At 40.1% G+C, this 50670-nt stretch overlaps 2 protein-coding genes across 2 annotated transcripts; both read left to right on the forward strand.

Annotated features, from left to right (window-relative positions):
* Positions 1 to 7645: 7645 nt before the first annotated feature.
* Positions 7646 to 10523, forward strand: LOC113080445 (C-type mannose receptor 2-like). The gene is made up of 4 exons (XM_026252621.1): positions 7646 to 7682; positions 7775 to 8143; positions 9329 to 9667; positions 9830 to 10523. Exons 1-4 carry the CDS (start codon positions 7646 to 7648, stop codon positions 10198 to 10200), a joined length of 1116 nt encoding a protein of 371 aa, XP_026108406.1. The 3' UTR covers positions 10201 to 10523.
* Positions 10524 to 33421: 22898 nt separating this feature from the next.
* Positions 33422 to 36043, forward strand: LOC113080446 (macrophage mannose receptor 1-like). Its single transcript, XM_026252622.1, has 4 exons — positions 33422 to 33458; positions 33551 to 33919; positions 35073 to 35405; positions 35570 to 36043. The coding sequence occupies exons 1-4, from the start codon at positions 33422 to 33424 to the stop codon at positions 35935 to 35937; spliced, it is 1107 nt and encodes a 368-aa protein (XP_026108407.1). The 3' UTR covers positions 35938 to 36043.
* Positions 36044 to 50670: the final 14627 nt, after the last annotated feature.

Here is a 50670-nt window from a genome sequence, read left to right on the forward strand (position 1 = left end):
ACAGCCCTTGGTACATTGGTACATCACATAAGCATGTGGATCAAAGGCTGCTTACCATCAAACCTCCATCTGATATACCAAGAGTACCACGGACTGTGAAAGTAGCACAAAGGTGGAAGGCTGCAGAATGCCGAAGCTGGCTATTGTTCTACAGTGGACCTGTTCTGTACAAGATTCTTCCAACCAAATTTTTGAAACATTGGCTACTTCTAGTCTCTGCTATTTTTTGATTTCTTAAAGACACAATCACAGAAAGTGACTTGGCAGCCGGAACATCCAAGATAACAAAGTTTGTGCAGGAGATACCAATCACATATGGCTTGTGCCAAATGTCCTTCAATGTCCATCAACTCACACACTTGCCCTTCTCTGTGAAGATGTTTGGACCTCTTTGGTGTACATCTGCATTTTCATTTGAGGGCCACAACCAAAAACTGAAGAGGTTGTGTCATGGAACAAATTACATTCCATCTCAAATTGCACGCCAGTTTAACATACTTCAGTCAATTCCTCAAATACTGAAACAAACTATGACTAACACTGATGTCTCAAGTAGAGTGGACAAACTTGTCAATGACTGGCTAGGTGTTTATCCTCTTGTTGCTAAGGCACAGAAGCTGGAAGGTCTCGTTTTGTTGGGATGTTCTTGACAAAAAGTCCTAAATCAGTGCTCCCAGTCTGTGATCTATCTGACAAAGATGAGTACTCGGCAGAGATATATAACAGAGCCATTGTAAATGGACAACTGTTAACTACAGAGAAATATGGAAAGGAGTACAAACACAACAGTTTTACAGTTCAACTAAGAAATGGTTGCATTGGAAAGATTGAATCAATTGTAAATATTATACATGATCACAAAAACAATCCACTGATCCAAGTTCAGCTTTTACAAACTGCACCTGCTGGTTTTGTGCCTGAAGGATCTCCTTCCCATATAAAAGAAGTGGTGCCAACTGCAACAGTCATGATTGTGAAACCTCTGGAAGTTGTCCGCAAGGTTGTGCACATGAGCTTAAAAAAAACATGCTATGTTGCATTACAACCAAACAACATAGAGCTTGACTGATATACAGTATAGGCCTAGCAAATAGCTCAGCTGATGTTTGGATATTTTTATGGTACTTTAGCTGCATAGTGTAACTGCAACTGCAAATTTATATTCTATATGGATCTGTATAAATTTATATAATTTCTAAAGTGAGATGATTAAAAGAGCTCAGCTGATGTTTGGATATTTTTATGTTACCTTAGCTGCATAGTGTTACTGCAACTGCAAATTTATTTTAAATTGTATTTATATTCTATATGGATCTGTATAAATGTATATAATTTCTAATGTGAGATGATTAAAATTATAATAATGTAAAAATGGTTACTTTATTGCAATTTATTGTTACCTAGAAAAACACCACAACTTATGCAAACATTTTATTGTCAGCATAGCATATCCCAGCTTTAGATAAAAAATAAACTGTGTCACGATGTGGTGTGGGAGAGAAGCACAAGGAAGAAGATAAATAGCAAGTCTTTAATAATCCACATCGAGGTAATTCACAACAAGAAGGTAGAAACACACTTATACATCAATGAGACTGGACAACGAAACACTAAACAGAATTTAACTTATAAGGCGAACGTTAATGAACATAATGACACAATTAACAGGAGACAGAAACTAGATCACACAAGGAACATGGGGAACAAAAACAGTTCTAGGGTGTGGCAGTATGTTTGATCAATTGTGTTAAATTTTACAATACAGATTTAGATGTTTACAGCATGATCTCTCTGTGCCTCTCTCTCTCACTCACACACACACACACACACAATGTTACTCTAAAAAAGTTACTCTAAAAAGTAATTCACTAAATAATTAATAGAATTAAAAAAATATCACAGGACAAAGTAGAATTCAATTTTTTAATTGACAATGTTTAGAAAGAATCCAGTAAGATCCTACAGGACAAAGTGAAAATCCATTAAAATAAATCTGAATATCCAATAGGATTCTAAGAATCCAGTAAGATCCTACAGGACAAAGTGAAAATCCATTTAAAATAAATCTGAATATCCAATAGGATTCTAAGAATCCAGTAAGATCCTACAGGACAAAGTGAAAATCCATTAAAATAAATCTGAATATCCAATAGGATTCTAAGAATCCAATAAGATCCTACAGGATAAACTGAAATTCCAATAGGATTTTTTGACAAGGGATTCCCAAAGAGTGGAATTAACAATCTACAGTGTTAAACAGTACTCATGTTCAGTGTTGTTATATGATATAATTTAACTTTTACACTAAAAGTGCAGAATAAAAAAATTGTCTGGACTCCTCCCCTCAACCGAGGCGGTAAGTTGGATTGTTTTTTCTCTTGATAAAAGTACACTGGAGAAACTATGATTTGGTGGTGAACACATTTAGAAATTACTAACTGCGAGTGTTTTTGTCAGGTTTAGTGTTAAGTTCGTGTTTGTGAGGTGCAGATGTATGTTACAGAATAGTGAAAGTTTCTGCATGTTCTCTCATGCAGTTAAAATTATTTTAAAAAACACTTATTTCAGTAATTTAAATAAGAAAATGTGGTGAAACAATTGTGATTACCCTTAATTATGAGTATGCTGAGATCTGTCTATAAAAAGGGTCTCAAATCATAAACTTTTTTTTTTTTTTTAAGCCTTCATTCTAGGGTCAATTAAACGAAACATTGTGCAATATTCACATGGAGGCCTGAAACAATTTAAGTATTTATTTAATCTGATTATTAAATACATTTGTATTTTTACTTTTAATCAAGTATTACATTTGTACATAATATTAATGAGTAACATGAGTAATAAGGCATCTTTAAATGAACAGTATACTACTTTAGAATAAATGTACACTTGTTAAGAATTTATCTGACTATTTATTATTATAATGTGAAAAGAAACTATAGATAGATTCAGACATATTTCTCCATTAAAATGTAACTTTGTATATCTGGAAGCATTTTAGGTCATTTAACCCAGAATAGCATGCCATATGAATTAACCTTCTTACGTGTGACGTTACCAGGTGCTGTCCATGAGTGTCCAGTGGTGCTGAATTTGTTTATCTTCGATGGTCCAGTTCAACCATACTAATAAACAAATATTACTCTACACAAACATTTGTGTCTTTTTTTATTGCTGAAGTGTGTTGAAATTTGTTCTTCTGCATTCTACTGTAGGGATGCAAATTTACTTTCCCTTCATCATGAGATGTATTCATTTCACCATTGGTGTAAAAAGGCTTTAATATTTGCCAAAATTATAACTTATTTATTTGAAAAACAAACAAGCAAGTCCTGTCCAGATTTAAATAGTAATGCAGAAGTAATGTAACAAATTACTTTCCATAAAAAGTAACTAGGTAATGTACTTAGTTACTTTTTCCATGGAGCAAAACAATATTGTATCGCATTAGTTTTAAAAGTAACTTTTCCCAAGACTCATGAATTGATAATTCACTCTAAGCAGGGGTGCTTCACTGCATTATGTGTGAAAAAAGCAGTTTTCATTATAGAAGCACTTCAGAAATAGTTGATTCATCCGGAGTCAAAATAATCAAAATGAAGGCCTGGTCGAGTGCTGATGGGTTGGCGATATGGATATGTTTCCAGTCAAAAAGGCCTATTACTCGTGGGATTCTGGCAATGGCATGAAAGCACTGATGCTCCTCCATCACTTTGTGTCTTGTGAAAGGTGTGCAGATATGATATGTACTAAATGGCTCTGCAGACAGCGTTGTCATTGATTTAAATTCAATTCAATTAAATTTATGCATTTACAGTGCATTCAGGCTAACAGTTTTTACCTAAGCACAACTATTTAATTAGCACAACTACTCACTGTATCGCTGCCATAGTTTGAGCAAACTCTCCACCACAATCATTCCCTTTATATAGACTCCTAAACATTTACTGACTAATGGTGTGCCAGCTGATGTACCTGTGGATAATAAAATTAAACAGCTAACAACAATCAGTCTAATATCAACTGTATTCATTGCATGAAAACACGTCTGTTAGCCTAAATGAACACCGGGTGTATTACAACTTCAGAATTATATTCGTATAGACTGAGATGTAAAGAACTGTGACTGACACAGATGTCAATATGCAAATTAGGGGAAAGAAGTGGGCAAATACACAAATATAGAGGAAGTAAAAGACGAAATAGGGATTTTTAGAGTAGTAAACAAATAATATGATGCTAAATGAGTGATGAGAGCAGATATAATAATCATCTGTTTGAAGCTGCAGACAGAAACTTCAGACTCAGGACAGAAACACACGACCTCTAAAGTAAGAATAATTCATAAGTTCATTCTTTAAATAGAATTAGACTTGTTAGTTTATTGATAGTAAATGCTGCTTTTTTTTTTATAAGTACATGTTCAAGTTTTATTCCTAGATTTCAATATTCAAAGCATTTTGAGTTTTTCAAGTATTTTTCTTCCTCAGAAATGGACCAAACTCTGTATTTCACTCTTCTTCTCATTGGTGAGTGTGTTTGTGGTTTTATTCATGATTTCTAGTTTCATTAGGTTTGATCCTGTTATGAAAAGCATTAAAGCAGCGTCTCTCTTTCACAGCTCTCTGCTCCGTATCTGAATGTGTTCAGCGTCAGTATCACTTTATAAATGAGAACAAGACCTGGACTGAAGCTCAGAGATACTGCAGAGAGAAATACACAGATCTGGCCACCGCTGACAACATGAACGACATGAACGAGCTGAAGAAGAGTGTGAATGATGGAAGTGTTCAGGATGTCTGGATTGGGCTGCAGAAGACGGGTCGTGATGAATGGCAGTGGTCTTCAGGTGAACCTGCGCTGTATCTGAACTGGCTCCTGGACAACCAGAAAAGAAAGATTGTGGTATGATGAAAAACTGAAAATTTGAGGATTTGCCATGTAGTGATGAACGACATTTCATCTACAACAACAGTGAGTGTAGACATTTACAATTACAGTATAACAACAATTCATTTATAGATGTACATTTAAAGATTACTTTTTAATGTTATTGTAATTTTCATTGATTTCTAAATGACTAATCTACTGTCCAAGTAAATGTTTCTGGGACTAGTCAACATTTAGCTGCGGTGTAACAATGTCCTCTGTTTGATCATTGTCCTTTTTTATTTTTTTATTAGTTTTTGTAAAAAATAGGCTAACGATTGCGTCATAACCACTCGACTCTCTGTCGCATTACCGTACAGACAGGAGGAGAAGCTCGCAGGCAATTAACTTAATATGGCGTACTGGCGTTACATTTTAAAATACTATACAAAATAATTAATCAGAATACTTACTCCTGCTCACTCACGACAAAGAACTCCCCGTCTCTGCAAGATTAACGATGGCAGTTTGCACGCACAGCTACTAGAAGATTTACATCTGTCAGACAGGTTGCTGACGTCATCAAGCTTAGTTTGAGTCTGCGCGTCAGAAACGGAAGTACTAAAAAATGCTAAAAATGGGCTTCACTTGTCTCAATTGAGTTCCAATGGGGTCGCTGTGTCCATTTCTTTTACTGTCTATGGATTCAGCCAGTTGAACAATGTGACGCTAAGAGTCCTCTCTTGAATCCAGAGATTTGGAGCCGATTCGGTGTAGATCGATAGCTCGGTGGTTAGTAACTGTCGGCTCGCGGCGGGCCGTCTTTTAGAGTGTATTGGAAACCCGTGCCAACACAGATTTACTATATTATTATTTTTTTGTTTATCCTACTTACTTCAGCCGCTACGGGCAATCATCCCTATAATTGTTATCTCTGCAAGAATATCAAAATCATGCAATGAGCAAGTTTTATTGTTAAGCGTTTATTAGACACTTAATATCACGTCAGTTTGTGCTTTCAGAATCGGCGAATCTGCTGCCGTCGTTCCAGCACTTCTGCAGCGGAGACCTAAACCAGGAAGTTGGTCACCAGATAACACGGTAACCAGTTAAACCGTAACACCGGTAGTACCGAGGACCCACTTAACCCGGTTCTTGACTCACACAGCGCTATGATTTCCGCGAAGCAGAAAACGCTTACGGAATCTCAAAATCCAGTCTTGATAATGAAACTTACATTTTAATATGGACAGTCACGGAATGTTTCAAAGTTAGCATAAATTAATCAAATCAAATCTCCATATGGACCATTATCTTTAAATGTTAAGCTGCAAAAGTTGGTTGAAATACAAATCCTGCGTGTCCTGCGCGTCTCTGTGTGAATGAATGAATGGTTTGTTTACTACATAGACTGAAGCACGTTACGCTTGCAGTAATATCAGCATCTTCCGTCTCGATGAGGACATAAACACATAAACAACATCACCAGAACTGTTCTGAGTCACTTCACAAGCATTTTACCGTTTCATCTGAGTAAAACCAGTGTCAAAATAAAAGTAGCCCGTGAAAATAAAAGTTCATTTTTAGATAAAGGCATTGTGCTAGATATTACTATTATTTAGTAGAATGTATGTGATACTGCTACTACTGTGAAAAAAAAAAAAAAAAAATTATTTTTTAAAGAAATAAATCAAAAAAATATTTTCCATGTTTAAAATTTAAATGTTTACATTTCATTAATTAAAAGACAAATTAAATTTGGGTGAAAATTGTTTACAACATAATTGTAAATACGTATAAAGAATGGTATTGGTTTTAATTTTAGTGATAAAAAAAAGTTTTTTTAATTTTTTTTATTAGAATATTTTTGTGTTTTACCGAAATTGGTACCGAGAACCGTGTATTTTCACTGGTATCGGTACCGAATACTGAAATTTTGGTACCGTGACAACACTACTATCTAGATTGTGTATCTAGACAGAGAATATCAGACACATTTCTACTGAAACAGAAACATATGATGGTATTTTATTTTGGATGATGAGAGTCTTTCTAACATTATAAATGGACCTCATGGTTATAAATACACAATATGAGCAGATTAATGGAGTCTGGTCTCTGTTGCTCATGTCTGCTGTGTCTCATCTTCACCAGCAGAGACCTCGGCTCTGAAGAGGAAAAAGAAGGGCAGGAATCTCTCTTTCCTCTTCATCGTGTCTTTTTTATTTTTATTTCAAAAACTCTTCTCACAATAATCACAAGTATTCTATCATCTCACACAATGGTGCCTCAAACTGAGGTTTTAAGAGTTAAAATGTTAATTAAATAATGTTTATAAGTATGTAATTCTGTTAAATAAGGTTCATTTTTATATTGACTGATACTGACTGACGTAAGTCAGATGTAAGTATGGAAATTAATGGAAAGAGATATACACAAATATAAAGGAAGTGAATATGAAATAGGGGTTTTTAGACTAGTAAACAAATAATGTGATGCTAAATGAGTGACGAGAGCAGATATAATAATCATTACACAGTTTGAAGCTGAGGACAGAAACATCAGACTCAGGACAGAAACACACAACCTCTAAAGTAAGAATAACTCACAAGTTCATTCTTTAACTAGAATTAGACTTTGAGAGGTTAATATTATTTGATTTGGTGTGAATCCTGTCATGCCGCTAAGATGTTTATTTATTATTATTATTATTTATTATTATTCATAATGTTTTACTCTAAGATGAAAATGAGTGTATTTGATTTCTTCCTCAGAAATGGACCAAACTCTGTATTTCTCTCTTCTTCTCATTGGTGAGTGTGTTTGTGGTTTTATTCATGATTTCTAGTTTCATTAGGTTTGATCCTGTTATGAAAAGCATTAAAGCAGTGTCTCTCTTTCACAGCTCTCTGCTCCGTATCTGAATGTGTTCAGCGTCAGTATCACTTTATAAATGAGAACAAGACCTGGACTGAAGCTCAGAGATACTGCAGACAGAAATACACAGATCTGGCCACCGCTGACAACATGAACGACATGAACGAGCTGAAGAAGAGTGTGAATGATGGAAGTGTTCAGGATTTCTGGATTGGGCTGCAGAAGACGGGTCGTGATGAATGGCACTGGTCTTCAGGTGAACCTGCGCTCTATCTGGATTGGGCTCCTGGACAACCAAATCTTGGTGCAGAAGAATGTGTTATGATGTCAAATGGACAATGGCATGATGAAAGATGTAGCACACCCCTAACTTTTATTTGCAATTCCTCCATTAACAGTAAGTGCATCTCCCTACAATGGCAACAAACATTAATGTATAAAAAGAAGCACAGAGTTTTTGACCCTGCTCCTGGAGGTCCACTGCTCTGTGAAGTTTCTATCCAACCTGCTTCAGCTTGTGTTATCAGCTGATCCTGAAGAGCTTGATTTGCTGGTTCTGGTGTGTTTGATTAGGGTTGGAGTGAAACTCTGCAGGACTGTGACTCTCCAGAACAGATGTTGTCCACTGCTGTACACCGTTCTGACACAATACTAATCACTTCTACATTTTAATGTGGTCATACATATAAACGAGCTGAAGTCAGTTTCTGTAGAGACAAACTAATGTTGGCCTGGAGAGAGAGAGAGAGAGAGAGAGAGAGAGAGAGAGAGAGAGAGAGAGAGAGAGAGAATTTAATTGAACACATATTGATTTTTTTGTCACTTTGGAGAAATGGGAAAATCTGCGATTAGAGCATAACTGTTTTGGCAAGTGTTTCTTAATCATAATTCATAATTTATTTATACATTTATTTATAATCAATAATTATTTAAATTATAAATTTATAAATGGGGATGTCTAGTGTAGTAAATCAAGATAACCCTTTATTCAAGTATTATTAAAACTGTGTTAAATATTTTATAACACACACACATACAGTATATATATATATATATATATATATATATATATATATATATATATATATATATATATATATGGTTTTGTATTTTGAAAAATATAAAATAATAATATAATTTTTTATGGTTTAATCAAACATGTAGGGTCATTAATAACTAATAGCACCTCCGGTCATCAGTTTTGGACACTACTGAATGGAATTCTGCCTCTTCTTGACGTTTACGAACAAAACTCTGGTTCAGTTCTTGTCTCGTCAATGTTAATTTATTGTTTTAACTTTTACCCATATTACAATATTTTGTTTGGAGATTTTTATTGTCAGAAATTTGTCTTTTTAAGTAGAGGTTTCAAAACAAATGCAAATTTGTGATCACTAGCTTCAGAGTCTGTGATAAACCTCCTGAACACGTGAGCTGTGAGATACATTCAGCTTTCAGTATCTCAACACAAAATCAGTCTTTAAATGATGTGTTTCTGATGATAACCATGAAGCAGCTTAAGAATAATGAACAAACTGATTGATGAATCTGTTTTCATCTGTTTTTCTTAAAGCAAACACAGAACTTGTCTTTGTCGATCAGCCGAAGAGTTGGAGAGACGCTCAGAGTTACTGCAGACAGAATCACATTGATCTGGTCAGTGTGAGGAACCAGAACGAGAATCAACAGATTCAGAAGATCATTAGAGATAATAACTCATCTGAATCACTGATCTGGATCGGTCTGTTCAGAGGCTCATGGCAGTGGTCAGATCAGAGTGACTCTTCATTCAGAGACTGGGACACTGGTGAACCTGATAATAATGGAGGAAATGAAAACTGTACAGCTGTCAAACACGACTCTCAGGGACGATGGTTTGACATCTCTTGCACCAATCAATATCCTTTTGTGTGTTATGAAGGTGAGTAGATCTTCACTAAACACACACACTCCATCATCACCTCCAGATCTCTTAAAGTTCACTCTACATGTCTGACATGACAAATTCATCCCCAGTGTTTGTTCTGATGTTGTTTTTGATCAGTCTCTCTCTAGTTTCTGCTTGTGCTTGTTTTATCTGCAGATCCTGAACTGATTGTGATCAGAGAGAATGTGACGTGGTCTGAAGCTCTGAGATACTGCAGACAGAATCATGTGGATCTGGTCTCGGTTCATTCAGAAGAGATGCAGCGTCGTGTGATGAACGTGGTTAAACGTGCGTCTACTGCGGAGGTGTGGTTGGGTTTACGTCACTCCTGTATTTTGGGCATCTGGTTCTGGGTGAGTGAAGATACCATGTGCTATCAGAACTGGGCTCCAGGGAACGGCACATCAGAGGAGGACTGTGAACACACAGTGAGATCTGGAGCAGTTCAGTCTGGAGGAGATCAGCGCTGGATCAGCCTTCCTGAGACTCACAAACTCAACTTCATCTGCACAACTTATGAAGAGTAAAGAACATGTGAATGCCTGTATGTTTATTTCCTTTATCTTCCTATTTCCAGGTGTGAAGGTTAAATTTATGTGTACTATTTTTCTACAGATAATGTTATATACATAGTTCATGCAATCTTTCAGTAATATATTACTGAGCTGTGAAGTGTAGATGGTCTGTATTTCTCCAGGTGGATGAATCAGTGTAGGTGGTGTTTGGTTAAGGGCTTAGAGTTAGAACTGCTGTTTTTAATGTGTTTGCTTTTACAAACTCTTTCAAAATGTACTTTTGTGTTATTCAGTAACGGCAGAATTTTAAGACATTCATCTGCCAGTTTAATTTTATTAGGGGTCCATTAACACATCATATTTATATCATTAGATACATTTTTGTATTGTTTTCTTTTAGCTTAATAATGAGAAAATGTGCTCTAATCAAAGTAAAAATAAATTAATCAATGTGACGGAAGTGGAAGTGTGTATATATATATATATATATATATATATATATATATATATATATATATATATATATATATATAATTTTTTTTTGTATGATGGTGTGGTTACTTCTCTCTTATGTTTAAATATTTTATGTATTATAAATGTACATTAACTTTAGTAAACACTTTTTTGACTGAGATTGTGTGAGCTCTGTGTTTCTTAGCAGAATTATTTCAGGGTTATTGTTAGAAAGGAAGAAGTGAAGGTAGGGTATACAATATATTGTGTTTGGCTCCATGAACTTAGGATCAAAGCTTGATCTGACAAATGATGATCACTATCATGATACAAACAAAGTCTAGTTGGATTGGTTTGGTTTTGTCAACTCAAAACTCCCATCATGGTTATGGTCCTGGTGCCTGAAAACGTTTTTTAATTTTACTGTCACCCCGTCCCGAATACGGGACACCTAGGTTTACTTCACTGTATTACAATCAAATCTAATGTAATCTTGTCAAACTATATACATGGTTGGAAAGGTCTAAGACTCCAAAATATATATTTTAGCAATGTTTTTTTGTAAAATATTATGTAGGTAAAGTAATAGATTAATTTATGACAAGAGTGCACCCTCAAAAATCTACGTTATAACAGGAGTTTTGACCTTGGTTTAAAAAAAAAAGACTTTCTTGTTGCCTTTTTCTCTATCACATCTTAGAAATCATCAGAAATTATATATCGACTGAAAACTTAAAATCTCAAAATTCATCCTTTAAAACCCATTTTAAAATCAGACATTGCATTACCATGTAAACGGTACATCAATATCATGTTACGAAATGTTTTCATTCATGAATTATACAAATTTAAGTTTGGATCGTGCAATATAAAGTCTATAAATGTTCAAAAAGGTGAGTGACAGTTAAGGGGTTAATCTTACTTTTAGGGATGAATCAAAAACACAAAAAGGTTCTGTTGGTGTTTGAACCCCTGAATATTAAAAAGAAAAGTATATACATGTATGACTTAATAGTTCATGTTTGCGTTCATATATCTGTTTCAGGGTTTGACAGAGAAACACTTTGTTGTTCATTGACGCCATGAGCGGGCAGCAAACGGAAAACACAAATGAGGAGAGATAAGATAAAGTTAACATTTAACCACAGACCAGGATGTCAATATCTTGTTGTTGAATGATCCTTGAATACTGGCAGCTTTCATATAACTCTTAACAGTATTTTCTGTCCTCTTGATAAAACATTCAGACATTCATGCATTGTAAGGAGGGTGTGAAAGACTTACCTAGTTGTCTAGTCTTATTCACTTAAACACAAATACAGTGCACTGAAAAATATATAAAAATAAACACCAGATGATTTCTATGTATGGCACCATTTTGGTCACTTTTGTAATCAAGCCTATGGAAGGATATTCCGGACATTTTTTAAAAGGAATTGTAGATTGTACTTTTCATATGTGGACACAAAATTGTGACATAATCCAAATGCAAATTTAAAATGAAAAAGCAAAGTCCATTTGCAACTTTATTTCCCATATCTTATGTGTTATATTTAAATAACAATATTAATTACCAATAGGGCTGCACAATATTGGAAAAAAACTGACATTGCAATATACAGTATGTGATATATTTTGTGATCTGTATAAATATGGGAAAATTACTCTTGAATCCATTGCTGCCAGAACAATTAACAGAGACACACTACTGCAACACTGTATACACTGTAATCAGTGAGTACAAATTGAGAAATGTAAATAACATCAAGTAAAAAAACACATCAAGAAGAACAAAATAGTGAAATAAAGCAACTGAAGTCATCAACCTGGTACAACAAATAAATATTTAATTCTAAGAACAACTGCCTTGAATGTGCAGCAAAAGACAACTTGCAAAAAAGTAGATCTGTTTTTGAAAATTAACTCCTCGTGACGAGGGCACCCAGTGGGATGGGTCCTCACACATTTTATGTTTCTAAATGAAACATGGCTTGAAGACAGCTGCAATGCAACAGTCCTTAATGAAGCAGCCCCTCCTAACTTCACATGAATGTCTGCAGGACTGTTAGGAGAGGTGGAGGTGTAGCTGCACTATTTAAAGATATCTATCAATGCAAGCAAGTGTCATTTGGTCAGTATTTGTCTTTTGAATATCTAGGGGTTGTGCATGATAACGGTTCTAAACACTTTTGACCTGATTCAGCATGTGCATGGACCCACACACAAAGGTGGACACACTCTAGACTTAATCATCAGTAGGGGTCTAAACATTTCATCCATTGTTACTAAGGACATAGCACTATCTGATCACTTCTGTATTTTCTTTGATATATTGATCTCTGCTACCACTGAATCTAGATCTGTCTCTGTCAGAAGGAGATGCATTAACGAGAACACAAGTGTACTATTTATGGAGGCTATATCTTTAACACCAAGCATTTCTGCAGACTCTGTTGATATTCTCCTTGATTCCTTCAACTCAAAAGTTAAGAATGTTATTGATGATATTGCTCCAATAATAGTCAGTAAGAAAACAAACAGACAGAAATCAGTTTGGAGAAGATCAACAGCAGTTCAGACTATGAAAAGACAATGCAGAAAAGCAGAGCGGATGTGGAGGAAGACAAAACTTGAAATTCACTATAGCATCTATAAAGACATCCTTCATGCTTGTAATGCGAAACTAGCCACAGAACTTCTTCTCAAACCTTATAAACAGTAACTTAAATAACACTCATACTCTTTTTTTTGCCACTGTTGAGAGACTGACAAACCCCCCAAGTCAGATTCCCAGTGAAATGCTCTCAGATATCAAATGCAATGAGTTTGCACCCTTCTTTTCTGAGAAGATCATCAATATCAGGAAGGCCTTTAGCACATCCTCAAGTAATGCGGAGGTCAGACATTGACTCCCTCTGCCAATGCATTGATGAAATTAATAGTTGGATGTGCCAGAACTTTCTTCAGTTAAACAAGGAAAAAACTGAAGTCATTGCATTTGGAAACAAAGATGAAGTTCTCAAGGTGAATGCATACCTTGACTCTAGGGGTCAAACAACTAAAAATCAAGTCAGGAATCTTGGTGTGATTCTGGAGACAGACCTTAGTTTCAGTAGTCATGTCAAAGCAGTAACTAAATCAGCATACTATCATTTAAAAAACATCGCAAGAATTAGATGTTTTGTTTCCAGTCAAGACTTGGAGAAACTTGTTCATGCCTTTATCACCAGCAGGGTGGACTATTGTAATGGGCTCCTCACCGGCCTTCCCAAAAAGACCATTAGACAGCTGCAGCTCATCCAGAACACTGCTGCCAGGATTCTAACTAGAACCAGAAAATCTGAGCATATCACACACCAGTCCTCAGGTCCTTACACTGGTTTCCAGTTACATTTAGGATTGATTTTAAAGTACTTTTACTCGTCTATAAATCACTCAATCAATCAATCAATCACCTTTATTTATATAGTGCTTTAAACAAAATACATTGCGCCAAAGCACTGAACAACATTCATTTGGAAAACAGTGTCTCAATAATGCAAAATGATAGTTAAAGGCAGTTCATCATTGAATTCAGTTATGTCATCTCTGTTCAGTTGAAATAGTGTCCGTTTTAATTTGCAATCAAGTCAATGATATCGCTGTAGATGAAGTGACCCCAACTAAGCAAGTCAGAGGCGACAGCGGCAAGGAACCGAAACTCCATCGGTGACAGAATGGAGAAAAAAACCTTGGGAGAAACCAGGCTCAGTTGGGGGGCCAGTTCTCCTCTGACCAGACGGAACCAGTAGTTCAATTCCAGGCTGCAGCAAAGTCAGATTGTGCAGAAGAATCATCTGTTTCCTGTGGTCTTGTCCTGGTGCTCCTCTGAGACAAGGTCTTTACAGGTCTTTACTCAATGACCTAGGACCGAAATATATTGCAGATATGTTCACTGAATATAAACCTAACAGAGCACTCAGATCACTAGGATCAAGTCAGTTAGAAATACCAAGGGTTCACACAAAACAAGGGGAGTCCGCCTTTAGTTACTATGCTGCCAGCAGTTGGAATCAGCTTCCAGAAGAGATCAGATGTGCTAAAACACTAGTCACATTTAAATCTAGACTCAAAACGCATCTTTTTAGCTGTGCATTTATTGAATGAGCACTGTGCAAAGTCCGAACTGATTGCACTATATTTTCACTATTTATTTTATTTTATTTTATGTAAAATCATTTTCTGTTTTAAATTCATTTTAAATAAGTAATTTTTTAAATAATTTTAAAATTAACTAATAAAAGTTTGTTTTAAAATAGCTTGTTTCATTCTTTTTATTATAATTTTTTTTATTATTATTATTTTATTTTATTTTATGTAAAGCACTTTGAATTACCATTGTGTACGAAATGTGCTATATAAATAAACTTGCCTTGCCTTGCCTTGCCATGTCTGTAGGTCCAGTGCAGAGGTTGTGGAGCATGCAGGCTGACATCATCAGCATGACCACCACATCCAGCCTGGTGTTTTGCAGATCTCTCATTCTCCTCCACTTGCATTTGATCGTGCCAAAAGATTACAGTACATGAAGTCAGCTCACACACAGGAAACAGGAGGTAGGCTCTGCATTATGGGCAGTTACTTACCTGCCAAAAGCTTGTTCCACCACAACATGTCCTTTGCAGATCTGTGTGTTCCCCTGCTGATCCTGGGTGGTCAGGGCCCCATTGTCCCACTTTGGTGCGATAACAAATGGGTATTTGCGACTAATGTAGGCACTGTCGCCGAGTAGCATGTACCTTAAGATAAAAGGACAGATTCCCAGGGTGGGAAATGTAATTTTTTTCAGAGCAGCTAGAAAATTTGAAGAAAGTGGGCTTCTGGCTGTATTGTGAGCAGTTTTGATAGAAAGGTGGGCAAACTGATACACCAATTTCAGGACTAATTAAAGCTGCGAGCAGCGATGAATGGGCCCTTGCACCCGGGCTCACCCGCAGAGAGTGGCTTTAGTAAAATGTGAACAGTGAGAAATATGCATTTAAAGTCATAAATATAAGTGGAATATATCAAAGTATATTCCATATATGCAGACTGTGGTGTGAAAGGTTACATTAGCAGTTCAGAAAAAAAAAACACATAAGCAATGCATGGTGCTTTATAAGGCGCTGAATAATTTTTGGTCCCAATTTTATATATAGATAAAGAGATAAAATATGTTTATCTATCTATTTCACTAGTAGTTCACTGTTTGAAGATTCAAGAGCAGTGAGTCATTTTTCTTTCATTTTCTTGGATTAACATTACAGCAGCTAGTAGCTAAATTAGGCGCGGTCACTTTAAGAGACGATGAACGCATCCAATATAATTTTTTTCCTCAACTGTTTACTTTCACTTAAGAAATAACCGACAAATAACTGAAAAAAAGCATACTTGTGGACGAGTCAGTCTTTTGTTCGTTATCTGGCTCGGCTCAGTGTTCATCTTCAGTTCTCTCTTCACAGCAGTTCAGTCAGTGTACTGTTTGAGTACATGCATTACTCCGGGATATTGGTTTGTTTGAACTCAGAGGGAGTGTCAGCTACGTAAAAAAAGTTAACAGCTTAAGTCATTTGTGAATTAATGCTTATTGGAGATGCGAACCATTTCAAACGATTCAGTTCGATTTGGTGAACTGTTTCAAGAAGATCCGGTTACATCAAATGAATTGTTCGTGAACCGGATATGCAGGGGCGGATCTAGAAAAATATTGATGGGGTGGCGAGAAGGGGGCAGGAATTTTTGAGGGGTGGCAACATATGGCATAGAGGTGCTGGTTATTTAATTAGAATATTTTCAACAAGCTGAATTATTTCACTAATTCCATTCAAAAAGTGAAACTTGTTTATTATATTTATTAATTACACACAGACTGATACATTTCAAATGTTTATTTCTTTTAATTTTGATGACTAAAACTGACAATTAAGGAAAATCCCAAATTCAGTATCTCAAAAAATTTGAATATAACTTAAGACCAAAACAAAGAGAGGATTTTTAGAAATCTTGGCCAACTAAAAAGTATAAAAATGAAAAGTATGAGCATGTACAGCACTCAATACTTCGTTGGAACTCCTTTTGCCTGAATTTCTGCAGTAATGTGGCGTGGCATGGAGTCGATCAGTCTGTGGCACTGCTCAGCTCTTCTGCATTCTTGGATCTGGCATATCACATTTTCCTATTTACAATACCCCACAGATTTTCTACAGGGTTAAGGTCAGGCAAGTTTGCTGGCAAATTAAGAACAGGGATACCATGGTCCTTATACCAGGTACTGGTAGCTTTGGCACTGTGTGCAGGTGCCAAGTCCTGTTGGAAAATGAAATCTGCATCTCCATAAAATTGGTCAGCAACAGGAAGCATGAAGTGCTCTAAAACTTCCTGGTATACGGCTGTGTTGACCTTTGACCTCAGAAAACACAGTGGACCAACACCAGCAGATGACATGGCACCACAAACCATCACTGACTGTGGAAACTTTACACTGGACCTCAAGCAACTGGACCTCCTCTCTTCCTCCAGACTCTGGGACCCTGATTTCCAAAGGAAATGCAAAATTTACTTTCATCACAGAACATAACTGTGGACCACTAAGCAGCAGTCCAGTCCTTTTTGAAGCAAGACGCTTTTTGATGGTGTCTGTTGTTCAAGAGTGGCTTGACACAAGGAATGCGAAGCTGAAACCCCCGCCGCCTCCGCCTCCTCCACCGACTCTTACAGCGGACGACTTTTTCAGCTTTCTTCACAAATAAGACAAGATCCATCAGTGACCAATTCTCCACACCGCAGACCGAGGACAACTTCACAATGACGGATGCACACTCTTTATCCTCCTTCTCCCCACTCTCAGAGATGGATGTCTCCAAAATTCTCCTGTCCAATCATCCTACTACTTGTCCACTTGATCCAATCCCCACTCACCTCCTTCAAGCGATCTCTTCTTCAGTCATACCTTCACTTACTCACATTATCAACTCCTCTCTTCACTCTGGAACATTTCCCTTAGCATTCAAGCAGGCTCGGGTAAGCCCACTGCTCAAGAAACCATCTCTAAATCCAGCGCTTCTTGAAAACTACAGACCGGTATCCCTTCTTCCATTCATTGCAAAGACACTTGAGCGAGCTGTGTTCAACCAGCTTTCTATGTTCCTTGGACAGAACAACCTCCTGGACAGCAACCAATCTGGCTTCAAAAGTGGCCACTCAACTGAGACTGCTCTGCTCTCGGTTACTGAAGCCCTGCGACTAGCAAGAACAGCTTCAAAATCCTCGGTACTCATCTTGCTGGACCTGTCTGCTGCTTTTGACACTGTTAATCACCAGATTCTCTTGTCCACCCTCAGAAAGATGGGAATCTCTGGAACTGCTCTCCTGTGGGTTAAGTCCTACCTCTCTGACAGATCCTTCAGTGTGTCTTGGAGGGGTGATGTTTCAAAGTCACACCACCTTGCTACTGGGGTTCCTCAAGGCTCAGTACTTGGACCACTTCTCTTCTCCATCTACATGACATCTTTAGGATCTGTCATTCAGAAGCATGGCTTTTCTTATCACTGCTATGCTGATGACACCCAACTCTACTTCTCATTCCAGCCAGATGACCCGACGGTAGCTGCTCGCATTTCAGCCTGTCTGAGTGACATTTCTAGCTGGATGAATGACCATCACCTTCAGCTTAACCTTACAAAGACTGAACTCCTGGTGATTCCAGCTAACCCATTGATTCATCACAACTTCTCTATACAGCTGGGCTCGTCAACCATAACTCCTTCGAAGACAGCCAGAAACCTAGGTGTTGTGATGGATCATCAATTAAGCTTCACTGACCACATTGCTACAACGACCCGGTCCTGCAGGTTTGCCTTATACAACATTAGGAAGATTAGACCCTTCCTGTCAGAGCAAGCAACCCAACTTCTTGTCCAAGCTCTTGTTCTCTCCAGACTGGACTATTGTAATGCTCTCCTGGCGGGCCTTCCTGCATGTACTGTCAAGCCTCTGCAAATGATCCAGAATGCAGCAGCGAGGGTTGTCTTCAATGAGCCAAAAAAAGCTCATGTTACTCCTCTCCTCATCAGGTTACACTGGCTACCAGTAGCCGCTCGCATCAAATTCAAGGTACTGATGCTTGCCTACAAGACGACCACTGGCACGGCACCAACTTACCTAAACTCACTGGTTAAATCCTATGTGCCCTCCAGAAGTTTGCGCTCTGCAAGTGAACAACGCCTTGTGGTGCCATCCCAAAGAAATTCAAAATCACTCTCACGGACCTTTTCCTGGACTGTGCCCAGCTGGTGGAACGACCTCCCAATCCCAATTCGTACAGCTGAGTCTTTACTAATTTTCAAGAAACGTCTAAAGACTCATCTTTTTCGCCTGCACTTAACCTACTAACACCAGTACTTTTCCTTTTCTTGTCTTTGTTCATTTAATTAAAAAAAAAAAAAAAAAAAAATTCCTGGCTATGCGTTCTATACTAGACTAACTGAGACTTGTCATGGCACTTGTATACTGTTGTTGTTCTCTTGTTGACCTGACTGCTTCTATTGTTCTCATTTGTAAGTCGCTTTGGATAAAAGCGTCTGCTAAATGATTAAATGTAAATGTAAATGTAAATGTCTTACATACGTCTGTGTGTAGTGGTTCTTGAAGCATTGACTCCAGCTGCAGTCCACTCTTTGTGAATATCCCCCACATTTTTGAATGGGTTTTGTTTCACAATCCTCTCCAGGGTGCGCTTTTCCCTATTGCTCATACACTTTTTTTGACCACATCTTTTCCTTCCCTTCGCCTCTCTATTAATGTGCTTGGACACAGAGCTCTGTGAACAGTCAGCCTCTTTTGCAATGACCTTTTGTGTCTTGCCCTCTTTGTGCAAGGTGTCAGTGGTCATCTTTTGGACAACTGTAAGGTCAGCAGTCTTCCCCATGATTGTGTAGCCTACAGAACTATATTGAGAGACCATTTAAAGGCTTTGCAGGTGTTTTGAGTTAATTAGCTGATTAGAGTGTGGCACCAGGTGTCTTCAATATTGAACCTTTTGAGATACTGAATTTGGGATTTTTCTTAGTTGTCAGTTATAAACATCACAATTAAAGGAAATAAACATTTGAAATATATCAGTCTGTGTGTAATGAATTAATATAATATACAAGTTTCACATGTTGAATGGAACTAGTGAAATAAATCAACTTTTTGATGATATTTTAATTATATGACCAGCACCTGTATACTGAATTTAGTCACAGTTATCACAGTTTGATTATAAATAGTATATGTAGTACACACTACAAATGGGTACAGGCTGCCATTTACAAACTTAATCTCATGCAATCAATGTCTTGCATTTGAAACAGTTCATATAAGGAATAAGTGACCATACAATGTGATCTCACTTAATAGGAGATAGAAGTGTGATAGAAGTAAGGGGCATTATTACAGGAAAGACATTAAGGTTAAGACACAGGTGATGAGTGGCAGATGTGTGAGAGGGGAAGCAAACTGTTTATCTGACAATAATAATTAATAAACATTATACATTATTATTTTATTATTCTTTTTAGTTTTATTTTGGTGGGTTGTAGACATTTGTAGAGGTGGGTTGTAGACAGAGTTTCTGTGTTTTTTTTTTATAAACTATTATTATTAACTATTATATTATTATTATTATTATTATTATTATTATTATTATTATTATTATTATTATTATTATTATTATTATTATTATTAGCTATAAGGCCTACTTGAAGTATAGCATACTCTATTGTGCAATAGTACTATATTTCTGTTTAAATTTCTTCAAGTTATACCAAAATGTTATTTTGACAGGTTGTCGTAAAGACATTGCAGTTTCTATCCTCTCATATCGCGCTGTGCACATGTGTAGCCTACAGTGCATCATGTGTTAATATAGTGAAGAGCTGAAAACACCACGCGTGCTTCAGTGAGTGAGTGTGTGTGTGTATAGTAAAGCACATATTGAGTGTATAACATGACGTGTGTAACAACACCTTTAAGACACTAGTTCATATCGAGATTTGATTAAATGTACAGCCTACTTTTTACATTTTGCTTTATACAGCAAGTTCGATTTGTGACCGAATTCCACGATTCAATCCATGTCGCTTCGCAAACACAGATGGGGTGAATTTATGAATGAATGTGAAAGTTCTGACACAAAACGAAGTTCTTACGTATCCTCACGCTTTTTAAAAGTGGGCAACGTTATCAGGTATTAGACTACACAACCAGGCTAGCACTTGTGCTGTCATTATAGCTTCATTTCTTGACAGATCCATTTTTACCTCTTTCCTCCTGTGTCTCCTCGCAACTCCTGGTTCCCTCACTTCGCGCAAACTTTTTTTTTAGTTTTCCAAACAAATCAGTCTTTTGCCGCTCTGGTGTACTCTCGTGCTGCTGCATTCACTGCAGTCGGACATTAGAGATTCGCGCTCGTAAATTTTCAAATTGGCCATAACTTTTAATTCGTTGCTGCCAACTGGGGTGGCAGCAGGGGTGGCAACGCTTTCTTTTAGGGTGGCATTTGCCACCCTATGCCACCCCGGTAGATCCGCCCCTGCGGATATGACAAACTGCTTTGTTTTGAACTCTCTCACAACAGACACGGAAGAGAAGACAATTGCTGACTAAAGTTGCAGTTTTTGCTATTTTTGGACCAAAATGTATTTTCGATGCTTCAACAAATTCTAACTGACCCTCTGATGTCACATGGACTACTTTGATGATGTTTTTCTTACCTTTCTGGACATGGACAGTATACCGTACACACAGCTTCAATGGAGGGACAGAAAGCTCTTGGACTAAACCTAAAATATCTTAAACTGTGTTCCAAAGATGAATGGAGGTCTCACTGTTTGGAACGACATAAGGGTGAGTTATTAATGACATAATTTTAATTTTTCGGTGAACTAACCCTTTAAGCTCGGCTGCTGTATGTTTTTGGGAAAAATGGCCTGATTGGAATGGTGACTCTATTGCAGGACAAAATAAATAATTAAATCAAATAGCACTGTTAAAAAATGAAAAATAAACTGTTCACTAATTGATTCTAATTAGATAAAATTAATAAATAGTTTAACCAAACTTATTTTACCTGGAAGAAATACAATACTGACACTTTTATTTATTTGTAAAAGTCTGTCAGAAATATCTCTGCTGTGTACCTGATGGCAGCTGTCACACACAGTCGCTAGGCAACAGGAGCGGTGGGCGGCAACAGCTGGTGATACAAACAGGAAATCATCATAGACCATAATCTCATTTAACAACGGCCACTTTCACCTTCGTGGACTTTGAAGGATGCAGCCTCTGAATTGGGACGCATTTACAGTGTAACTTTCCTGTTTTTGCAATAAAACCGATAAATTAGACTAAATTAAATGTAAATAAATACAATAACACTCACTGTTTATCTCAATGTTTCACATCAGAGATGCAAATATTGTCCAGCCTGAATGTCTAAACTTGGTGTGGACATAAACAAATGAATGAGGATGTGTTTATATGCAAACATAAGCATTTTTTATCTGAGATCTAAGTCATGCCTGCAAAATTAGCAGAAATAACTATATTCCAAACACTGTGGGCACAAGCTACTCTCCTCAAAACTTCAAGGACACCACAGTGCACCTTTACAAACACAAAGGACACAGACAGATGTGTTATAATCACCAAGGAATCTCAGGAAAAATCCTTTCAAGAATCCTCCTGAATGTCTCACTGTGCACTTCACGAGTTCACATCTACGTATATTAATACCGTAAGTTTATGCGTATTTGGCGTGCTGTCCGGGTGGAGGGCTCCGAGCTCGGGAAGTGGCCTGAACCCAGAGTACTCCCCCCGGATGTGGTAAGAGTAGATGGATCTATAAGTGAGGAGAAATGGGGTGGAGGAGGGATGCTGAAAACGGTCAATGAACAGAGATAGGTTCTGCTGTCATTTATACCTTGTCATGAGTTGATTACTGATTGGTCTCCACTTGTGTTAATCAGGTTAATGAACTGCGACTGTTCCTCCCGAACTTTGTTATAAAACAGCATTTCACGAGTTCACATCTACGTATATTAATACCGTAAGTTTATGCGTATTTGGCGTGCTGTCCGGGTGGAGGGCTCCGAGCTCGGGAAGTGGCCCGAACCCAGAGTACTTCCCCCAAAACAAGAGAGCAAAAGGACAGCCGCCGGACTACGAACCCCCCAAAACGCAGAGATTTGGCGGGCTGACGTTTTTAGAAGTATGGTCGTTTGACCAGGAGATCTCGCAATGCCTCTGGCAGAAGTAGAGGAGCAGGCAGGTCCTGTTGGTTAATAGTTGAGGAAGAAGCGGTTACAATGTCGGGAAGACAGGCTCCACCGTCTGCCTGCGAGGTGTAATGATATATTGACTAGATGCGTAATGTGTCCGCTGGGAGACTGAGGCTCGCTGGACAGATAGAGGAAACGAACTATATTCCTGCGTCCACTGGGAGACTGAGGCTCGCTGGACGGGTAGAGGAAATGAATAGGTATTTACTGCGTCCGCTGAGAGACTAGTGCTCGCTGGACAGACAGGGGACACCAATAGATATTTCTGTGTCCGCTGGGAGACTAGTGCTCGCTGGACAGGCAGGGGAAACCAATAGATATTACTGCATCCGCTGGGAGACTGAGGCTCGCTGGACAGATATGGGAGACGAATTATGTCCCTGCGTCCGCTGGAAGACTGGGCTTGCTGGACGAAGAACAGGAAGAGATGGATGCATACTGCGTCCGCTGAGAGACTAGTGCTCGCTGGACAGGCAGAGGAAAAATAGGTATTTACGGTGTCCGCTGGGAGACTGATAGCCTGACTACGTCAGACTTCCTACTTCCGCTCAATTTCATTTCGCTTCTGTACTCAGTCTGATACAGCGTCAGAGCTTTCTGTTTGCCACCGGTCTGAAAACAGCCGGGCCAATCAACGAGCAGAGGGCGGGCTGAGAGCCGTGACGTAGATGCTAAGCACAGAGTTTTAAATTGTAGGTTAGAGAAATCGAAAACTGAAACGACCGCGGAAATGGGAAACGAGACACGGGATGCAATTCACTCTGTTATGGAGAACATTCAACTCTTTTTCAAACTGAAGCCAGAACAAGAAGAGTGTTTAACAACAGATTTACGGTGGAAGTTCAATCATAGATTTGAGTTCGATGCATGATGTCTGTGCTTCGATGCGGCTGTACAGGCGCATAACATACGTCATAACTAAACGTATCTGATTGGCTTACGGGTAACCAATGATTTTAAACTTCAGACAAGCGCCCCCTAGCGAGAGAGAAAACACTTCTCTATTATGCCATTGCAGACTCTGCTACTTCACTTTGCTTCGTAGACAAAGTCTGGTATTACCAGACTAGGAGACTGAGGCTCACTGGACGAACAGAGGAAAAATAGAGGTTATTGAGTCCGCTGTGAGACTGGTGCTCGCGGACTGATAGAGACAAATAGGTATTTTCTGCATCCGCTGGGAGACTGAGGCTCGCTGGACAGACAGAGGGAAGAAAAATAATAATGAAAATAGATATTTACTGCGTCCGCTGAGAGACTAGTGCTCGCTGGACGGGCAGTGGAAATGGATAAATATTTACTTGGTCCACTGGGAGACTTGTGCTCGCTGGACGGACAGTGGAAACAAATAAATATTTACTGCGTCCACTGAGAGATTTGTGCCCGCTGGACGGACAGTGGAACAAATAAATATTTACTGCGTCCGCTGAGAGACTCGTGCTCGCTGGACGGGAAGTGGAAACGAATATTTACTGCGTCCGCTGAGAGACTGGTGCTCGCTGGACGGACAGTGGAAACGAATAAATATTTACTGCGTCCGCTGAGAGACTCGTGCTCGCTGGACGGACAGTGGAACGAATAAATATTTACTGTGTCCGCTGAGAGACTCGTGCTCGCTGGACGGACAGTGGAACGAATAAATATTTACTGCGTCCGCTGAGAGATTTGTGCCCGCTGGACGGACAGTGGAACAAATAAATATTTACTGCGTCCGCTGAGAGACTCGTGCTCGCTGGACGGGAAGTGGAAACGAATATTTACTGCGTCCGCTGAGAGACTCGTGCTCGCTGGACGGACAGTGGAACGAATAAATATTTACTGCGTCCGCTGAGAGACTCGTGCTCGCTGGACGGGCAGTGGAAACGGATAAATATTTACTGCGTCCGCTGAGAGACTGGTGCTCGCTGGACGGGCAGTGGAAACGGATAAATATTTACTGCGTCCGCTGAGAGACTGGTGCTCGCTGGACGGGCAGTGGAAACGGATAAATATTTACTGTGTCCGCTGAGAGACTGGTGCTCGCTGGACGGACAGTGGAAACGGATAAATATTTACTGCGTCCGCTGAGAGACTGGTGCTCGCTGGACGGGCAGTGGAAACGAATAAATATTTACTGCGTCCGCTGAGAGACTGGTGCTCGCTGGACGGGCAGTGGAAACGAATAAATATTTACTGCGTCCGCTGAGAGACTGGTGCTCACTGGACGGGCAGTGGAAACGAATAAATATTTACTGCGTCCGCTGAGAGACTCATGCTCGCTGGACGGGCAGTGGAAACGAATAAATATTTACTGCGTCCGCTGAGAGACTCGTGCGTCCACGCATTTCACACGCGTCAATGTATTTTGTAGTCGACGTAAACGATGATGTCGACGCGTCGTTGCAGCACTAATTAGTGGTGGAAATTATGATTCTTTCTAGAGATTCGTTCATTTTCAGTTCGTTCACCAAAATGATTCATTCAGATTCGTCCAGTGATAATTTCTTCGTTTTACGCAAAATGTGCCAGCAGGCGGAAAAAAGAGTGTATTATGTGTTATGTCTTAAGTCAACGAACGCGTTCACTTGTTACAAAAACTGATCTGGCTTTATTAAAATGTGTGTGTAATCGCATTCAATATATAAAGTCTAATTGAGTTGTTCAGATGAACAAAGCACAAGGTTTCTTGCCTAATTAGCATTTAATTGTTTGGTCAAACAGTTTGTATAGTATATATTCACATCCATAAATCGGGGATTAAACCTTTCTTTTACGGTCTATGGATTAAACGTGGAGTAGCTAAATATCAAAACGAGCGTATGTGCACAGTACTGTACCTATAACTGCGCTTTGCATTTTCGAGATTGACATGCTAAATAGCAGACTAACCCAGTTTACTCTAATTCATTTTGTTCACGAACAAGGTAAGCTATGTGCCAGTTCATTTCATTCACGAACGACATGTATCCGTTCATTCAGTTCGTGCACGAATGACATGTGTGACAGTTCAGTCATTTCACTCACGAACGATAAGATCTCTAGATCTAGTTCAGACTCATATGAAACTCGTTCATTGAAGGGCGTATTCGTTACTACATTCAACAAATCACATACTCTGTCACATCTCATACTCGAAGGCTATCGGCTCGAGGTTGAGTAATTCTTTGACAGGATGAAATGGTTGTTACCCGGTTCACTGAGCTGCGCATGCGCTGCTTATAGCGCCGCGCTGCTATGGAGGGAGAAACTTCACTGAACGAGAAATATGAGTCAGTGGATAACATGAACGATTCGTTCACCTAAAAATTCGTTCAGCTAAAAGATTTGTTCAAAAGAACGATTTGTTCATGAACGACACGTCACTAGCCCTAATGGATACATTTGGAACACTGGTTTCACGTTGTAGTATAGACTGTGGAAACAGAGGCTTCTGAAAACTATGAATATCAGAATCAGAATCAGAATCAGAAAGAGCTTTATTGCCAAGTATGCTTAAGCATACAAGGAATTTGTTTTAGTGACATAAGCTTCCAGTACACAGAGACAACAACACAGAGACAAAAAAAAAAAAAGATTTACACATTAGCAAATAAATAAGTGTATAAACAATTGTGCTATAAATGATAATGGAATAGGATTGAGTGAGATGCAGGAATGTTCTAGTATGGAGGGTTAACAAATAAATATAAGGATATTGCACGTTTATAAGCATAAGTAGAGAACATTTAACTGTTCATGAGGTAGATAGCCTGGGGGAAGAAACTGTTCTTGTGCCTTGCTGTTCTGGTGTTTGCAGCTCTGAGGCGCCGGCCAGATGGTAAAAGTTCAAAGATGGGGTGACTTGGATGTGAGGGATCCAGAGTGATTTTCTGAGCCCTTTTCCTCACTCTGGATGTATACAGTTCTTGAAGGGTGGGCAGGGGAGCACCAATAATCCTTTCAGCAGTCCGAACAGTTCTCTGTAGTCTTCTGATGTCTGATTTTGTTGCTGAACCAAACCAGACAGTTATTGAAGAACAGAGGACAGACTCAATGACGGCTGAGTAGAACTGTTTCAGCAGCTCCTGTGGCAAGTTAAACTTCCTCAGCTGGCGAAGGAAATACAACCTTTGCTGGGCCTTTTTAACAATGGAGTCAATGTGATTGTCCCACTTCAGGTCCTGAGAGATGGTGGTTCCCAGGAACCTGAATGACTCCACTGCAGTCACAGTGCTGTTCATGATGGTGAGTGGGGAAAGTGCAGGTGGGTTTCTCCTAAAGTCCATGATCATCTCCACTGTCTTGAGCGTGTTCAGCTCCAGGTTGTTAAGACTGCACCAGACAGCCAGCTGCTCAACCTCTTGTCTGTAAGCAGACTCATCACCGTCCTGGATGAGGCCGATGACTGTAGTGTCGTCTGCAAACTTTAGGAGCTTGACAGAGGGGTCTTTAGAGGTGCAGTCGTTGGTGTACAGGGAGAAAAGCAGAGGGGAGAGGACACATCCCTGAGGGGCACCAGTGTTGGTGGAGCAGCTGTTTGATGTGAATTTCCCCAGTCTCACTAACTGTTGCCTATCTGTCAGAAAGCTGGTGATCCATTGACAGATAGAGCTAGGAACAGAGAGCTGGGTCAGTTTGGTCTGAAGGGCTGTTGGGATGATGGTGTTGAATGCCGAACTAAAGTCCACAAACAGGATCCTCACATAAGTCCCTGTTTTGTCCAGATGTTGCAGGATGAAGTGCAATCCCATGTTGATTGCATCATCCACGGACCTGTTTGCTCGGTAAGCAAACTGCAGGGGGTCCAATAAGGGTCCAGTGATGTCCTTCAGATAAGCCAGAACCAGTTTTTCAAAGGACTTCATGACGACAGACGTTAGAGCCACAGGTCTGTAGTCGTTAAGTCCTGTTATCTTGGGTTTCTTTGGAATGGGGATTATGGTGGAGCGTTTAAAGCAGGACGGCACTTCACACAACTCCAGGGATCTGTTGAAGATCTGTGAAAAGATGGGGGCCAGCTGGTCAGCACAGATTTTCAGACAGGCTGGTGTAACGCCATCTGGGCCTGGTGCTTTTCTTCTTTTGTTCTTTTTGAAGACCTGGCGCACATCATCTTCACAGATTTGAAGAACAGGAGGTGTGGAGGGTGGGATTGCAGGATGTGTTAATGGTTGTCTAGGGAGATAGTCAGAATGGGTGTTGGGGGTTTCAAATCTGCAATAAAACTCATTCAGGTCGTTAGCAAGTCGTTGATTAGCCTCAGTGATAGGGGATGGTGTCTTGTAGTTCGTGATGGCTCTTAGACCTCTCCACACTGAAGTTGAGTCGTTGGAAGAAAACTGGTCTTCCAACTTTTTAGCGTAGGTCTTTTTAGCTGCTTTGATCTCTTTGTTCAGTGTGTTCCTGGCCTGATTGTACAAGACCCTGTCCCCATTTCTGTAGGCATCCTCTTTGGCCTGACGAAGATGTCTGAGTTTTACTGTAAACCATGGCTTATCATTGTTGAATGTTAAATTATACAATGAATATCATTATGTCTGTAAAACATACCAAGACATGATTATGGCAATAACATTAATTGCAGTTATGTGCTATTCACTTCCAAGCAATTCTAAAGATATTTACTTGCATGCTTTTCATATTACAGTCCTAGAAAGACAACAGAATTTAACTCACACTGCTGTCCTGCGGCAAAACGAGGGTAGTGATCACGCCAGTAGATGGTGAAATATGCCCCTAAATAAATTGGTCCTGCCAGAATAATTGAATGAAACTTATGTCTGTAAAACCTCAGTGAGGTTTAAACGTGCACGGTAAGGCAGGTAATATCTTTGGACATTTCCGTGTGGATGATGACTACGTCATAGCCTCATTTAACAAACTTTAAGCCTCCTTTCCACAGCACACGGCATTTGGAAACGATTGTCGCATACTGGTCGTGCAGCAACTGTTACCTTGACGTGTTCAACATGGTAAAATTAATAATCAGTGTTGGGCAGTAGCGTCGCTACAAGCAGCGAAGCTACTAGTTTGACTACATTTCTCAGTAGCTTGGTCGTAGCTTCGCTACTTTCTGAATCGAATAGCTTTTCAGTAGCGAAGCTACTTTTACCAAGAAGTGCGGTAGCTTCCACACAAGCTACATTTCGCAAGCATTTCTGAAGGTCAAACTCAAATCGGGAAATACAACTGCTAATATTGCTGATCCTGGATCAGTAGTGACGCTCTTGTTCGTGTTTAAGGTGGATAGCAACCAATCATCTTTATGATGCATTACCGCCACCTTCTGCTCCGGATGGTACCACTCCTTGGCCAGTCACGCAAAAAATTATTTGATGAAATGATGGCATCGGATGAGGTCGGAGAACAGTTAATCCCGAGGAGTGAGTCGCCGTGGCTGTACCTCGACAAGTACATGACACTGACCGAGATAACAGAGAGAAAATATGTTTTCAGATGCTGCTTGTAAAAATTATCAGGGTCCCCCTTACGAAAAGAAAATATATTTGCCAATATATTTCTTACAATTATTGTGATATATTGTAATATATTATTTTCCTTTTTATTTCTAATATTTATAATTTAAATACATTTAATAATAGTTAACAAGATATAGGTAATTCTGACCTCGCACCGATAGATCTGATTAGAATACATCACATCCGGTCGGGCGTTCGCCCACGGTCTAATCGTGGAAGTGTAAATATTTGTACGCATCCGAGGCTCAATTTGGATCTGAAATTCCACATACGTATGTGATCGAAACTCCACGCGGCTCCCGCACTTAGCGTCTTCACCTGAAAATGTATTAATTTATGATGCACGGTCTGCGCCGCTAGAGGAGGCGACTTCAAACTGCGCCTCGGCCGGAAAAGCCGCGGTGAAGGGCTGAGCCGCGGCGGGAAGTGAGAGAGGCCTGCTTCTGCTGCAGTAGGAACTGAGGAGCGGGCTGGTTGGATGCCTGCTGGAGCTGCGATTCCAGCGCTCAAAGAGAGCCCGGTCTTGATCGGATCGATCGTGGTGTCGAGCGAGGTGAGCTCGGCTTGCACGGTCTATTGGCCACGACGTGTGGCTTGGCGAGAAGAGCAGCTGTCGCGATGACGTTTGATGGTGCTCAACTGCAGTGTTTAATGATCATGGGTGTCAGAAAAAGTAGCATTTCTGAAAAAATCCCCGGTATGGATCTCCTTGCTGGAAGGAAAATCGGGTCTGTGATGAGAAGACAGACAGCGCGAACCGGGATGCTGAAAACGGTCAATGAACAGAGATAGGTTCTGCTGTCATTTATACCTTGTCATGAGTTGATTACTGATTGGTCTCCACTTGTGTTAATCAGGTTAATGAACTGCGACTGTTCCTCCCGAACTTTGTTATAAAACAGCATTTAGAGCAGGGTTTACTCCCCGAGAGTCAGTGTGACTTCAGGAGACAACGAGGAACAGTAAACATGATATCTGCTGCCCAACAACCTCAAGAGAAGTGACAGGAAACACTGACCTTAACACTGCAATCATAGACTCAACCAAGGCATTCAATACTGTAAGTTGTGAGGGGCTTTTGAAGATCATGAGTAAGTTTGGTTGCCCTGAAAGATTAATTTGCCAATTCCACAGCAGCATTCTAGCTTTCACAGTTATAAACGGAGAGAAGTAAAGCTGTGTGTTTGCCCCCACACTGTTCAGCATGAAGTAGATAAGATCAAGGTCCATGTGGTCTTTATCCTAACATTACGTCATGTTTGCTGATGACTCCGCTCTGAATAAGTGAAGTTCTTGTGACATGCAGGACATCCCGGAACTGTTCTCCACTGCATGCAACAACTTTGGCTCGATTATTAGCATACTGAAAACTGTGGTGATGTACCAGCCTACACTGATCTGGAAATTCATATGCTTCTGTGTCGACCATTCTGGCTGCCGAGGGAATTTACAGCGGTCATAATCACAGCTGTTTACATTCCTCCTCCAGCCAACACAGACCAGGCACTCAGGGAACTGTATCGGGATTTAAGTGAGCAATAAAACCGCGTTCCCAGATGTTGCATTTATAGTTACGGGGGACTTTAACAAAGCCAACTTAAGAATAATATCTCCAAAATATTTTCAACACATCACCATAAACACGCGTGATGATCGTGCAAATCGGATCACTCTTCCATTCTGCTGCTGCCTGCTTATAGGCAGAAACTGAAACAGAAGCACCCGCCCTCAGGACAATTCAGTGCTGGTTGGACCAATCAGATGCTATACTACAGGACTGTTTTGAAAGGGTGGACTGGGACATATTCCGGGCAGCGTCTGATTACGACATAGAGGAGTATACAGAAACTGTAACGTGTTTCATCAGGAAGTGTGTAGAAGATGTAGTGCCGACAAAAACAACCCGAATCTACCCCAACCAAAAACTGTGGATTAATAGCGATGTTTGAGCAGCCTTGTCAGCGCGGACATCCGCTTATCAATCCGGGAATGCTGATGATCGCAAACAAGCCAGTTACGATCTCAGGAAATTCATCAAAGGTGCAAAAAGACAATATAAAAACAAAGTTGAAGAACAATTCAACACCAACGATGCAAGAAGCATGTGGCAGGGCATCAACAACATCACAGACTTTAAAGGGAATAAACCAGCTTCTGTGAATATCGCCGCCTCTCTACCAGATGAGCTAAATAACTTTTATGCTCATTTCAAGGCTCACAACACCACCCACACACCGCTGCAGAAGATGTGAGTGCACTCTCCGTCTCTGTCGCGGATGTAACCCGATCCTTTCGACGGGTAAATATCCGTAAGGCTGCGGGTCCCGATGGCATCCCAGGCCGTGTGCTCCGAGCATGCACAGCCGGTGTTTTCACAGACATTTTCAACCTCTCCCTCTGTCTGTCTGTGGTTCCCACGTGCTTCAGAAAACATTCTCACTCCCAGCTCGTCAGATATTTACGCTTCGTCAGGACCCCTTGGCGTCTCTTTCTGACACACAGGGTACACCTTTAGGTCATTTTTTATGTGCAGGTTCTCCATTAGTTTAGATAAAAATCCTTGGCATCAACATGCCGATGTGAAAGGCACTGGGAATTTTATTGTCATGACTAACTTTGGTAATATATATTGTGTAATAATATTGCCATCTTTCCATGTATGTTTAGGTGTAATTTTTCATGTAAATAGTCTCAACGGTTTTATTTACGTCAGTTTTTGCAAATACCTGCGACTGTATTTTTATTTTCCTGTCGTATTTTATATTGTTCAGAAGTTATAGGTTTAGGCTAAAGCAGGCTAGGCTAGGCAACAGGAGGATGGCGGGAACAGCTGGTGATGCAAACAGGAAGTAGACAGCCTCATTTAACAACATTAAGTTCAATCTTTGTGGACTTTGAGGCACTGGACCTTTGAATTGAGACACATTTACAGTCAAACTTTTCTGCAGTAAATCTAACAAAGTAACAAGACTGACTGACATGCAATCAAATGTGACTAAAATAATACACTTATTGTTTATGCTTCTGTTTCACATCAGAGATGTAAATACTGTCCATCCTGAACGTCTAAATGTGCTGTGGACATAAACAAATGAATGAGGATGTGTTAACATGCAAACATATTCATGTTTCATAAACAAGAAAAAAAAATACAATGAACAGCAGGAGTAGGAAACAAAACAGAGAGATGAAATCAAAAAATGTAACAATGTTTCAATCTTTGCATTCCATTCAATCACAGTCTAGTATCTAGATTGAGTATCTAGACAGAGAATATCAGACACATTTCTGCTGAAACAGAAACATATGATGGCATTTTATTTTGGATGATGAGAGTCTTTCTAACATTATAAATGGACCTCATGGTTATAAATACACAATATGAGCAGATTAATGGAGGCTGGTCTCTGTTGCTCATGTCTGCTGTGTCTCATCTTCACCAGCAGAGACCTCGGCTCTGAAGAGAAAAAAGAAGGGCAGGAATCTCTCTTTCCTCTTCATCGTGTCTTTTTTATTTTTATTTCAAAAACTCTTCTCACAATAATCACAAGTATTCTATCATCTCACACAACGGTGCCTCAAACTGAGGTTTTAAGTGTTAAAATGTTAATTAAATAATGTTTATAAGTATGTAATTCTGTTAAATAACCTTCATTTTCATATTGACTGATACCGACTGACGTAAGTCAGATGTAAGTATGGAAATTAATGGAAAGAGATATACATAAATATAGAGGAAGTGAATATGAAATAGGGTTTAATCATTACACAGTTTGAAGCAGCAGACAGAAACATCAGACTCAGGACAGAAACACACGACCTCTAAAGTAAGAATAACTCACAAGTTCATTCTTTAACTAGAATTAGACTTTGAGAGGTTAATATTATCGGATCCTGTTATAATCCTGTTTTGACAATAAGTTTTTTGTTTTGTTTTTTTCATAATGTTTTCCTCTAAGATGAAAAAGAGTGTATTTGAGTTTTTAATGCATTTCTTCCTCAGAAATGGACCGAACTCTGTATTTCATTCTTCTTCTCATTGGTGAGTGTGTTTGTGGTTTTATTCATGATTTCTAGTTTCATTAGGTTTGATCCTGTTATGAAAAGCATTAAAGCAGCGTCTCTCTTTCACAGCTCTCTGCTCCGTATCTGAATGTGTTCAGCGTCAGTATCACTTTATAAATGAGAACAAGACCTGGACTGAAGCTCAGAGATACTGCAGAGAGAAATACACAGATCTGGCCACCGCTGACAACATGAACGACATGAACGAGCTGAAGAAGAGTGTGAATGATGGAAGTGTTCAGAATATCTGGATTGGGCTGCAGAAGACGGGTCGTGATGAATGGCACTGGTCTTCAGGTGAACCTGCGCTCTATCTGGATTGGGCTACTGGAATACCAAATCTTGGTGCAGAAGAATGTGTTATGATGTCAGGTGGACATTGGTATGCTGTGAAATGTAATATGTCCCTAAGTTGCATTTGCAATTCCTCCAATAACAGTAAGTGCATCTCCCTACAATGGCAACAAACATTAATGTATAAAAAGAAGCACAGAGTTTTTGACCCTGTTCCTGGAGGTCCACTGTCCTGTGAAGTTTCTATCCAACCTGCTTCAGCTTGTGATTATCAGCTGATCCTGAAGAGCTTGATTTGCTGGTTCTGGTGTGTTTGATTAGGGTTGGAGTGAAACTCTGCAGGACTGTGACTCTCCAGAACAGATGTTGTCCACTGCTGTACACCGTTCTGACACAATACTAATCGCTTCTACATATTAATGTGGTCATACATATAAACAAGCTGAAGTCAGTTTCTGTAGAGACAAACTAATGTTGGCCTGGAGAGAGAGAGAGAGAGAGAGAGAGAGAGAGAATTTCATTGAACACATATTGATTTTTTGACACTTGGGTGAAATGTGAAAATCTGCAATTGGAGCATAACTTTATTTTATTTTTTTTGTTTGTTTTTTAGCAATATTTATAAATGATGAATTCAAAAATGTCAAACAACTGTTTTGGCAAGTGTTTCTTAATCATAATTCATAATTTATTTATACATTTATTTATAATTAATAATTATTTAATTTATAAATTTAGTAGCATATAGTAGGGGTCATGGGGATGTCTGGTGTAGAAAATCAACATACGGTAACCCTTTATTCAAGAATTATTAAAACTGTTAAATATTTTATAACACACACACATACATATTGAAAAATATAAAATAATAATATTTATAATTTTAATAACTAATAACACCTCTGGTCATCAGTTTTGGACACTACTGAATGGAATTCTGCCTCTTCTTGATGTTTACGAACAAAACTCTTGTTCAGTTCTTGTATCATCGATGTAATTTCATTGTGTTCACTTTTACCCATATTACAATATTTTGTTTTGGAGATTTTTATTGTCAGATATGAATCTTTTTAAGTAGATGTTTCAAAACAAATACAAATTTGTGATCACTAGCTTCAGAGTCTGTGATAAACCTCCTGAACACCGTGAGCTGTGCGATACATTCAGCTTTCAGTATCTCAACACAAAATCAGTCTTTAAATGATGTGTTTCTGACGATAACAATGAAGCACTTAAGAATAATGTACAAACTGATTGATGAATCTGTTTTCATCTGTTTTTCTTAAAGCAAACACAGAACTTTTCTTAGTCAATCAGGCGAAGGAATGGAGAGACGCTCAGAGTTACTGCAGACAGAATCACACTGATCTGGTCAGTGTGAGGAACCAGAACGAGAATCAACAGATTGAGCGGTTCATTAGTGACAGACAGTTATCTGGATCACCAATCTGGATTGGTCTGTTCAGAGACTCATGGCAGTGGTCAGATCAGAGTAACTCTTCATTCAGAGACTGGGACACTGGTGAACCTGATAATGCTGGAGGAAATGAAAACTGTACAGCTCTTAATGTTCAGAGAAAATGGTTCGACGTCTCTTGCACCAATCAATATCCTTTTGTGTGTTATGAAGGTGAGTAGATCTTCACTAAACACACACACTCCATCATCACCTCCAGATCTCTTAAAGTTCACTCTACATGTCTTACATGACAAATTTATCCTCAGTGTTTGTTCTGCGTGTTGTTTTTGATCAGTCTCTCTCTAGTTTCTGCTTGTGTTTGGTTTGGTTTCCAGATAAACTGATTGTGATCCGAGAGAATGTGACGTGGTCTGAAGCTCTGAGATACTGCAGACAGAATCATGTGGATCTGGTCTCGGTTCATTCAGAAGAGATGCAGCGTCGTGTGATGAACGTGGTTAAACTGGCGTCTACTGCGGAGGTCTGGTTGGGTTTACGTTACTCTCACATTTTGGGCATCTGGTACTGGGTGAGTGGAGATACCGTGTGCTATCAGAACTGGGCTCCAGGGAACGGCACATCAGAGGAGGACTGTGAACACACAGTGAGATCTGGAGCAGTTCAGTCTGGAGGAGATCAGCGCTGGATCAGCCTTCCTGAGACTCACAAACTCAACTTCATCTGCACAACTTATGAAGAGTAAAGAACATGTGAATGCCTGAATGTTTATTTCCATTATCTTCCTGTTTCCAGTTGTTAAGGTTAAATACATGTGTAATGTTTGTTTCTTTTTTCTACAGATTATGTTAGATGAATTGTTAATTCAATATTTTATTAACATATTATTGTGCTGTGAAGTGTAGATGGTCTGTATTTCTCCAGGTGGATAAATCAGTGTGATTCCTGTAGGTGGGGTTTGGTTATGTTTATTAATTAAACTGCTGTTTTTAATGTTTTAAAATGTACTTTTGTGTTATTCAGTAACGGCATAATTTCTGTCTGTCAGTTTAATTTTGTGAGGGGTCAATAAGGGTATCATATTTATATAATAAGATAAATCAGTGTATTGTTTTCTTTTAGTTTTATGAGAAAATGTGCTATTATAAAAGTTTAATTAAATTAATGAATGCGACGGAAGAGTATCATATGTATAAAATTATATAGTTATTTATGTTTTGAGAATTTTTGTATCATGATGTGGCTGCTTCTCTCTTATGCTTAAAGATTTTATGTATTATAAATATGAAGTAACTTTAGAAAATACTTTTTGACTGAGCGTGTCTGTGTGTCTCAGCAGAATGAATTCAGGTTTGTTCTTAGAAATGAAGAGGTGCAGGTAGGGTATACAATATCGTAATGCTTGCTTGAGTGCTTTATTCTCTATTGACATACTACCTCTCCTCTCTTTTTCAGCCTTGCACCCCATCAGAATAAAAGTCCTCATAACAACATGGGGCACTTCTAACACAAAAGTAAAATTGTTTAATTTTTTACTCTTACAATATCTTGTGTTTTGCTCCGATGAAACTCGGGATCAAAGCTTAAACTGTGAAATAGAGGCATCATCTCAGCTTGCAGGAAACGTTACTGAAACAAGAAATTTTAATGACAAACAAATCACGTTGAAAGCATAACAAAACAGCCGTAGAGCCAAGACACCAACTGCCGCTCTGGCTCAACCCACTTCCTGCTCACTCGCGCCACTGCTCATTGGTAATGTAGTTTGTTTGAATATATTGCAGAGGCTAACAACAAACGATCACAAACATTAACACAATTATAATCATGTAACCTTGGTTATAATTAACAACTTATAAATTGCAACATTCCCCCCACCCCGATGGACCATAGGTCATCACTACTCATTAATTTCCAAAGGATACAGTAACTGTACTGGTCTGCTCAACACAGTTCGAGGTGAAGTGCGCACGTAACATGCGTGTATTAATACATCTCTCCTCTCCTATGAAGATGACATCTCCCACACTCAGTTCCTCGGATTTGGTGTTTAGACATTGGTGAGCGGATCTTAACCCTTTAGGCGCCAGAGGTTTTTTCCTAAAACGTTCGACTTTGACATCTTAATTTCAAAAGGCTATATCTTAAAATGTATAAAAGATAGAGACTTTCTTTCAATTATAAAAATATTAAGGATGACCCAATGTTTATGTAGGGATTTTATTTTCCCATCAAATTTGCATATTATGACGTCATATGGGGGTGGTCATCTTGAATTATAGAATTTTCATGAAAAGTCACATGTTTAAATGATAAAATGCAGCACTTCTTTCCTCAAAAAAATGTCCCTCACCTTCTGAGTGCTATATTGCACAATACTGAATGCTCAGGTAAATAGTAAGCAGTAAACAAACTGTGTAAATCATTACTAATAAACGGTAGAAACAAACCGAATGCATGTAGCGGTTGGGATTTTCAATTTACTACATACAGTAGGCACTCTGATTCCATGTATGGGGCACATATATATTATTCATATGACAAACAAACACAAGAAGACAAGACCTGTTTAGTTCAAAAGCTATGCCCCGTGTCACATCGCCTCTGCTTCTGCTATGAGCAGAGCGGCCAGATCTGCCTCGTGCACGCGCCGAGTGTGCACAGCTTGGACTACTGTCAGTGTCATTGCGACTCCCCACCTTGCCTCCTAACTGTCCTATGAATACTTCGACCTCGTCTAACATACCCAGTGGCATTAGACAAAGTCTCCACTGCAATACTGTCGCCGCGATTGCGGAGAAGTGCGGTCAGAAGACAAATATACATGTCTAGCGCGGTAAAAATCTCCCGCCTCGTCCCCGCAACAAGAACACGCCTGCTAATTTCGCGATGAACACTCCGACCCTGGCAAACATTGCTCTGACATTTCGGCAAAGGACCATTTACATTGGGCAAAGGATTCACCGTCTGTGCTTGGTGTAGGGCTATACTTTCACTTTCAGTATGACCGTCATCTTCTGAATGCAGATATTCCCCTTCAGAATCAGTGTCCGCGAATAGAAGTCCCAACACCTCATTGCGGCTTTATTGAAGCTTTATTGATGCCATTAGATAATAATAATAATGATAATAATAATAATCTAATGCCACGCTGACGTTGACAATATTGGTCAGATAAAATGGCTCACTCTCACACAAGCTCTGCTTTTTTTCGCACTGATTCAATGCGCTCTGTCTCGAAGATTTTGTATAGGAGCATGACGTTTTTTTCAGTCAGAGATGAAGTATTACATGTCTGCTATCTGGTGCAGGGGAGGTTGCATGGAAATTTGACACCCTATTTGACAAAATCGGACATTTTATTCAGTGCCGCATCTTGTCGAGTAAACTCGACCGTGGCGCCAAGAGGGTTAAATTCATTAAGTAGTCCCTGCGCCAATAAGTTGAAATTTAATTTAGCAGGCTCTGACTGTAATCTCTTTATCAAGATTTCTCTACTCTGAGCAGCTGGCTGAGTGTTACATGCCATGGGTTTTGGTGGTAAAGATGTAAGTAGGTTACCGACCAGAAAATTAGCAAGTGTCAGTGGCTGAGGTTCATTCAATTCATCGTGAACATAAGTGAGGGGTCTTGAGTTTAACACAGCCACTGCTTCAGTTAAGATGATGGTTAACTCTTCAAAATTCAATGAGACTTTACCCAAGATCCTCTTAAGGCATGACTTTGTTGACCTTACAAGACGTTACCAGAAATCGCCCCACGAAGCTGCTTTCTAGCCTATGTACTTCCATGTTATCCCCCTTTCAGCAAAGAAAATTCTGAGCTCAGGCTCTTTGATTGACTTCCATAGCTCCTTCAGATCTCAATCTGCTTGTTTGGTCAAAGGTCTTCGCATTATCTGAGTATATGACTTTACAAAGTCCCCTCCTGGCTATGAACCACTTTAGCACTAAAAGGAAGTTCCCTGTGCTTTGACTTGAGACTGTTTCCAAATGAATGGACCTAGTGACAGCACAAATCAGTGAAAAGTGCTATGTAGGCTTTACTCGTATAATTAATGGTCTTTACGATGAGCGGCCCAGCAAAATCCACACCAGTAGTTTCAAAAGGAGGAGATTCAATGACTCTATCCTCTATCCCACACTGGCTTGGCTTTAAAAACCTCTTGCAGACAAACACCTTCCGACTATCTGCTCAGCAAGCGGTCTACCCTTTTAAATCCAAAATCTGTCTCTGACTTGCATAAGTGTATCTCTTGTACCAGAGTGCAAACCCTTCTGATACCTTGTTTATCAGGTAATGTCCATGGGTGCTGCTCTCTAAAGGTGAGATCAGATTGCTGGAGTCTTCCTCCCACACTTATCAGGCCTTGCTCATCAAGGAATGGTTTAAGTTCTTTGAGTCTTTATGGACACACTGTCCTTCCCTGAGCAAATTCATCTATCTTCCAAATGTCTCTTGCTGATTCATTCTGATCTAATACACTTCAGCTGTCACTATCTGTTCAGCTGAAAGCTCTCCATGCTTCTTTACACTTGAGCGTCTATTGTTGAGGAATCTCGGTATCCAAGCTGTTACTCTGAGAACAGAACTGAGTTTGCTGTATTTGCTTAGATCAAACAGAAGCTCACCTTTGTCTGTGTCGATGAACTGCATTGCAACTTCGAATTTAGATATGAGCTCTACCTTTACCTCTTCCACTGAAAAATCTACATTAGCTGAGAAAACTGGATTCATTGACAGGAGAAAATCAGGTCCATTCCACAACAACGGATTATCAATCAAACTGTCAACATATTGTCCTCTTATAGGAAGGTTGGCTGGATTGTGCTCTCCGTCACAATGTGACCACAACAACATTTTCTCCAATCTTAAGAGCCGTTAATAGATTATGGCATATCCTGGCACCTATCAAGGCTCCCGTCAACTCCAGACGAGGCAGCGTCATTTTCTTCAGAGGCGCAACTCTGGACTCTGAGGATACCAGAGCTGAGATAATTTCTGCAATCTCGGTCTTGCCTTGCAGATATCCAATTGTACAGTAAGCTCTTTCACTCGCATCGCAAAAAAACATGGAGTCTGACAGTTTCGCCTTGCTGATTTGTCAAGATTTGATACCAACTAGGTATGGCCAAATCATGTAACTGTGGCAACGCATCACACCACTTCCTCCATTTGTGGGCTAAATCTTGGGGCAGTTCCTCATCCCACTTGAGACCTCGCTCCCACATACCCTGGAACAGGCATTTTGCACGGATGGTATATGGTGTTATAAAACGTATTGGATCAAAGATATGTGATGAAATCTGAAGCATGCTTAGTACTCTCTTTTCTCGTCAAAACATCTGTCACCTTGCGCAAGTCAAACTCAAAGTCATCGTGGTCTTGCTTCCATATCAATCCCAACACTTTCAATGCAATGCTGTGTGTCTCTGAATCTGCTGTACTCTCAACCTGGCCTTTCATCCATCTCGCTCTTAGGTCTGAGGAGTTGGTCGTCCATTTCCGCAGGTTCTGCAGCAGATACGATACCTTTTGCTTGTGCTGTAATAAAACAAGCTTCATCCACATCCGGCAAGCTTGCAATGAGTTAATCCACATATAGTGATTCCCGGAGTACTGCTACAGTTTAGGGCTGTGCAATTAATCGAAAAAACTATTCGATTTAGATTTTGGCCTCCAACGATTATGAAAATCCAATAATCAAGATAAAACGATTATTGTGCCCCATTCCTCCCCCTTTTGCAGCGCTGCACTTTCGTTCCTCTATAAAAGCCAGACTTCCCGTGCAAATCAGGGGACGTGCTTGAATTATCGAAGTATGTTTATTCATGTCTTTAAAAGCATGAAAGAGAACTTGCTGCTCCTCAGAAAGATATAAGCGCTCAGAGATGAACAGAACACAGACATTTAAAGTCATCTTTTAGCTCAAGGTGTGCGCCTAATCGGTCAAGTACATGCAAAAATGTGTCAAAATGCTGCGCTTGGTGATTATTCATGTATAAATTAGTCGTCAGTAATAAATGAATGTAAAGAGTTGAGAATGAAAATACACGTGTAACAGTAATTTGGATCTGTGCGGCTCTTAAAGTGACAGCGGTCTATGTTTTATTTTACATTTGATTATTAATTTCTGCAGTAGGCTGAACGCTACATGAATATTTTCATATAAACTGCAATAAATAAAAAACTAAAGCCAAACTTAAACTGAAATGAGAAATTAATAATAAATGTTATAGTGAATAAATGTAATAATCATACTGCTTGAGACTTGCATAAAAAAAAAAAAAAAAAAACATTAAAGCACAGCTTGTTTAATTTGTATCTTTTTATTCTATTGTATTTGTTCTTTTGCTTTTTTATTACTGACAGTTTAATTATTTTCAATAATTTTGAGGACTTTTTGTTTGTTTGAAATTCCGCTGGTCTTTATAATGTAGATATCATGATAAGTCAAGTCCGCTTTGTCAATTCTTCCACATGTACAGAACATACATACAGATAATTGAAATTGTGTTACTCTCCGACCCTTGGTGCATACAGATAACACTAAACATTAGGACATTAAATACAGATAATAAAATATAAAGTACAACCAAAATTTTGGTCATATGACCCCGTCATGATCGTGTTAAATAATCATGATTACAATATTGACCAAAATAATTTTTATTATGATTTTTTTGCCATAATCGAGCAGCCCTACTACAGTTTTAGGTTGTTCAGACTCATATTGGTTGAGATGGGTTCTAATCGTTGCTGCTTACAGAAAGGGTCTAGATGCAACTTCAAACTCACTTTCAGAATTCTGTGATGAGGGATCATAAGTCCATAAGAACCTCACAACATCTCTATCCCTCTCTTTCAATCCTATCTGCAGAAAAGCCTTTGCAATATCAGTTGTGAAGACAACTTTGTAAAGGCGGAATTTAATAAGCACATGAAGTAAATCTGGGTTTAAGTTAGGCCCGATGAGCAAAGATACACTCTAAACAGAGCATATTTGCAGAGCCTTTTTTATGCTTAATTTCAATGTTGTATCCATGAATAATTCTTATATATTCTTATTATACATTCTTGTTAGGAAAACCAGAGGGTTATGTTCCGTATAAACAACTATTGATACACTTGAAGAACCCAGATACACTTCAAAGAACTGCAGAGTGAGGAACAAAGCCAACGTCTCTTTTTCAATAACAGAATAATTCCGTTGATGTTTATTAAACTTCTTCAAATAGCAACAAACAGGATGACCTACTCCCAAATCATCCTGTTGCAAAAGCACTGCCCCAGCTCCTACATCCCTCACCTCCAATTTTAAAGACCATTCAAAATTTGGGGCAGCCAAGATAGGAGCACTATATAACATAGCTTTTACTTCCTCAAATGCATTTTGGCAATCCTCAGTCCAGAAAAAAGAATTGGTCGGGCTAAATAGACTTGTCAAGGGGATAACCATGGAAAAGCTCTTACAAAAACTATTGTAGTAGCCTGCCATACCCAGAAAATGTCACAACTCTCACCTAGAAGTAGGCAAAGGAAAATATGCAATAGCAGCCATTTTAGCTTCTACAGGGTTTACCAAGCCTTCTCCCACTTCTTTTCCTCGACAAGTAACACTTGCCTTACCAAATATATATACAAGAAATTAAAACTCTTCAGCATCAAAGACAACCTAAATAAACTACTCTAGCTACCAGCCCAAGAAAACACATTTACTTATGAGATATCAAAGAACACAAACTTTACCACAAGTAGTATCCAAACAACAAGATAGTACAGGACAAAAACAAACCAAGAACACAAATGCTGTCGCAACCGAATTAGTGCTCTAGCATGTGAGAGAACTCCTGCTTCCGGGTCAGGTGCAGTCTTTAATCATATGTGCATGCCCTCATTAGTGAATCTGTGCTTTGTCGTCATTTAGCATTTTCTTTGATGATTGGCAGAATTAAGCCCTATTCACATGGGATTAGTATTACCCGGTGACCTCCAGTCATTTGTAATAATTGTGGAGGTTGTCTGTGATTTTAATCCTGTGCAAATCGGCCATGTCTGTAATTTGTAAAGTAAAAATTCCCCCACAAATGACCTACCATAATTCACCAAACAAAGAGGTTCTGTTATAATATTAGTCCCGTGCGAATCGGCATCTCTGTGATTTGGCCAGGATTTGGCAGGTCGTATATCATTTTTCAAGGTTTTTGTTTCCAGCCGTTTTGATTCCAGCCGTTCATGCCAGACTGAAGAGAGAGGTGTTGTAATAATGTAAAATATGTGAAAAACAATGTGTTTTTCAGGCAACCTAGTATGTGAGCCTGTTCTAGTACACACACCCAAATCAAGACTTTGTAAAAGAGCATAAGCCCCCCTTTAAATAAGTGGACCTGCTATACCTACAGGGTGCCAAAAGATCCCTCCCTAAACCTGTCCCTTTGAACTGGTCTGACTGAATATTTACTGTTTGTATCCATTAAAAGAATTAACATACAAATGAAAAAGGCAGTTCGTTACTTGAATCCAGTCATGTCTTCATCCATCTCAATTCGATTTAAATAGTATCTGTGAAATAAAGTTGATGATATCGCTGTAGATGAAGTGACCCCAACTAAGCGGCAAGGAACCAAAACTCCATCGGTGACAGAATGGAGAATAAACCTTGGGAGAAACCAGGCTCAGTCATGGGGCCAGTTCTCCTCTGACCAGACAAAACCACCCTTAGGAAAAAGTAGTATACTTCAAGTGTATTTCATTAAGTGTACTTAAGTAAAGTTCAAGTATATTTTAAGTATACTTTAAGTATAACAGTAGCAAGCTTTAAGTACACAAAGTAGTTTACCTCTTTCTATGTTTGTAGTTTGTGCTGCAATTATACTAAAAGTGAACTTACAGGTATACTCACAGTTTACTAATTAAATACTTTGTAGTTCGTTTTAGTAACTGGTGTCTCTTTTTTTCTTCACTTATGTTTTTTTTTTTTTTCTGTGCAGAATATGTGTTTTAGCGCCCTCTACCATATAATAATGAAAACACGGATTCTAGGAATAGCTCAAATATACTGTATTTAGAATTTTTGTTAGTATAAGTCAAGAATACTTAAATGTAATTTTAAGTATATTTATGAGGAGTACATAACCAAAGCATACTTTCCTATTTTTAGTTTAAAAGAAGTATACTAATAGCATACTTGAATAAACTTATTTTTCGTAAGGGCAGCAGTTCAATTCCAGGCTTCAGCAAAGTCACATTTGGCAAAGAACTCAACTGGTTCCTGTGGTATTGTCCTGGTGGCTGTCTAGGAGGCAAGTTCTTGACTGTGGATCTGCCCCTGGAGCTCATCTAGTTGTCCTGGTCTCCGCTGTCTTTCAGGGCAGTAGAGGTCCTTTCTAGGTGCTGATCCACCATCTGGTCTGGATACGTACTGGATCCAGGTGACTGCAGTGACCCTCTGATCTGGATACAGACTGGATCTGGTGGCTACGGTGACCTCGAATAAGAGAGAAACAGACTAAAATTAACGTAGATGCCATTCTTCTAATGATGTAGCAAGTACATAGGGTGTTATGGGAAGTGTCCCCGGTTCCGGTTTACCTAATTAATGCAGCCTAAAATTCCTTTAACGGATTTGAATATTAGAAATGTGTAAATGTGTTATTTGTACGCAAGGTTAAAGTGATGGGTCTTTAATCTAGATTTAAACTGCAAGAGTGTGTCTGCCTCACGAACAATGTTAGGTAGGTTATTCCAGAGTTTGGGCGCTAAATAGTTTATGGTGTGAGGATCCACCCATCTGCCCAAAAAGTGAAACAGCCAAGAGTTCCACACAGGAGACGGCAAATTTAACATAGTCACATATGTACCAGTTATCCTAATTTAAGACACACGGTCTAAAATTCATAGCAAAGCACTCAGGTGTTATAAAGAATACACTTAACTAGCCAATGTGCACATGTAATAGCACAAACAACTATACAGTGTGTTTATATGGGCACAATGTGTTTTAAACGGTTAATTTTTAAATCATACCTGACAGAAGAGAGACACACAGCAGCAAGAGTTCTGGTGCAGAGATCCAGAGACCATCACACACGGCATGGGGTTTTTTCTGTCTACAGAATCCCCTCCACCCCGCAATGTCTTTTCACTTCCCTTTTATACTCAGAGCAGACAACAAAGAAATATTAAAGCCAAGTCTTTTTGGTTCCTTAGGTTCCCGTGATCACATCAGGGTCACACCTGGCTAGAGATAAACATTCTTAAAGACCCTTAAAGGGTGAACACAATTCTACAAATGTTTTTAATCTTTCTCGTAATATAAATGACTACTGTGAAATTGAGACCATTTCGGCAATCGTACAGAGAACTTTAAAATGATACCAAACATGAAAAGTTTACGATCATGAATCCTGAAGATATGATTTATGTGAGCATAGCAAATTCAGTTTCTTAGCGATTGGGACCATGTACCCAGGGGGAAAGGATGAGTGAAAAGGCCAAAGAGTAAATGTAGCAAGAGTTTGGCTTCACAAAGAGATCAAAGCCCTTTGTTTTGTGGAATGGTATTTGCATTGCGAGAGTTCCTGAGTGGTTGGCTTCACAAATATTTAATTTCATTCCTTTCAATGGGGTGCATTCTTACATGTGTTAATGCTTTATTTAAAAAAAAAAAAAATCATTATTTTTCATATAATTTATCTTTATTCCACACTGCTCTGTCACTTGTCTGTGAAAGGGCTGTTTTAATAGAGTTTGGCAACTGTACATGGGTCCATGTTTAATATTATGTTAATAAGTGTATAATTGTATAATTATACAGGGCCCAACGTGGCCTCACTCTCCTGGGCATGAGAGTAGGATGGCTCCCCCTATTCCGGTTCTCCGTGACCTTGACAGGGCTGAGCTCCAGAGGGTTTTTAGAGCAACGCTTGGTCAAGGTGGTCTCACTCTGGCAGCATGAGAGTAAGATAATGCCCGCTACTCCGGTTCTCCATGACCATGAAGGCTGAGCTCCAGGGGCTTTTTTGAGTGATGCAGGCCCAATTTGGCCTCACTCTCTTGGGCATGAGAGTAAGGTGACGGCCGGTTCTCCATGAGAGTGAAGGCTCCATCCGTGGGGTGACCAGCGGCAGGTTTCAAGGGTCCAGGGCCCTTCGGTACCCCCGAGCCCACACAGCACAATGAAGGTGAAGGATGGCACCCACCGGCCCTCTCACCCACACCGCTGGGCAGGTGGAGCTAGAAGTATATGCGATGGTACCCATAAGATGGTGATCTATGCATGAGCACAGCGAAGCCACAGGAAACCCTGGTGGAGGCCCACAGCGGTCCTGATGTATACATTGGTTGGTCTGACCTGGGTATAGGGCGAAAGGACTAATCAAACCATCTAGTAGCTGGTTCCCTCCAAAATTTCCCTCAAGGTAGCTGGTGCTTTATCCGGTAAAAATGAATGAATAGAGGCCTTGGGGACCAAGATGATCTCAACCTATTCCTCAAACTTTAAATGGGTAAGAAGCACAGCTCTCTGGCTTGGAGGCCTGGGCGTGGAATGCAAGACACCTAGTGGGCCACTTTTGGTAAGCAGAACTGGCACTGGGGAATGAAACTGAACACCGGGTTAATGAGCCCAATGCCGATGCTCATCAGACCCCAGAAAAAGGTGTTGGTTGATATAGACAGCAGGTCGGTGGCCATGGAAGTTGGAAATCCACTAAGGAGTGTGTAAAACTCACCTAAAAATGGTTAGCACAGGAGCCTCATGACCATATCCGGCTGTCAACAGAAAGAAAAAGGTATCAAGGGATATCAAGGGCGGTGGTGCGGAAGCCCTTCGGGATAAGGATTGGCTCTAAGGGCTGGGTCAGTCGGGCTGAAGTGTTAAGTGGGGCTTGGGCCTGCGCCACGGATGAGGGAGCGGCCTCACTGCAGCACCCCCTCCCGTTCCCGCCTCCGGAATGCGGCACTAGACCCCCCACCTCGGAATGCGGCACTAGACCTCCCCCCCGCTCGAGCGTTCCTCCCTGCTCAATCTGTGTCATCTGTCCCTTCCTTAGGGGTAGGCTTGCACGTGGCGACTCTGGACGTGCACCAGGCCCTTCTCATGGATCTCCCATTTACGTCCCACGTCAGGACCTCTGTCTCAGTGCCGCCCTCCCCCGGCATTTAATGATCACATAAAACTGGAGTCAGACTGATCACAGAGCTAGACTAAAATTTAAAACTAAACCCTGATAAATTCAGAATATATATACATGAATATTAAAATCAATTAAAACTTTGTCTGCAGCCAGCACTAACTCAGATATAAAATCTGATTTTTTTTTATAAAGTCTGTATGGTGCCCTGGTGGCCTGTATACATTAAGCCATACAAACATCACAGGGGATCTGGTGCGCAATGGTAGCGAACCCGAGACAACTTGGAGCAGGTGGTCTGAGTTCGTTTGCTCCCGAACTGTGCCGTGTGAATGTGTGAATGTACAAGCAACACGGACTCGGGTGCACACTTGTTCAGGAAGTAAAGTAACCCACGCATGCGTAACACACGAGAACCATGGGTGGCAGAGGAACATTGATATGTGCTGAATTACACCATGGCAATGAACATTCATTCACTATGTTGTGCATAATAGCACCAAAATAACAAAAATATTACAACTATGCTCAGTCGTGTTGTGTTCTCACTGCGTTTTCCGTGTGCGTTTGCGATTACGTTAGGTGACTTGCAAACGCACCTGGGTTTTGATACACTATTGAGTGTCAAAGCAGACCAAACCTAAACATAAGAATTTTCACAAAGAAATCCATCCATCCATCATCTTCCGCTTATGCGGGGCCGGGTCGCGGGGGCAACAGTCTAGCAGAGAACGCCCAGACTTCCTCTCCATAGCCACTTCTCCAGCTCTTCCGGGGGACCCCGAGGCGTTCCCAGGCCAGCCGGGAGACATAGTCCCTCCAGCGTGTCCTAGGTCTTCCCCGGGGCCTCTTCCCGGTGTTACGACCCTGTGCTCCTTTTCTTCTCTGCTGGGGTTGGAATGACCTGGGAGGGTGTGGTTGACTGTACACCCCTACTGACTGATTTTCACTGATTGTGGAGAGAATAATGCTGGACTATTCATCTCACATTACTTTCCTCTGGGGAATGGCAGTCTCCAGAGAAGTCATTTGTGGCCCAACCGTTGCTCTTGTTTATCTTTGTCAACATTCCTTACCTTTTGGATTATGATTTCTTTATTTAAACCCCTAGACATTATGCTATATTATTTTGTAATGGATTATTTTTCATTATAATAAACAAACTTGCAAGTCAAACCATCTGTGCAAGTGTGATCCTATTTTAGTTACGGTCGAGAACGAGCTGGCCGTGACACCGGTGAGACGTGCCTGGAACACCTCCCTGGGAAGGCGTCCAGGAGGCATCCTAAATAGATGCCCGAGCCACCTCAGCTGGCTCCTCTCGATGTGGAGGAGCAACGGCTCTACTCTAAGCTCCTCCCGAGTGACCGAGCTTCTCACCCTATCTCTAAGGGAGCGCCCAGCCACCCGACGGAGAAAGCTCATTTCGGCCGCCTGTACCATAGGTGAGAGCTCATGACCATAGGTGAGAGTAGGAAAGTAGATTGAACGGTAAATCGAGAGCTTTGCCTTACAGCTCAGCTCCTTCTTCACCACGCCAGACCGGTACAGCGACCGCATTACTGCAGAAGCTGCTCCGATCCGTCTGTCAATCTCACGCTCCATCCTTCCCTCACTCGTGAACAAGACCCCAAGATACCTGAACTCCTCCACTTGAGGCAGGAACTCTTCACCAACCTGAAGTGGGCAATCCACCCTTTTCCGACTGAGAACCATGGGCTCGGACCTGGAGGTGCTGATTCTCATCCCAGCCGATTCACACTCGGCTGCAAACCGTCCTAGTGCACACTGAAGGTCCTGGTCTGAGGAGGCCAACACGACAACATCTTCCACAAAAAGCAAGACGAAATCGTATGGTCCCCAAACCGGACACTCTCCGGCCCTTGGCTGCGCCTAGAAATTCTGTCCATAAAAATTATCAACAGAACCGGTGGCAAAGGGCAGCCCTGCCGGAGTCCAACATGCAACGGGAACAGGTCTGACTTACTGCCGGTAATGCGAACACAGCCCTAAGTAGGGAGCCGCCGACCCCATACTCCCGGAGCACCCTCCACAGGATGTCGCAAGGAACACGGTCGAATGCCTTCTCCAAATCCACAAAACACATGTGGACTGGTTGGGCAAACTCCCATGAACACTCCAGCACCCTGGAGAGGGTATAGAGCTGGTCCAGTGTTCCACGACCGGGACAAAAACCACACTGTTCCTCCTGAATCCGAGGTTCCACTATCGGCCGAATTCTCCTCTCCAGTACCCTGGCATAGAGTTTCCCAGGGAGGCTGAGAAGTGTGATCCCCCTATAGTTGGAACACACTCTCCGGTCCCCTTCTTGAAAAGAGGGACCACCACCCCGGTCTGCCAGTCCAGAGGTACTGTCCCCTACCGCCATGCGATGTTGCAGAGGCGTGACAGCCAAGACAGCCCCACAACATCCAGAGACTTGAGGTACTCGGGGCGGATCTCATCCACCCCCGGTGCCTTGCCACCGAGGAGCTTTTTAACTACCTCGATGACTTCAGCCCGGGTGATGGGCGAGTGCTCCTCCGAGTCCCCAGCCACTGACGTTCACCGAGGTAAACTCCAACACATGGCGGCTGAGCTGGGGGCTATTAGCAAACCCACTCCAGCCCTCCTTGATTTAAATTTTGACATAAGGGGTTTTGTGAACTGTTCTTAGTCTGGCCAGTCACCAAGGACCTGTTTGCCTTGGGAAACCCTACCAGGAGCATATAGCCCCAGACAACATAGCTCCCAGGATCATTCGGGTACTCAAACCTCTCCACCACGATAAGGTGACAGTTCAAGGAGAGGCACAAAGAAATCAATTCTTAAAAAAAAGTAGCAATGTATTAATTTTCACATTCCAGTTTAATACTTTTAAGTACATAATGAGAACATAAGACACATTTATCTGAAATAGAGGCAGTAGAAGATGAGGTTATCATTTTAGTTGGATAATGAAAAGAGCAAAAAGAAGAAAACCCCATAAAGAAAAAAAAAAACGATTTTTTTCCCAAATCTTACCTTCCTTTTCATGATTTGTGTGTAACTTGAAAACACTTTTTTTCAATAAACATGCTCTCTCAACAATCACATGCATTACTTCATCTCGCACTCAATTTTCTCTTTTACTGAATGCTCTCAGTAACCACTACCACCTGTCTTCACTAATTTGCTCAATCCTCATCAGTCAAGGGTGCTTTTCCTGATAACCTGTCTCTTATGGGTTTTCAAATCTGTCCTGGAGGACCCCCAACCCTGCACATTTTATATGTCACCCTCATCAATCACACCTGATTCAACTCATAGCTCAAAAGTGAGATTGCAAGAACTGAATTGGTGTG

Source organism: Carassius auratus, unplaced genomic scaffold, assembly GCF_003368295.1.
Source record: "Carassius auratus strain Wakin unplaced genomic scaffold, ASM336829v1 scaf_tig00031346, whole genome shotgun sequence".
In the NCBI taxonomy this organism is placed as follows: domain Eukaryota; kingdom Metazoa; phylum Chordata; class Actinopteri; order Cypriniformes; family Cyprinidae; genus Carassius; species Carassius auratus.

Excerpts from the sequence above, each read along its gene's own strand:
- LOC113080445 (XM_026252621.1), top strand. The coding sequence starts at position 7,646 with ATGGACCAAACTCTGTATTTCTCTCTTCTTCTCATTG. Across the intron at positions 7,683-7,774 it reads TTTCTCTCTTCTTCTCATTG|CTCTCTGCTCCGTATCTGAA; the intron begins GTGAGTGTGTTT and ends TCTCTTTCACAG. Across the intron at positions 9,668-9,829 it reads TCCTTTTGTGTGTTATGAAG|ATCCTGAACTGATTGTGATC; the intron begins GTGAGTAGATCT and ends TTTTATCTGCAG.
- LOC113080446 (XM_026252622.1), top strand. The coding sequence starts at position 33,422 with ATGGACCGAACTCTGTATTTCATTCTTCTTCTCATTG. Across the intron at positions 33,459-33,550 it reads TTTCATTCTTCTTCTCATTG|CTCTCTGCTCCGTATCTGAA; the intron begins GTGAGTGTGTTT and ends TCTCTTTCACAG. Across the intron at positions 33,920-35,072 it reads TTGCAATTCCTCCAATAACA|AACTTTTCTTAGTCAATCAG; the intron begins GTAAGTGCATCT and ends AAGCAAACACAG.